The following is a 71,351-nucleotide window of genomic DNA, read 5'->3' as shown; positions in this document are numbered from 1 at the left end:
TCCTTCCTTGCATGGTGCAAACTCCACAGGGAGTAGAGGCATGGCCTGGGAAAGGGGGAACAGTCAGCCCTGAAAAAGCACAGAAGAGTTGTAGGTATGTGTTAGGAAGGGCTGGGGCAGGGAGCACAGAAGCAGCATTCTTGCCTCGCATGGCATGTGTGAGGTCCTGAGTTCAATTTTTGGCACCATCAAAAAGGAAATAAATTAAAATAACCTACCACCATGATGGAGTGGGGGCCAAGTGATAGTATAGCTGGTAAGGTGCTTTCCTTGCAAATGGCTGACCCAGGTTCAATCCCTGGCATTCCATATGGTCCTTTGAGCCCCAGCAGGAAGAAGCCCTGAACACTGCCAGGTATAGTAAAAACAACAACAACAACAACAACAACAATGAACTATTCCAGAGCAAAAGTGTAGTGGGTAGAGAGTATACCTTGCATGCAGTTTATCACAGCTGACATGGGGCAAATTTCCAGCATCCTATATAGTCCTCTGAGCCTCAGAGTAATTCCTGAGTGCAGAGCCAGAAGTAACCCCTGAGCATCATGGGGTGTGGTTCAAAATTAAAAAAAAAAAAAAAGTTTTTAGAGATCTAGATCTGAAAGGATAGTACAGTAGGTAAGGCACTTGCCTAGCTCTTGGCTGACCTGGGTTCAATCCTCAGCACCCCAAATGGTCCTACAAAACCCACCAGGAGTAATTCTTGAGCACAGAACCAGAGTAATACCTGAGCATCGCAGAATGTGGCTGAAAAACCTCACCCTCATGTTGAAAATATTGAGGAACCTGCTTAGTGGCACAGTGTGCATGTGGCATGCCTATGACCGGTGATGGCAGCAGAGAGCATAGGAGGGGGGACTCTGAGGGGCAACTTAGGGGGAGATGCAGACTGAGACTTCAGTGCCTGCTGAAGGACAGGCGACCACTGCCCTTCATTTTTGGGGGGAGAAGTAGGTACACTAGTGGTACTGGGGGAGTAGGCACTTCCTGTTTGATGTTTGGGAGTCACCCCAAGCAGTATAGGGGGACCATGCTATGAGGAAGACTGAACTCAGGCCTGCCACATGCAAAGCCATTTGGCCTCCTGGAATCCATGGCACCGAGGGCTGTTCCCCCCCCAGCACACACCTCTCTGAAGCTTTGGGGAGTCGGCGGTGACAGCAGGCAGTGATGAATCGAGCTCTCTTCGCCTCACCCACTGCTGCCACTGACCATTTAAATTAACAACCAAGACGCCACACAGAACTCGGAGCTGAGCCCAGCCCAGCCACACAGCCCCACCCCAAACATCATGCCCAGCTCAGGGAAGGCACCCAGACTCTGCCTTCCCAGAGCTCCTTACGTACCCCCAGGACTTGGGGTCACCCCATCCCCTGTCTCCTCTTCACCCACAGTCACTTGTCAAACCCCAGCCCTCCTGTGGGCAGCTCATCAACAACACAGGCAACCCCCCCCCAAATTCTCTCCCCAGAGGCAGATGGTCTGAACTCAGTCTGCAGAGGATGGTCTCAGAGCCCAGCGCCCCCCCCCCCACTTCCACTAGGGGAGAGAGAGCAGCTCAGTCCTAGCACCCCAGCACCCCAGGCACAGAAAAGCCCACTCACGGTGGAGCCCCACCCACAAGCTGGTATTAGTCAGGTAGCTAGCTGCCCCTAGCAGGCCACAGCAGGGACTAAAGTCACAGTCTAGCCCACCCCTCTTAGATTAGGGGGCTCCTTCTGCTGAGGTCTGGGAGGGGGTGAAGAGCTCTGGTCTGGGACATTCCCTCCCCCACCACGTAGGGTAAAAGAAAAGCTCCTGGGGGAATCTGGGGCTATGGCGCTGTTTGTTTTTTTTTTGGGGGGGGGTGGCATGTGGAGAACCGACCCAGCCCACCCCATCTTTCACTGCTGCGAAATGGAGGCAGCAGCTGCTGCAGCTGCTGTAACTGGGAGAGGAGGGGGAGCCCCCCCCCCCCGGGAGAAGCCCCTTGGTGGGGAGTGCGCAGGTGATGGCTGTTATCTTGATCTCATCAAGGGGGGTCTGGGGTCTGCCTGACTACCCCCAGAGAGCCCCCCAGTCCCATCACCCCTTCATTCTGCAGAGCCCACAGCGCCCCCTCCCCAGGCCTAGGATCCTAGCAGGGCTGGATCCCACCGAGTGGGGAGGGGGGCTTCCAAAGGCCGGACGGTGGGCGCTCTCCGAGCTCCCCTCCCCGTGGGGGGCACCCGAGGGGAGCACTCTCCTGCGGGGCGTGTGAGCACACACCAGCTCGGGGTCACACCCTCCCCATCCCCCGCCCCGCCAGTCCCGGAGCCCCTGCACCCCAACCTCTCCCGATGGAGGGGCAGCCAGAGCCTCCTCCTTTATACAGAGTTTCGGGGATCCCTTTACCTCCTCCCCCATCGCCCCACCTGCCCTCTCAGCCGCACCCCGAGTCCGCTAACCTGCTCCATGCTGCCCACTACGCCGTCCACGCCGAGGCCGCCCCGGGGGGCGTAAGGGGCGGCGGCCCCGCCATGCCTGGTCCCTCCTGGCAGCTGCGCCCCTGGACACCCGCAGCTGAGCGCCAGCAGCGCCTGGTGTCAGTGCCCGGACCCCGCCCCGCTGTCAGGCCCCGCCCCGCTGTCAGGCCACGCCCCTTGTGCTACTCCCACTTGCAGGGAAGCCCCCCTACTCTCACGCCCCAAAAACGGGGACACTCACTGACTAGTCCCTTCCAGCCTTGGCCTGTATGGCAGGGCCACTGTGAGGCCTCTCTGGTCTCTGATATTTAGCAGTCAGAAGGACCCTGATTGTAAGACTCTGGTCTTACAGGGACCAGACAGGGTAGGGGGGGACCCCAAGATCCAGACCACTGTCCCCCGACTTGATGCAAAGCACAGATCCAGCCCCTGGAAACTAGATGTCACTAGGCTGCCCCCACTCCAGTGAGCTACACTCCGGACCTGGAGGACCTCTCACCCCTTACTGTGAGAAAAGAAGCTAGTGGGAAGCTTGCCTGGTGCTCGGAGGTGTGGGGACAGGGATGGGATGGAGATTTCCTGTCGCCCACCTTGTGCCATGCCCATTCTCGCCCTCTGAATGTGTCAAGCATGCCCACGAAAGGCCCATCTGAAGTCACAAATTCCCTGCTGGAGCCTGCTGTGGGGGCAGATATGCAGTCCTTGCACTGGAGAAGAGTACAGAGGCTTCTTCAAGGACACCCTCCTGAGGGGTGGCAGCTGACTGCCCATTGCCCCTTCCCCTGGGCAGAGACTAACTGAGGGGACATCCCAGGGCAAATCTGTGAGTGATTGCACCGGGGAACCAAGTAGAATCCTGGAGTCCATGGAGATGGTGCTGAAATTCACCTGTGCTGAGGACTGTCCGGGGTGTAAACGGATTGGCTGCCCACCACCCTCCACATTCCCCTTGCAAGTGCCCAGACGGGCACTAAGAGGCTTTCTCCACTTCTCCCTGTGCCCTGGACTCTTTGTTGGGCACCAAGGGTGAGGGCGCAGGGGGTGGGAAGCTGAGATGGGAAGTTAAGATCTTCAGTGGACCTAGACAAAGGGGGCTTTATAGACTTGTGGGGGGGGGGCCTTAGGGCGTGGAGAGGAGGAGCAGACAGGAATGCCAGCTGGGAAGGCCACAGCAACCCTAGTAGCACAGCGTAGGTTCGGGGCTGGACGCCCCCAGCCCTCTCAGCTTTGGCCTGTGGCTCTGCTCTTGGCTCTGTAGCCAGAAATCAATCCCAGGAGCCCCTCATCCTGGGCCACACCCCCCTCTGGAGCTCTAGCAGGCACTGCCCACATGCTCCCAGTTTTCCCCTATACAACCTCCCTTGGCTGCCCTGCCATGACCTCTCTGCAGCCTCCTGGCCTCAGGCTGCTGCCCAACAATCCTGCTGGCTTCCCTAGGGAGGGACAGCTTTGGGTGGGGTCACAAGGCTATGGGGGTCAATGGGGCCTTTTGTCCCTTCAGACCAAAACTTTCTTGGGCTGAAGAGACAGTAGTCAGAATGCTGGCCAGCAAGCAAGTCCCAGACACTGATCCATCCTGGTGGCCCCAGGCGATGGAGGCCACTCCCCATTCTTCTCTAAAGTTCCCTCGGACCAGCTTAGTGCTGTATGCTCCGTGCTTCTCCAACTGCTGGATGGCCAGGACTAAGCATGAGGTGGGTTTTGCAAAGTCAGGAACTGTTCCCAGATGCTGAGATATGCCTGAGATACAAGCCAAAGTCATAGTGGCTAGAAGTGGGGGCTAGACACCCTCCCCAAATCTCATTTGTCACATTCCCAAACACCTCAGGAACGTCTACTGTCTGTGTTGCCCCAGCTGGTGGGGACATGTGTGCAGTCTTCCTACCCTCCCTCTCCCCAGGGTCCTTTCCTGGAGGGCTGGATTCTCTACAAGCTTTTGCTGTTTCCTCTTTCTACGTAAGACATGGGTCAGAATGTTCAGCTGCAGCAACAGGGTGGGAGGACGGGGAAAGAGCAGGGCCACACCCAGGTTTTTGGACACCTTATTTTCTTCAGAAGGTTAAAAGAAGACACTCGATTTTTTGGTTTGTTTGTTGTTTGCTTTTGGGTCACACCCGGCAGTGACGCTCAGGGGTTTCTCCTAGCTCTGTGCTCAGAAGTTGTTCCTGCATGCTCAAGGATTCAAACCAGGGTCCTTCCTGGGTTGGCCATGTGCAAAGCAAATGCCCTACCACTGTGCTATTGCTTGGCCCCTCAATCATAGTGTTGTGTTGGACCAAAAAAAAAAAATCCTGCCTTGCATGCAGTCAGTCTGGGTTCAATCCCCAGCATTTCATATTCATTAATGCAGAGCCAGGAATAACCCTTGAGTACCACTGGATGTGGCCTAAAATGTAAAAAAATATTTTTAGGATTAAAAAGGGCCAGAGGGGGACCGAAGAGATAGGATGGAGGTAAAACATTTGCCTTGCACGCAGAAGGTTGGAGGTTTGAATTCTGGCATCCCATATGGCCCCTTGAACCTGCCAGGAGTAATTTCTGAGCATAGAGCCAGGAGTAACCCTTGAGCGTTGCTGGGTGTGACCCGCCCCCCCAAAAAAAGGGCCGGAGGGGCCGGAGCAATAGCACAGCAGTAGGGCATGTGGCTTGCATGTGACTGACCCAGAACAGACCTCAGTTCAATCCCCAGTATCCCATATGGTCCCCCAAGCCAGGAGTAATCCCTAAGCATCACTGGGTGTGGCCCAAAAACCAAAAAAGGGGGGTGCGGAGAGATAGTACAGTGGTGGGGTGTTTGCCTTACATGCAAGTGATTCAGTACAGTTGGTGGTTTGAATCCCAGCATCGTATATGGTCCCCCTTGCCTGCCAATAGTGATTTCTGAGCGCAGAGCCAGTAGCAACCCCTGAGCGCTACCGGGTATGACACCTCCAAAAAAAATAATAATAAAGAGCTGGAGTATGGGCCCGGAGAGATAGCACAGCGGCATTTGCCTTGCAAGCAGCTGATCCAGGACCAAAGGTGGTTGGTTCGAATCCCGGTGTCCCACATGGTCCCCCGTGCCTGCCAGGAGCTATTTCTGAGCAGACAGCCAGGAGTCACCCCTGAGCACTGCCGGGTGTGGCTCAAAAACCAAAAACAAAACAAAACAAAAAAAGAGCTGGAGTGATAGTACAGTGAGCAGGACACTTACCAGCCTGTAGCTAAACCGAGTTATCCCCCTGGCATATGATATGGTCTCCTGTACTCTATCAGGAGTGATTCCTAAGTGCAGAGTCTGAACACTGCTAGGTGTGGCCCCCAAACAAAATTGTCCAAGTCTGGTCAGAAACATTCCCAACAATAGGCCAGGGAGAGCTCAGCAGTACAGCACTTACTTTGCATGTGTAGATCCCTAGGTTTAATCCCTGTCTCAGGAAAAGAAAAAGGGGGGAGCAGGGAGATAGCACATAGCATGTGGCTGAACTGGGTTTGATCCCGAGTATCCCATATATAGCTCCCTACCCCCTCACCACCAGGAGTAATTCCTGAGTGGAGAGCCAGAGTAATTTCTTTGGGGGGGGGGTGTTGGGTCACACCTGGTGGCACTCAGGGCTTACTCCTGGCTCTGCACTCAGAAATTGCTCCTGGTAGGCTCGGGGGACCATATGGGATGCTGGGAATCGAACTGGGCTCCAGTGTGCTACCACTCTGCTATCGCTGTGCTATCACTACTGTTGTGCTATCACTCTGGCCCCAATCAGGAATAATTTCTGGGGCCGGAGAGATAGCATGGAGGTAAGGTGTTTGCCTTTCATGCAGAAGGTCATCAGTTCAAATCCCAGCATCCCATATGGTCCCCCAAGCCTGCCAGGAGTGATTTCTGAGCATAAAGCCAGGAGTAACCCCTGAGCACCGCCGGGTGTGAAAAAAAAAGCACCCTTGAGTGTGATAAGACAAACAAACAAACAAAACGAGACAAGAAATCAAATGAAAACCTACACACACTTTCTAGCCATCCCTTTAAGAGGATCGTGTGCACATCACACCAGAGAGAAGCAGATCCAGGATTCCAGGGCAGTGGCTGCTATCCTGTCGCCATGGTCTGAGTCAGGTATCTTGGACCCTCTGACTCTCACTTCCCGAGTGCACAATGGCTACCTCATCAGCTGGCGGGAAGAAGCTGAGAGATGAGTGTAAAGTGCTTGATCCACTGATGGCACACCAATAAAAGGTAGGTACTTTTCAGGGCAAAAACATGCTCTACAGATTGGAGGTCCAGGTCTGCTCATCGGCACTGCACAGTCCCCAAAGCACTGTTGGGAGTTACCTCCTCACCACTATAGGGTGTAGCCCATCCCCCTTTTAAAGTTGGGTACTTTCTTTTGTGTTGTTGTTTGGGGGGGTCACACCCGGCAGCACTCATGGGTTACTCCTGACTCTACACTCAGAAATTGCTCCTGGGGCCAGAGAGATAGCATGGAGGTAGGGCATTTGTCTTGCATGCAAAAGGACGATGGTTCAAATCCCAGCATCCCATATGGTCTCCCAAGCCTGCCAGGAGCGATTTCTGAGTGTAGAGCCAGGAGTAACCCCTGAGTGCTGCCGTGTGTTCCCCCCTCCCAAGAAAGAAAGAAAGAAAGAAGGAAGGAAGGAAGGAAGGAAGGAAGGAAGGAAGGAAGGAAGGAAGGAAGGAAGAAAGAAAGAAAGAAAGAAAGAAAGAAAGAAAGAAAGAAAGAAAGAAAGAAAAAAGAAAGAAAGAAAAGAAGAAAGAAAAAAGAAAGAAAGAAAGAAAGAAAAAAGAAAGAAAGAAGAAAGAAAGAAAAGAAAGAAGAAAGAGAAAGAAAGAAAGAAAGAAAGAAATAGAAAAGAAAGAATAAGAAAGAAATAAAGAAAGAAAAAAGAAGAAAGAAAGAAAGAAAGAAAGAAAGGAAGGAAGAAAGAAAGAAAGAAAGAAAGAAAGAAAGGAAGAAGAAAGGAAGAAAGAAAGAAGAAATAGAAAAGAAAGAAAGAAAGAAAGAAAGAAAGAAAGAAAGAAAGAAAGAAGAAAGAAAGAAAGAAAGAAAGAAAAGAAAAAGAAAGAAAAAGACAGAAAGAAATTACTCCTGGCAGCTCGGGGGACCGTATGGGGATGCCAGGATTCAAACCGGGGTCTCTCCTGTATTGGCTGCATGCAAGGCAAACAAACACCTTACTGTAATGCTATCTCTCCGGCTCCAAAGTTGGGTCCTTTCTACAAAGATCTATGTTTGCTCATTTCACGTTGACTATAAACAACTTTAGTATGACAAATTCTAATCTTGTCCTTTTGTACAGTTTGGGGGCTCTGTACCCTGGGAGGACATAATCGGGTGTTTTCTTGGGGCACCGGTGTTCATCTGGGTGGAGACAAAGGTGATATGAAGGGCAGCTCAGCTTGGCACCTGCTCCCAGCCCCTCTGCCTCTGTAGCCTCTGGGACTCTCAGAGGAGTCAGTCTGGGACATGAGGCAGACAGCACCAGGGAGCTGTGGGTGTGAATGGGGAGAAAGGAGGAGGAGTAAGAGAGGAGGAGTAGTGGGAGGTGGCAGGCAGTGCTTCTCCACCTGCGGCTCAGAGAACAAAGCCAAGCATGATGCAACTTTGCTGAGATTATAGCGCCCTGTGCAGAAAAGGGGGTGCCAGGGTGCCATGGGCCAGAGGCAGTAAGGCTACATCCAGGGACCTATAAATCTGACCCCAGATTCTCAGCCCAACTTGAGGTTTTAGTGTGGCCTCTGGGTCCCCACAACCTCTCCCCTAGGGCCAGACCCTCCCCAAACAGTCAGAAATGATGCAACTAGGACATCATTCCTGACAGTCGCCTGGGAGGGGATGCATCACCCCTCGGGAAGGGAGCCAGATGATGAGAGACCCAGACAGCAAGCAGACTCCAAGGACCCCACACTGGACTCTTCCCCCAACAGGCTCTGTTCCTATTTCCTCTCAATCCAAAGGCAAAAGGCAAATTTTTCTGGAGGAGAGCTGGGAAATGTGCAGCTCACATATAAGCTCATCAAACCCCAAAAGAAAAATGGGGGAAAGAGCAGAGCCTAACTTAGGACCATCATAAAGAAGAACTGGCGGGCTCTGTTGACCATATGGGATGCTGGGATTCGAATTGAAGTCCAAGGTAATGTCTTACCGCTGTGCTATAGCTCTGGTCCCTTTTGTTTTATTTTAAAGCCACACCTGGAGAGGCCAGAGCAATAGCACAGTGGTAGGGCATTTGCTTTGCACGCAGCCAATCCAGGACGGTTGGTGGTTCAAATCTCGGCATCCCATATGGTTCCCCGTGCCTGCCAGGGGCGATTTCTGAGCGCAAAGCCAGGAGTAACCCCTGAGCACTGCCGTGTATGACCCAAAAACAAACAAACAAACAAACAGTCACACCTGGGGATGCTCAGGGGTTACTTCTGGCTCTGCATTCAAAAGTACTCCTTGTAGTGCTCTAGGGACTATTTGGGATGCCAGGGATTGGATCCAAGTTAGTTGTATGCAAGACAGCCACCATACCTTTCATACTATCTCTCCAGCCTCTAAACAGATTCAGGGGGGCCGGAGAGATAGCATGGAGGTAAGGTGTTTGCCTTTTATGCAGAAGGACGGTGGTTTGAACCCCGGCATCCCATCTGTGCCTGCCAGGGGAGATTTCTGAGCATAGAGCCAGGAGTAACCACTGATCGCTGCTGGGTGTGACCCAAAAACCAAAATAAATAAATAAATAAATAAATTCAGGGACTCAAATTGAATGGCCTCCACTGGGACACCAATGCCATTACCAGTCAACAAAAGTGGGGGCCTTGGGGTAGTGGCTCCAGAAGCTGGAGCATATTTGCCTGTTATGAATAGGACCCCTGTAGAGGGACTATGCACAAAGTCCCAGGTTTGATTGCTGGTACTGTAAGGTTTCCCAAATACCACTCAGAGTAGTCCTACTGGCCCCCAGTACCTCCTAAAGAACCCCAAAATAGGGGCCGGTGAGGTGGCGCTAAAGGTAAGACGTCTGCCTTGCAAGCACTAGCCAAGGAAGGACCACGGTTCCATCCCCCGGCGTCCCATATGGTCCCCCCAAACCAGGGACAATTTCTGAGCGCTTAGCCAGGAGTAACCCCTGAGCATCAAACGGGTGTGGCCCCAAAAAGGAACCAAAAAACAAGAACCTCAAAATAAATAAGCCTGTGTGGGTAAGGATGGGATATGAGGGTGTCTTCCCAATTCCTGGGGGGAAGTGATAGCACAGCAGTAGGGCGTTTGTCTTACATGCTGCTGACCTGAGACAGACCTGGGTTTGAACCTCGGTATCCCATATGTCCCCCGAGCCTGCAAGGAGTAGCCTTCTTTTTTGGGGGGTCACACCTGGCAGCGTTCAGGGGTTACTCTTGGCTTTATGCTCAGAAATCGCCCCCGGCAGGCTCAGGGGACCATATTCAATGACAGGAATCAAACCACCGTCTTTCTGCATGCAAGGCAAAATGCTCCACCTCCATGCTATCTCTCCGGCCCCCCAGGAGTAACTTCTGAGTGAAAAGTCAGGAGTAATCCCTGAGTGCTGCCGAGTATGCCGCCTCCCCCCCAAAGCCAAACCTAAACAAACGAAAAAACAATTCCCGAGGTGTCAGCTTCTGTTCCCCACTCTATCTGGGAGCCAAGAGAACCACTGTGGTCTTTATTCCATATCAAATAAGGAGCCCCACGGAGAGGCTGAGTTATGGAGCAGGGACTCTAGGGGACAGGGGACTCCATGTAGCCCCAGAAAGAATGGAAATTGTATTCAGCAGGATTTAAGCCCAGCCTCTCCCCGCCAGCTTCTAGACCTAGAAGGGCCTAGGACTTCTAGACCTAGGAGGGCCATCTCAGAGTCACAGCACTGGAGAGCCACTAGGTGGCAGGAAAAGGCAACAACTCAATGCCTCCACCTGCTTCTGCGCAGAGCCCGAACCCCCTGCCTGCGCCTCTCTTCCCTCCGCCCCTGCGTACTCCTCTGCAGTCGGGTGACCGCGCTTCCCAAGTCTCTCCATTCTGCCTTCTGCCTTTGCGGAGACAAAGGCTCTCAGTCCTCCTCCAAATGCCTCTGATAATGATACTAAGCACTACCCGTGACAATCTACTGAATGCTGAGGCCAGGCCTTTGCATGTATGCATGTATGATCTTGGCCTCCCCCACACCACGGAAGACGTGCTCCCTCTTTTCTAGGGGAGACAGACTGAGGAAGCAGAAGGAGAGGGCTCAGAATCACAGCACTAGTGAGTAGTGCTCAAATATGGGACTCAAAGCTGAACAGGCTCCATTCGGGGGCGCTGACAGGGAGGCATAAGCTTGTGGGAGGGAAGGATCCCCCCACAGATGCTTCTGAGTTTTGTCCACTGCCCACTATGAGGACCGGCCCCTCCTCCAGATTTACAAATCTCATGCCCTTTCTCCCATCTTCCTGAATATTCAGATTTACGTTCCAGGTTCTCTCTCTCTCTCTCTCTCTCTCTCTCTCTCTCTCTCTCTCTCTCTCTCTCTCTCTCTCTCTCTCTCTCTCTCTCTCTCTCTCTCTCTCACCCCTCCCCTCTCTCTCTCCACCCCCCCTCTCTCTCTTCTCTCTCCTCTCTCCCTCCCTCCCTTCCTCCCCCCCCCTCTCCTCTCCTCTCCTCTCCCTCTCCTCTTTTGGCATTTTTTTGGGTCACACCAGCAGGGTTCAAGGAACCATATGAATATGAAGTTCAGGAAAGGGGCAGTAATCAAACCTGGGTTGGTCAACTGCCCTGCCTACTGTACTAATTGCTCCAGCCTACAGGTTTATTCCTTGACAACTTGGACTGCTTTGAGAATTTCTCTTCCAGTGTGATAGACCCGTTCAAGCCCAGTGCAACCTCAGCACCCCACCACTCACCACTGGGCTGCCTGTGACCTGGTCCAGCCTTTTCAATCCACAAGGGGTCTATTTTGGCATGCTGATACATCACTGGATTTAGCTGAGAGTCCAATCCACGAGTTAGTAGCATGTCTAATGATAGGTCTACAATTCTACAAATGGTGTCCCATTCAAAGAACTAGCCTGGGCCAGAGTGGTAGTATAGATAGTAAGGTGTTTGCCATGATTGCTGCCATATTAAATTCCTGGCACCACATATCCAGATCCCACCAGGAATAACTCCTGAGTACAGAGCAAGGAATAATGCCTGAGCATCACCCAAATAAATACAAAATTATTTATTTATTGTTTTTTATTGGGGGGGGGCTATACCAGCGGCATTTAGTGGTTACTCCTGCTCTGTGCTCAGAAATATCTACTGGCCTGAGAACAATATAGATGCTGGGGATCAAACCCAGATCCATCGGGTCAGCATGTGTAAGGTAAACACCCTACTGTTGTAATACCACTTCAGCCCCAAATAAATATTTTTATTTATTTATTTTTGGTTTTTGGGTCACACCTAGCAGTGCTCAGGGGTTCCTCCTGCCTCTATGCTCAGAAATCGCTCCTGGCAGGCTTGGGGGACCATATGGGATTCAAACCACTGACCTTCTGCATGCAAGGTAAATGCCTTACCTCCATGCTATCTCTCTGGCTCTCCAAATAAATATTTTAGTCATCCATATATCTACTTGAGGACCATCTGCAAAGTTGGTGATCAAATGGGGCTTGATTACATGGAAGGCAGATACCTTAATCCCTCTACTATATTTTTTTCCCTTCATTTTTGGTTTATTTCACCTTTCCCCCCTCCCTTTTCCCCTTTGTTGCCATGTTACTTAGATTGATGAGTTGCACATCTAATCAACTGCTTGCTGAAGACTTTAGCTGTGATGCTACTTAGTATATGTGCTGGTTCCAGTACTCGCTTGGAGCCACTGTGGTGCTCATATTCCTGGCCTCCGTGCTTGTACAGCTGTAGTTGTGGCACTCGCCGGAGATCTTCCACTTCAGTTGTGCCCTTATTCCCGGCTGTGTGCTGGAGATTACTCTCTCCAGAAAGCAGAACTTGGCACCTGTGTAGGTTGCACAAAGTTGGGGATAGAACTCCCAGCTTTGTGCTTGCAGAACAGCCAGCAGAACAGAGGCCCTGAAACAACTCAGTCTCACAGGACAGCATTACCAGACATTCCTCCTCCATTTTAAACCTACCAAACTAGCCCTAAGCCTAGTCATTGTTTCTGCATCCTTATATTTCTCTTCCAATAGAAACTATTGAACCCCACATCCTTCTTCTAATGTTAAAGATTCTCAGAGTGCAAAAGCCCTGCCATCCATGAGATAAGAGGCACAGGATGTGAAGCATACTGACCTAAACTCTTTGTTTTATCATTGTTTTTAATACTTTATTGAAATCATTGTGATTTATGAAGTTCTTCATAGTTGGGTTTTAGGACATACAATGATTCAGAGCCAATCCAATAGTGTCTACCCTCTCTCCACCAATGTTCCCCATCCTATACCACCCCACCTCCTGCCCCCAGCCTGCCAGTACAACAGACTCATTTTAAGTTTAGATGGTTAAAGTATGGGGGCGAGAGAGATAGCAGGGAGGTAGGGCATTTGCCTTGCATGCAGAGGGACGGTGGCTCAAATCCCGGCTCGATGTGGTCCCCCAGCCTGCCCAGAGCGATTTCTGACCATAGAGCCAGGAGTAACCCGAGTGCCGCTGAGTGTGACCCCAAAACCAAAAAAATAAAAGTTTGGGTCTCTTCTTTTTGGTTTTGGGGTCACACCCAGTGGCACTCAGGAGCTACTCCTGGCTCTACGCTCAGAAATCGCTCCTAGCAGGCTCAGGGGACCATATGGGATGCCAAAATTCAAACCATTGTCCTTCTGCATGCAAGGCAAATGTTTTACCTCCATGCTATCTTTCCAGCCCCTAGTTTGGGGCTCTTGATTCCACTGTTGTTGCCTTTGGCTTGGATATTTAGTTGTCTTTTTTTTTTTTTTTTATCACCACCAATGCACTTAAGACCCTTTGGCCCCATCCTTTCATATTTGAGTTTCTCCTCTTCCAATCAGTTTTTCTTCTCCTAATATATTCAGGGCCAAGAGTGTTTTATAATTTTTTGCATGTGTGGTGCTGGAAATCCAGTCAAAGACTTTAGTAAAGCTATTACAATGGCTTCACATAGTGTTTTTTTTCTTTTGGGGCCACACCCAGTGATGCTCAGGGGTTACTCCTGGCTATGCGCTGAGAAATCACTCCTGGTTTGGGGAACCATATGGGATGCCTGGGGATGGAACCGCGGTCCATCCTAGACTAGCGCGTGCAAGGCAAATGCACTTGCACCACTGCTCTGGCCCTGTTCATATGCTTTTTTTTTAGGGTCACATCTCAGGGGCTACTACTACTCCTGGCTATATACACTGCCATGATTCAAACTCAGACCTCCTTTGTGCAAAGCATATGTGCTCCAGCCTGTTGGGTTCTGTCCAGCCCATGAGCTCTCTTTAAACAGAAAGTTTCTGTTAAGTGAAAGTAAAGGAGGACCAGAGGGAGAACCTCTGGTGACTGGAAGGCGACAAATGACCCCACATTGCAGCTTTATCCACACTCCACCAAAGGGCAGCAGCAACTCTGATGCCAGTGGCACCCTGAGGAAAGGATTGTTTGGGGAGTGGAGGCCAGACCTGGTGATGCTCAGGGCTTACTATTGATCCTGTGTGTTCAGGGATCACTCTTGGTGGTGCTCTGGGGACCATATGTAGTGCCAGGGACTGAGCCTGAACTGGGATCAGAAGCATACAAAGCAAGTGCCTTCCCTGAGTGAGTGCTTGCAAATAATGATTACTGATTCCAGACGGTCAGAGATAAGAGGCACAAACTTACTGTTTACTTGAGGAAGCTGACTAGTGGCAGCAAGCTGGTCAAGACTGGTCTGCCTTGTGGAAAGGGATTGTCAATACAGATCAAAGACTTAACAAGGCAGATGGGTGCAGCACAGCTTCAAGAAAGAGCAGAAGGAAGGAACATGCCTGCAAGGTTGTGGTAACACCTTCAGGGATGTTTCTAGTCTCACTCTGGGAACAATCTGGCTGGGATCTATTCCAGAGTCAGCCTTGGCTTCTTACCTGGAAGGCTGTGGGAGAGGGATCAGTGTCTTTCACTTCCCATTCTCCACACCTGGTTAACACCCCCAGCTGAAACTACATGCACCACATGTGCACAAAGCTTGTGTGCACCCCAGGTCATTGCAACATCAACAATGGCAAGGAAAGAAAGAAAAAAGGAGGATGAAATAAAGGGCGAGGGGGGGGGAAGAGAGAGAGAGAGAGAGAGAGAGAGAGAGAGAGAGAGAGAGAGAGAGAGCTCAGATGTTAAAGTAATGCCATGCAGATTACCCCAGTTAAATTCCAAGCACTGCCAGGAGTGACCACTGACCACAAAGCCAGGAGTAAACCTGAGTCTCTACACTCACCCCCCAAAAAACTTAGTGGCTTTATCAATTAAGTCTGAAGAATTAGTATCGATCAAACTAAACCAAATTAACCCTCAACTTACATAGAACTAACATAGTTAGAAATGAAGAAGTTGGGCTGGGAAGACAGTATATCACCCACATCAATCCCTGGCAGTATGTAGTCCCTTCCCTCAAGACCAAGAATGAGTCCTGAGCATAGACAGGGCCAGCATAATCCTGAACACAGCCGGTTGTGGTTCAAAAATGAACAAAGCAAAGAAAGCAAAGCACAACACCCAAAACTGCAAAGTAATTTCTAAACATTTTTATTTCAAATCTCTTCATCCCTCCCCAAAAAGACATGGGTCAGTACAGCAATCATAAAAAGGAGATACAAACACAAGTCAAATGTCTCCCGCACTGACACTTACAAAAAACTGGAAATTGTACATGGGGTTTCCAAACAGGACCTGCAGCAGCTACTAATGTCCCTTTACAAGAGTCAAACATGCCTATTGATACAGTATATACAGACACCCCATTCTGAAACTAATCTAGAGGGACATCCCGGCACCCGCCCCTCCATTCCCAGAAAAATACCAAAACACACCCAAAGTGCATTTGTGTTTATATCAAAACATCTTTCCCTTTCCCTATCCCACCCTCAAACCCTCCCTACCCCATTTAAGATTGGCCTGCAAGTCTATTTTAACCATTTAGTAATTTTTTATAGTTTATGAAAATAAATTATACAGCAACTATTTTAATAAATTAAGCACAAAAAGGGAGGTAATGGGGGAGAACCAAATGGGAAGACGAAAGCCAGGCCACGCTTTGGCTGGGGCAGGGGTGGCCACCGAGGACAGAAGTGGTTGCAGAGGTGTGTGGTGCCCGTCTGTGGAAAACTGACAACCACCCAAGCCCAGAGGACACCCCTCTTCATTGAGTTTCCTAAAATTTTGTACAGCAGTGGCCGTGCCAGGGGCAGCACCAGTTTGGGTGTTCCGGCAACCCACTCAGCATGCCTGGGTGAGGCTTGTCCCTTGGAGAAGGTTCTAAGCCTAACAGGGGAGGCGGGTCCCTGTTCCAGGGAGCACCAGGGATGGAGTTGTGGGACCAGCCTTCCTGGCCTGACCTGAGCTGGGGAGGGGCTTAGACCGCAGCTCTGAGCAGGGCTGTATGGTTTGTGATCATGCTGAGCTGGGCCAGAGTGTCCTCAGTTTCCCTTACACTCAATCTCCAGGAGCAACTAAGATCGCAGTCCAGCTGCAACCAACAATCACATCTTCCACAGGGTGGTGGCTTGCCGCCTGCTAGCCCCTCAATGCTCGATGCTCGTGTGTGGCATTGCACAGGAGGTAGAAGGGAGGGAGCCATTCCAGGTACCCCTAACGTGAGATGAAATGGACGTGAAGGCATATCACAGACTCAGCATGCAGGACTGACAGCCTTCCTGGGAGGTGGTTGGGAGGCAGACAGGAAAGGTAAGGGGTGGTAAGGACAGAGAGGAGGAGGAGGAAGCTGGGCAGCCTTGCCAGGAAGGTCAAGAAGCAATGAGGACAAACACAATATGGAATTCACTCGCTGAGAAAGGTCTTTCCCCACAGATCGCTTAGTGATCCCAACACCTGACACTGAGCCAGGTTGTGGCGCAGCCCTGTCCCAGCCCCAGCTCCGGCCACCCCTTCTCCCACCTCCAAGACTTGGCTCTGACTTCCCAGACTGCAAGGTGACAGCCGGGAGTTGGGCAAATTGGAATCGGCCTCAATAGCCCAATAACCCTTGAGTTATCATAGGGGTGGGTAGGAGGGGGTCCACTTTTTTTTTTTTTTTTACTTTTTTTTCTTTTTTAATAAAAAAGGCTTTACTCCCCAGGAGCAAATAAATCATTTTGAACTACTGATAAACACTGCTGCAGTGAAAAGAAAGATGGCTACATGTATGCAATAGCACAAATTCAGTGTAAGAACAGCTGTGTCAACAATTAGAGATAAAAATTGTTTATCCATTCCCCCTTTCCCCACAAACCAAGAGGATTCCCATAGGGAAAATGTCTAACTCAAAAGCTCCTCCTTCACTGACAGGGGACCTTGTCATCTATTTGGAGTGGGAAAGAAAGTGGAGCCTCAGGGGAAAATGGTCTCAATACTCCAAGCGATCACAGACAGAACTTGTGCAGGTGGAAGCATGCAGTCTCTGGGTAAAGAGGGGTCCCTTTACCCCCACTTCCTGCTGGCACCCAGGGTCTCTGGCTTTCCTCAGGCCTCTCATGCCTCCCCTCCACCCTGCAGCTCTCCCTTCCCTTCCCGTCAGTCATGCCCAGAGCCAGGCCTAGTGAGGTGGAGAGGAAGCCAAAGAGCAAGTTCCCTGCCAACCTTTCTTTCCCCACTGGACAGCGGTACTACCCATTCATGGCCCTGCTTCGAACTGTCACATTTACTATATCTAGGCACAGGAAAGCCAAGGTCTTCTTCACTAATGGTCCCAAACTCCTAGCTGCCACCCACCTATTCAGGCACCACCACCACCACCACCCCCAATCCTGTATTTCTGCCACAGCGGTCAAGGTTGAGTCAGAGCACGTGGCAGTGGCAGCAGTGTCCTGAGGAAGGCTACAGCAGATCAGACACCAGTGAGGGGGGGAAGTCAGGGTCAGCGGGCACTGATGCCACCTGCACCCCAGGCTGTGATTGAACCCTAACTAACCTAGCTGCCGTCCTTCAGTGAGGGCTAGAGAGAACGGGGGGGGGGGGGGGGGGGGCTGGATGGGTACAGGGGATATGAAGGCAGATAGTTCCTGCTGTTTCCTCTGATGAGATGGCATCAGCTAACTGAACCACCACCCCTTCCTCTGGCACCAGGACCCATAACCTGCTTTATGGAGGGTGAACAAGGCGGTGGCTGTGGTGAGTTCTGGCTCCTCAGCGGGTCTGGTTTTACCTGAACGGATGTAGACAGCAAGAAGCTCCAGTGTGACAAGGGGATGGGTAGCTATCTACCCTCACACATCTCTGGTGCCAGGCTGGGGCGGGCCTTGTGTAGCACCCAGCAGGTAGATTCCTGTGGCCAGGCAGAACTTCTCATCCGGGATTCTGTCCTCCTACCCAAAGCTTCACTGCCACCACAAGTTTTACTGCATCCATCTGGACTACCCAGGGTCCTACCCACTCTGGTGTGTTAACGGGCCATCCTTGGTCCTCGCTGCCACACTGAGTCATTTCCCCACGCCCCATCGCTTCACGTGTGGTGGCTGCCAACAAGATCTCCTGCATTCTGCCTCTGATTTTTCCTACCATGTCTGGCCCAGAGCCTGACAAAAACACACTGAAAAATAATTCTAAGATGGCTGAAATGGTTAAAAACAAAAAATGAAAACACTCCAAAAGGTCCCTGCCTCCACATACCTGTCACTCGAGGGCCCCAAATACTCTAGACAACTGGGGAGCCCTGCCTCAAGATGGCAACTTACTCTGCAGCTTAGAGCAGCCAGACACAGTGCTGAGCTGACTTCTGGAACCAAAAACTTCAATGGCTGGGGGCAAGGATAGAAGTGGCACCTCATGACAAATCACAGTGGGCAACACCAGTGCCACACATAGCACTCGCAGGGATTGAGGCGCGTGTCCTCTCCAACCAGCGACATAAGGACAGTGGCCATTCCGTGCAGGACATAAATAAGGGCAGATGACCAAAGCTTCCAGATTGATGCTCCAGTAAGCTACCGAGACAGCAGAGCCTCGCCCCAGCCAGCAGGAAACCATAAGACCTCACAGCACCATTGTTTAAAGATATGGACATGAGCAGGGGGAAACCAAAGGGGCGAACAGCTCTGGCTTCACCTCTTCATAGCAGCCTCTTCCCAGCTGCTCTACAGAACAGCAACGGTGTTGTTACATAACCTGACAGTGGCTCAATTCAGAAAAATGAAAGTGTGCTTGAAAAACACTAAGGTTTTTCTCCTTCCTCCTCCACTTTCACACCTGGAAGCCAGGCACCTCTCAAACCGGCACCTGACACTTCCCAGCAAGCAGAGATGAACAGGCTCTGATCCAGGGAGGTATTGGGTGAGCGGAAAGAACACGGGAAAATAAAGTAACGCTGGCCACTTTCCGTGCCTTAAGTGGGATGACATTGATCTAGCTAGAGGAGATGGGATGGGCCGCTCTCCACCTGGGAAACCCCATTCAGGCTGCACACAACAATAGCTTTCATTTCTCACCTTCCTCCACAGTCCCTCTTGCTAGCTGGCAGACAACATATGGAGGGAAGGAACGTGACTCCTAAGTCAGGGGGATGCTTTGCCATTAAGGATCGGGAAGCAGGCTTGCTCCATTAATTTTAGCAGCCTCGAACTGGAGTGCTCAACTACTCAGGGAATAAGAAAAGCTACTTCCTTGACAGCTGGCAGAAGCAAGAGGAATGATGCTATACCAGGGCCAGGGTGAAATGTAGTTATTGGGGGGGGGGGGGGAAAGAGGGGGCAGAAGGAAATGGGCTGGGGGATGGGGAGAAAAAACGGTTCATGAGGTCACAGAGCATAGGAATTTAGGGTTCTGTACGAGATGATTCTGCAATCAAGTTCCTGAGCCTAGAAGGATGCGCTGTGCGGCCTTGTTAGCCCGTCTGTCATCTCTGAGCCCACCTACCCTCCTTCCTAGTCAGCTCCTTCTGAAGAGGGTGATGGTGTGAGCTAAACAGAGAAGCTAGTTCCCATCCCCCCAGATGTCTCCCGTGTGATCTGCACTTCGGATTCATCGCTCCGCCTCTTGCCCCCTCCATGTTGAGGACCTGCAGCCAGCCCTTTGGCACCAGCTCCAGGGACCATCACCAGCAGCTCCCTCTGTCGCCATATGGACCTGCTCACACCTTGGCGCCACTGCCAATACAAAGGGCAGGACCACCTCAGCTGGCCCTCAGGGGGAGAGGTCCACTCTGAGAAATGGGAACATCCAAACACAGCTTCTGAGAGAGAACAGTGCTGAGACTTGGTCCAGCTTTCTGAGGTGCTCCTCCAGTTCCGGGGTCACAAGGGGTAGGACGATGTGTGCTTCTTCCAGCCCCAGGGTGGCCAGAGAACCGAGTCTCTGTGCCATCCAAGTCACTGGCCTCGGTTCCCCTCACTCCCCATCTCATTTGGTTCATCAAAACTAGAGCTCGGCAAGCCAATGCCTAAGGGAAAGAGAAAAATGACGGGTTCAGCAGAGTGGTACCAACACAAAGCACAGGCCAGCTAGTCTGGAGAGTAAGTAGTAGGATTCCAGAAGAGGTAAGAGCCGGTGCAAAGACTATCTCTGATGGGGATTTGGGTGGCAGAACTCTGCTAGGGGATTGAGCAACCTACAACTGGGAGACTTTATAAAGGTCCCAGATTGCTACAAAATTAACTATTATATTAACTACTTCTCTCTTCATTCCTCTTACTCTTTATTTTATTTTTGTATTGAGGTCACAACTGGCAACACCATTTTTTTTTTAAGTGAACATAGATTTTTTTTTTTTGAGTGTGTTTCACCATTTATTGTAGTTTGCGTCAAGAATTGAACAGAGGGGGCCGGAGAGATAGCATGGAGGTAAGGCGTTTGCCTTTCATGCAGGAGGTCATCGGTTCGAATCCCGGCATCCCATATGGTCCCCGTGCCTGCCAGGAGCAATTTCTGAGCCTGGAGCCAGGAGTAACCCCTGAGCACTGCCAGGTGTGACCCAAAAAATCAAAAAAAAAAAAAAAAAAAAAGAATCGAACAGAGGGGCCCGGAGAGATAGCACAGCGGTGTTTGCCTTGCAAGCAGCCGACCGAGGACCAAAGGTAGTTGGTTCGAATCCCCGTGTCCCATATGGTCCCCCATGCCTGCCAGGAGCTATTTCTGAGCAGACAGCCAGGAGTAACCCCTGAGCACTGCCAGGTGTGGCCCAAAAAACAAAACAAAAAAAATAATCGAACAGAGGACAATGTCTGTGGAGAGGTGAAGAAAGGCAAAGGGAGGATATTGCGTTGTAGATGTCATGGTTTTGGAACACTTCGTGGGTTCAGATTCTCTTTCCACGCCAAAGGAAATTCCAAAATTCAAGTATGTGACGTAGGCAGAGGTAATACAAAAGGGTCTGTCATGTGTGTGTGTGTGTGTGTGAATGTATGTATGCATGCGTGTTTGTGTATGTGTGAGCACGTGTTTGTATATGTGTGTGCTTGCATGTACACATACAATCTGATGAACATAGATTTTATTGAGGAATGGAGGGAGAGGATAAGAAAAGGAGAGAGTGATGTTCTTCAGAGAGCACAGGCTTCTCTAGAGGCAGAGAGCACCAAGGTATACAACCCAGCATGGAAGTGGGCAAGTCCACATCTCAGAAGGGGAGATGTGGGTGACTTGTGCATGTGGGCACCATGTGCAGGGGCCTAATGAGCACCTGCATGCCAAGTTACCAATTCTTTTTTTTTTTTTTTTTTTTGGTTTTTGGGCCACACCCGTTTGACGCTCAGGGGTTACTCCTGGCTATGTGCTCAGAAATCGCCCCTGGCTTGGGGGAACCATATGGGACGCCGGGGGATCGAACCGCTGTCCGTTCCTTGGCTAGCGCTTGTAAGGCAGGCACCTTACCTCCAGCGCCACCGCCCGGCCCCAAGTTACCAATTCTTAACCTCCCTTCTTCATTCCTTTTTTTTTGTTTTTGGTTTTGGTTTTTTGGTTTTTGGGCCACACCCGGCGGTGCTCAGGGGTTACTCCTGGCTGTCTGCTCAGAAATAGCTCCTGGCAGGCACGGGGGACCATATGGGACACTGGGATTCGAACCAACCACCTTTGGTCCTGGATCGGCTGCTTGCAAGGCAAACACTGCTGTGCTATCTCTCCGGGCCCTCTTCATTCCTTCTTACTAAATTAATTCTTATTAGTCCAGTTCATCACCCACCCCCCAAGAACACAACTAGGTCTCACAGAGCTAAGAGCAGACACATAGCTGGGTCACAGCAGCAGCAGCTGTCTTCTGCCATTATGAAGAGAGGATGGAGAGAAAAAAAAAATCCCCCTTTTCTGAGAGGGCCCCATACCCAGGTGCTCAGTGGTGCTTGGGGGATCATATGTGGAATCAGGGAGTGAATCAGGGTTGGTTGTATACAAAGCAACTGCCTTACCCCTTAAGGTGATATTTCTATGGCCTTCCCTTTTATTCTAAGGCTGTTATTTCTGTAGGTTTCCCCCTTAAGCTTGTCCTTTGTGGGGGAAGTACTGGAGCACAGAGAAGGCAGAAGGGAAACAATGATTCAGTGCTGAAAGAACGACTTAGTGACACTCACTTTGGAGAAAAATGGGGGGGCGGGAGGTGTCAGTACATCCTGAGAGCGGATTCTGCCTATAACCCACACCACCCAACTCAGGCAACTGTCTTCCCTTCTCAGCTCTATTTTCCAGTGTTTACATAAACGCAATCTAACATATGAGAATGAATCTGCACTACGCAAACTAATGGGTCAAGGGGTTTTGTGGAAAAATAGATGAGAACTCCTTACAGCAATTAGAGAATAACCTTTCAGATAAATTTCTTGTTAAACTACTTATTCTTTTCAAAAGCCCCAGGGGGACAAGGGATATGGCTCATGGTAGAACGTGTTTATGGCCCTGAGTTTGACTTCCAAAGCTCAAAAAACGAATAAACTAACAACCTGAAAACATAACCAAAGGACTTATTTCTTGGAGCCACTCCAACAGGACTGGTGTCTCTCCCACTAGTACTCAAGGGTGTGGCGCACTCCCAGGGGAACAAACCCAGGGCAAGCACTTTGAACTCAATCTCCCAATTTACACTTCTTTAATTAATTATTTTGGTTTTGGGGCTATATGTGGTGGTGCTCAGGACTTATTCCTGATTCTTTTTTTTTTTTTTTTTGGTTTTTGGTTTTTGGGCCACACCCGGTAACACTCAGGGGTTACTCCTGGCTATGTGCTCAGAAGTTGCTCCTGGCTTGGGGGACCATATGGGACACCAGGGGATCGAACCGCGGTCCGTCCAAGGCTAGCGCAGGCAAGGCAGGCACCTTACCTTTAGCGCCACCGCCCGGCCCTTATTCCTGATTCTTTATTAAAGGATTACTCAGGAGTATACAGGGGGTGCTGTGGCTTAAACCTAGATTGGCCATGTGCAAGATACTTGCTCTACCCTCTGTACTAACTGCTCTACGATTAAAATTTGCCACACATGGATCTGGAGAGCCTTGCATGTGGCCAAACCAGATTCAATTCCTGGTATTCCTTGAGCACTATCAGGAGTTATTATTCCTGAAGAGAGCCAGGAGTAACCCTGAGCACACCATGTATGGCCCAAAAATAAAATAACAACAACAAAAGCCACACCTGGAAATGCCTGGTGGCTTCTAATGGTGCTGTTAGGAGGACCATGTGGTGTCAGGGTTTCCAGCATGCAAAGCTTTTGCTCTACCACTTTGAGTCATTTCCTAGGCCCCAATTTACTTTTCAATGACCTTAAGAGAATTCTAAATAGAAGAGTGGATAGCTGGAATGGTCTCCTGAGCACTGCTGGGTATAGTTCCCTCCTCTCAAAAACTTGAAATAATCTCTAAGCTCTGCTGGGTGCCCAAACTCCCAATCCCCCAAAAAGAAAGAAGAATTGGCTAATTCTGGCCAGAAGATCGCATGGACGTAAGGTGTTTGCCTTGCATGAAGAAGGTCGGTGGTTCGAATCCCAGCATCCCATATGGTCCCCTGAGCCTGCCAGGAGCAATTTCTGAGCATAGAGCCAGGAGGTAACCCGAGCGCTGCCGGGTGTCACCCAAAAAAACAAAAATAACAACAACGAAAAAGAACTGGTTAATTCCCCAGATATTCATATCCCAAGCTGTGGGTCATGGAGCAGCTTTCATTGAAGTGCATGTGCATTGCTACTAAAGGCATGTTTGCAGGCAGGAGACAGAGCACAGACTGTTTCCTACACCAACAGATCCTCAAAGCACTGTTATCATACCTTGGTCCTTCACAATTAACCACTGGCCCAGTTGGTAAAATTGCTAGGAGAAACAAGACTCCTTTAAGCACCATTTGGGAGGCCTAAAATTTTCAAATCATTAAAATGAAAATGGAGAAACAGTAATAGCAGGTAAAGCACTTGCCTTGAAATAGCTGACCCAAGTCCAATCTCCAGAAACCCATATGGTCCTCTGAGCCCCTCCAGAAATTATTAAGCTATGAGCTCAAAGCCAGGAACAGTCCTGAGCACCAATAGGTGTTGCCCCAAAACAAACAAAAATATATTTTAAAGGCATGCTTGTATTTCCTTTGTTTCTCCACTTTATAGATTTGTCTTTTGTAGAAAATTTGGAACAACTTAGCCATGTGTGCATGTCCTCAATGTTATTTAGTGACTGGACCTCATGTTACTTGCAAATATTTTGAAACATCTCACACCCCTCTGCTCTTCTCCCTTCTCCCTACCGGAGGCATGTGCACCTCTGGAGACTCTTGTGACCAGATTTGACTAACTCTGTGGACAGATGCTGAGATCCAGGGTAGATGTACGGATTATAGGGAAAGTGATAGGCTCAGAACAATGAAAATCATCCAGGAGACCCTAGGGCTCATACCCTTAGTGGCGACCAGGGCCCTGGCTACGTGGAGGGCTCCAGCTCTTGCTTCTGTTTGGAAATGAGCTGCGCTTCCTTTAGAGACAGGTATACCTCTTCCTGAGGATCATAGTAGTAAAACTTTCGGATATAAGAGATCAGAGGTCTGTAAAACACAAGAGGGATACATAAAGTTTTATTTACATAAAGTTAAAAAGGAAAAAAACATCTTTCGGTGGAACCATCCTCCACCTCTGGTGGAAGGTGTGGTGAATGAAACCCTACCATTAACAGCACTGTAAACCACAGTGTCTAAAATAGATTGTTAAAATAAAAAAATGAAAAAGCACCTATGTTCAACCCTTTTCTTCTTTCACTCCTATGGAGTTGAAATGGCACCAGAGACTGAGACCTAACAAACTTTCCATTTTCTCACTTAGAATTCTGTCTCCCTCTCTCCAACGCCTCCACGCCACCCTTCAGAGACTGCAGGAGGAGGGCCAGCACACACCTTCTTCCCTTCTGCCTGCGATGTGATAGACAGTTCCTGAGTTAGGTGCCAAGACACAGGAGAAGTGAAAAAAGATGGTGCCGGCCGGTGCTGCCAGGCTCAGCGTGTGCACTCAGCCCACAGTCCCCACTCTCAGTGACAAAATCCCCTCCCACCCACCCGCTTGACCCTATTTACTTAGGCAGTGGGAGATCTGGGATGTGGTCGATCCGGACTAGCTGTCGGATTCGGAATCTGCAAAGGTGCTGAAGGGATTTGACGTTGCTGAATCGGGACACTGGATAGAGCAGCTGGACAGGAGTTGGTGGCAATCCTTTAAGAAAACCAAGAGAAATACCCATAGAAAATAATGTAGCGGACCAGTTTTCTTCTGAAGAGGATCAAGGAGACTGAAAGAAAGAGAGGGGCTTTTTCTGAGCTGGGATGTGCTCTTTCCACTTGTGAAAAATCTGCTTCAGATTCCATGCTGAAGGGACCCTAGCCTGCCCTGCTCTCTGTCCTGACCATTACTGTTTGTTCTTACATGATGCTGGGATCAAATCCAGGGTCTCACATGTGCAAGGTAAGTGCCCTACCACTGAGCCATGACCCTGGTCCCCTAAATTTAGTTAATAACCAAGAATAAAGCTAGGAGAGCTAGGAGTATTGTTCATCAGAAGAGTCCAATGATGGGCTAGAGAGATTGTATAGTGGGCAGGGCACTTGCCTTGTACATAGCTCACCTGGGTATGATCCCTGCCTGATACCAAATGGTGTCAGGACACCAAATGGTCCCCCAAGCCAACCAGGAGTGTTTCTTGAACAAAGCCAGGAGTACGCCCTGAGCACTGCCAGGTGTATCTCTCCTTCCAAAAAATAAAGAATAAAGACAGCGGGGCAGAGCTCTAGTATAGCAAGTAGGGTGCTTGCCTTGTATGCAACCCAGATTCCATGCACAGAACACCACCAGGAGTAATTCCTGGTGCAAAGCAGAAGTAACCCTAGGACTGCCTGAAGGCAAAGCAAACAAACAACAAAAAACAATGCTGGATTAACCAGGTCCTTCCCTATTCTCCACCCCAGCGTATGGTCTGAGGCTTCCTAATAAAGTCCCTGGGTCTCAGGAAAAAAAACGTTTGCTTGCATTTCTGGTTTGTCTCTACTGAGCTATCTGCTTCTTAGGAGAGGAAGGCTTGCACGTTGGGAGTTCCTGAAGCTGTTTTATCCCACTGACCGATTATTTTCTGCAGGCCCAAGTCTCTCTAATATTCTGGTCTTGGGGCATGAGGCTTTCTCCAAATGAGCGTGCCGGGGAGAGTCAAATGTCCAGACAATGGCGGACTGAGGTGCTCAGGGCAGGGCCATACTGTACAGCACTCATTCACCATCCGTTCTTCAGGGGAATGGGCGGCACTGCTCAGCCCATCAAGAGGTAAGAGCAGGGTACTGAGAGGCTACTCAGTGCACGAGAGGCTGAAATCTGAACTTGCAAGTCTATCCTGCCATTTACTTCAAACCAGGAAAATCAGGTTTAGTCACCTCTTATTATCCCTCCCCCAGCACTCCCCTTTCGCTTGCCTCTTTAAAATTTAGGCTGGGGGGCTAGAGTGGTGGCGTCAGAGGTAAGGCATCTGCCTAGTAAGCGCTAGCCTAGGACGAACCAAAGTTCAATCCCCTGGCGTCCCATATGGTCCCCCCAAGCCAGGAGCGATTTCTGAGCACATAGCCAGGAGTAACTCCTGAGCGTCAAATGAGTGTGCCCCCCCCCAAAAAAATTAGGCTGGATGTAGAAACAAAGAAACAAGGAAAACAAGAGGATGGTGCTCTTAAAGAAAAGGTACTGCTAAAACCCACATGCTGTGCAGGTAGGAGGCTGGGGCTTATTCTGTCATGGTGGGGTCCCAGAGCCCTGCCAGGTATGGTCCAAGAACAAGAAACACAGAGGGAGCAGTCAGACAACAAAACAAAACAAAACAAAGCAAAACAAAACAAAGAGGAGGGAGTCAGGTGAGCAGGTGAGCAAACTGGAATCAGTCCTACCCACTGCAAAAGTGTTGTTGGCAGTCTGATCAGGCCACCAAGCAGGCCCTAAGGGAGCCCATACCCTCGACCTTCATCTATATTATCAGGCTTTGTGTGTGGAGATTCCAGTTCCCCAAGGCACCTTCAGAGAATGGAGACACACAGGTGGCACCCACAGTGAACTGAGTGCGTGGGAAGGAACAAAGAATAACCTGGTTTCAGAAAACAAAGCAGCTCTCAAAGGTAAATAAGCAAACTTTGTCAGAAACAATCTAAGCTGCAATCTCTGAGAGAATTCTTTCCTCAGTTATCAATTGTAAAAGGAATTTTAGTTTTGGTTTTGGGGCCACAGCTGGCAATGTTCAGGGCTTACTCCTGGCTCTGTGCTTATGGTCTGGGGCACCATACACAGTGTTGGAATAAGAACCCTATTTGTTGTACTCTAGCCTTAGCAAAAGAAACAAAAAAAAAAACAACAAAAAAACTTCACAGGGAGCCGGAGAGATAGCATGGAGATAGGGCATTTGCCTTGCATGCAGAGGACGGATGGTGGTTTGAATCTTGGCATCCCAGATGGTCTCCAGAGCCTGCCAGGAGCGATTTCTGAGTGTAGAACCAGGAATAACCTCTGAGCACTGGCGAGTGTGATCCAAAAACAAAACAAAACAAAAACAAACAAAAATACAAACAAAAAAAAAAACTTTGCAGATTGTTGAAAAGAAAATATCTACTTTTTTGGGGGGGCCACACCCGGCTGTGCTCAGGGGTTACTCCTGGCTGTCTGCTCAGAAATAGCTCCTGGCAGGCACGGGGGACCATATGGGACACCAGGATTCGAACCAACCACCTTTGGTCCTGGATCGGCTGCTTGCAAGGCAAACACCGCTGAGCTATCTCTCCGGGCCCAAAATATCTACTTTTTATGGATTGTGCCACAGGGATTGCTCCTGGCTCTGTGCTTAGAAATTATTCCTGGCACGGCTCGGGGGACCATATGGGATGCTGGGGATCGAAACCAGGTCAGACACATGCAAGGCAAAAACACTACCCACTACTATTCCAGCCCCATATCTACTATTTTTGGAGTTTAATTTCAAATAATTTTCCAACTGTGTTTGAAGGTGTAATAAAAATTAAAGTTTGGGGGCCGGGCGGTGGCGCTAAAGGTAAGGTGCCTGCCTTACCTGCGCTACCCTAGGACGGACCACGGTTCGATCCCCCGGCGTCCCATATGGTCCCCCAAGCCAGGAGCAACTTCTGAGCGCATAGCCAGGAGTAACCCCTGAGCGTCACCGGGTGTGGCCCAAAAACCAAAAAAAAAAAAAAAAAAAAAAAAAATTAAAGTTTGAAGACTGTCTCCCGAAAACATTTTTCTTTTTCTTTTCTTTTGACCTCAACCAGTGGGGCTCAGGGTGAGGATGTGTTCCAGGGACCATGTGGTGCCAAGGACCAAACTTGGGATTCTTTTTTTTTTTTTTTTTGGTTTTTCGGGCCACACCTGTTAGATGCTCAGGGGTTACTCCTGGCTACTCGCTCAGAAATTGCCCCTGGCTTGGGGGGACCATATGGGACGCCGGGGGATCGAACCGTGGTCCTTTCCTTGGCTAGCGCTCGCAAGGCAGACACCTTACCTCTAGCGCCACCTCGCCGGCCCCCAAACTCGGGATTCTTAAATGCAAAACCTTCATTCCAACCCTTTAACTGGGGCCAGAGAGATAGCACAGTGATAGGGCATTTGCCTTGCATGCAGCCATCCCAGGACTAACTAGAGTTCGATTCTCAGCATCCCACATGGTCCCCCCAGCCTGCCAGGAGCGATTTCTGAGCTCATAGCCAGGAGTAACCCCTACGCCAAGTCAGTGGGTATGGCCCAAACAAACAAATAAACAAAAACAACCCTTTAAACCATCTTGATGCCTAAAACCATGGTCCTTGACAACTGACATTCATAAAAAAGAAAACTGTAACATTATACTGTTATTAGACAAGTAAACTTCTCTTCAAAACATTTAGCTTATTTAAATCTTAAATCTGCCAGAAGTGGTCCCAGGCCCCCTGAACACTGCTTAGATGTCCCCCACATGGGGCGGGAATGATAGTTCAGTGGGTTGGGTGGTTGCCTTGCATGCTGCTGATCTGGATCTGACCCCCAGCATCCGAAATGGTCCCCCAAGCACTGTCAGGAGGAATTCCTGAGTGCAGAGCCAAGCCAGGAGTAACCACAGAAAAACACCAAGCATCACCAGGTCTGGACCAAAAAATCAAACAAAATATTAAGAAGTCCCCCTCAAAAACTCAAAACTATACTTGGAGACAGATACCACTCTTTTGCTGGGGAGGTCCACATACAGTGGTGCTCAGGACTGGCTTACTCCAAGCTGTGTCAGGGATTACTCACTCCTGGCAGGGCTCATAGAATAATATGAGGGGACCAGGGATTGATCCCAGATGAGCTATGTACAAGACATGAGCCCTACCCACTATATTTGGTTTTTGGGTCACACTCGGCAGCTCTCAGGGGCTACTCCTGGCTCTATGCTCAGAAATCGCTCCTGGAAGGCTCAGGGGACCATATGGGATGCCGGGATTCGAACCGCCGATCTTCTGCATGCAAGGCAAATGCCCTACCTCCATGCTATCTCTCTGGCACTTTTATAAAATCTTTAAGCATCACAGCTACCACTCTTATCCCCATTTCACATGTAATGAGATGAGACTTAACATTGAGTGAGTTTAGAATACTTGCTTACAGAACAAAACCAAGGTAATCAGTTGGTCAGCCTGGATTACCTGTTCTGTCAGAGGAGTTATTCACCTGGGAAGCTTCCCAGGGAGTCCCCAAGGTTCTCCCTAGAGATTTCTTCTTTTCGAGCTTTTCTAGCAGGGGAGCTGTCCAGCATAGACTCAGCACCTTGATTCAAGCTTCTTTTTTTTTTGTTATTGTTTTTTGTTTTGGGGCCACACCCAACAGTGGTAGTGCGCAGGGGTTACTCCTGGCTCTGCGCTCAGAAATTGCTCCTGGCAGGTTCGAGGGACCATATGAGATGCTAGGAATCGAACGCAGGTCCGTCCTGGGTTGGACGTATGCAGGCAAATGCCCTACTGCTGTGCTATTACTCTGGCTCTTGCTCTGGACCTTAATTAAGTTTCTTAGTCTTCTCATTTTCCTCATCCAGATCTTCAAGCCCCAATTTGGGATCTTGGCTTTTCATGTTTTTTGTTTGTTTGATTTGGCGACTGCACAGGCAGAGCTTAGGGCTTTCTCCTGGCAGGGGGTGCCAGAGATCGAACAGGGTCTGCCATGTGAAAAGCAAGCACCCTACCCATTCTACTATTTGTCCAGCCCAAGGTTGGTGTCTTTGGAAGCACAAAAGCCTTCCTTCCCCGTGTGGTTAATTCTCTCCTCATATATCAAAGAATCCACACATGGATTTCTTAAACATATTTAAACTTAAGTGGTTTTAAAAATGATTTCAAACTCAACTGCCTTGAAATTTATTCTTTTTCTCATGCCTTAATAAATTAAACTATGATAAATAAAGTTGTTGGAGGATAACAATATTACTACTAAATTCAACTTGATGTTTCAGAGATAAAAGTAATTTATATCTCTAATTTTTCATCCCCAAAGCACAACATTCTAAGACTTGTGCTATAAAAGAGATCAGGATAATAAGCCACAGATAATTATATAATTGTTTGCCTACTTGAATTTTCTTGATCACATATATTTGCTTATTTGTGTTACTTTTAGCCTTAGGTCCACAAATAGCAATTTGAAGCCTGTTAATTCTCTGATATTTCTTCGTGTCAACCTGACCATTTGCCCCCAAACAGTGAACAATTAGAATTCTCGGGCCTGGAGCGATGGCACAGCGGCGTTTGCCTTGCAAGCAGCCAATCAAGGACCAAAGGTGGTTGGTTCGAATCCCGGTGTCCCATATGGTCCCCCGTGCCTGCCAGGAGCTATTTCTGAGCAGACAGCCAGGAGTAACCCCTGAGCAACGCTGGGTGTGGCCCAAAAACAAAAAAAAAAAAAAAAAAAAATTTTTCTCACAGCCAGGCTGTGTTAACAGAAGTGGTTATACAGAGAAATAAATAAAAGCACAGACATGGACATCTGAAAGGGAAAGGTCAGGCTAGAAGAGTGATCACTGATCTTCAGAAACTTCCTCCTGATCCTCATGACACAGGTCTTGAGCACACGCCCAGTCTCTGACCAATTCACTGTTTTATCTCTTTCCAACAAGGACTGGGTTAAGCATCATTAACTTGACTTGACTATGATTTTCGCTGCATATGTAAGCACTTGAACACTTTCATCTTTCTGCTACACCACATTGTTTCCTACAGGAAGCCAGAAGGATAATACAGTGGATAAGGTATTTGCTTTATACAGAGCTGACCTGGGTTTGATCTTGAACATTCCCAGGAGTAATTCCTGGGTGCAGAGCCAGGAGTAACTCTGAGCATTGCTGGTGTGGTCCAAAAAACTTTCTCTCTCTCTCTCTCTTTTTTTTTTTTTTTTTTTTTTTGTTTTTGGGCCACACCCAGCGTTGCTCAGGGGTTACTCCTGGCTGTCTGCTCAGAAATAGCTCCTGTCAGGCACGGGGGACCATATGGGACACCGGGATTCGAACCAACCACCTTAGGTCCTGGATCGGCTGCTTGCAAGGCAAACGCCGCTGTGCTATCTCTCTGGACCCCCCCAAAAACAAAAACAAAAACAAAACCTTTCTTTCAGACCAGAATTATCTAGTCCAAAATGCCCACAACATAGGGCTGAGAAGCCCTGGGATAAAGTGAAGATATTAGTGCAAAAATAATGATGAGAGGAAGGTCTATATTATTTGACTTGTGCAATTCAAAACATGACTAAAAAGCAACAGGTTGGCTGAATGGTTCAAGTCATGAGTTTCTGAGTTTAACACCTCATACCATGAACTTCACAGATAAATGAAGATTCTCTTAGTTAAGGGTGACTCATTGACTCTGAGTTCTGCATTTAGTAGAATCAGAGATTCTGTGCTAATCTAATCACATTCTCTTTTCAAGACTCCTCGTAAATGTTATGAGATTTTGGGGTGGGTAGGTCTGATCCACATCATCCCATATTCAAAGCACTGCCAGGAGTAATTCCAGAGTACAAAGCCAGGGATAATCCCTGAGCAATGTTGGGTGTGCCCCCAAAACAAACAAGACATGTTTTAAGATTTTTAGTTTATAACAGAAATGGACCAACTTATGAGGCATAACCAGTAACTTCACATCTGGTATCAATAAGCTTCAACACAGTAGCTGGGAGAGATAAATAGGAAACCATGCCTAGGTGCCATCATTTTCACCAAGATTCTTGCCTCCAGATCTAACTGATATATTTATTTTCATTAAGTTTCTTTTGCCCTTTACTTGAGACCATCCTGAACTTGGTTCCTACAATTCCCAGTAGCCCTTTAACACCAGCCTGGAGGGCCAGCTAGTGAATTTAGCTCTAGATTTGAGCCAGAAAAACTTAATTTTGCTTCCTGCTTTTCAATTCACTGTACCTCAATTTATATATATATATATACCAATTTATATATATACCATATATATATATACCATATATATATAAAGATAAATATTCCTATCAAAGGACCTTTGCTTTGTTTTGTTTTGTTTTGTTTTGTGTTTTGGGCTACACCCAGCTGTGCTCAGGGGTTACTCTTTGCAGGCTCTGGGGACCATATGGGATACCAGGTCAGCTGCATATAAGGCAAGCACCCTACTCACTATGCTATGCTCTAGTCCCCTAGTCAAAGGATTTTTGTAAGGATTAAGCAATACTTGACCCGTTTTGGGCATTCAGTTATCATCACCTCAAAGTCAAACAGGCTCAATTCAGAATCCACTGACTTAAAAACCCAGCAAAGACTGACAGAGCTCAATAATGTTAATGACTATCCACCTCAAGCCAATCCTCTCCCCTTGTTAAGTCACATCACTGAAAGCCTCTAGGATAAGCAGAGGAAGACAACTGAGCAAAAAGCAACAGTCAAGGGCCCGGAGAGATAGCACAGCGGTGTTTGCCTTGCAAGCAGCCGATCCAGAACCTAAGGTGGTTGGTTCGAATCCCGGTGTCCCATATGGTCCCCCGTGCCTGCCAGGAGCGATTTCTGAGCAGACAGCCAGGAATAACCCCTGAGCAATGCTGGGTGTGGCCCAAAAACCAAAAAAAAAAAAAAAAGCAACAGTCAAGAATAACATTGACAGGGGCTGGAGAGATAGCATGGAGGTAAGGCGTTTGCCTTTCATACAGAAAGTCATTGGTTCGAATCCTGGCATCCCATATGGTCTCTCGAGCCTGCCAGGAGTGATTTCTGAGTGCATAGCCAGGAGTCACCCCTAAGCACTGCCGGGTGTGACGCAAAAAACAAAAACAAACAAACAAACAAAAAAAAGAACAACGCTGACAGAGCTGGAGTGATAGCACAGCAGTAGGGCATTTGCTTTGCACACGTCCAACCCTGGATAGACCCCAGCAACCCATATGGTCCCATGAGCCTGCCAGGAGTGATTCTGAGCACAAAACCAGGAGTAACCCCCAAGTACCGCTGGTTGTGCCCCCGTCCCAAGAAAAAGAACAAAACTGACTTCAAAGAGGTTGAGAGCACAAAGAGGTTGAGAGCTTTGCCTTCTGTGCTCTCTGTTTCAGGGGCCGCACTTGAAGTGCTAAGGGAGAAATCTGGCAGTGGTAATCAAGACTGAGCCTCCTACTTGCAAAGCATGAGTTCAGTCCTTTGAGTTATTTCTTAAACCTTGCTCTGCCTTATTAATTTGACCTTTATTTTAGTATAGTGCAAACAGAAACCCTACCTGTGGGGCCGGAGCAATAGCACAGAGGGTAGGGCATTTGCCTCGCACACAGCCGACCTGGATTCGATCGCCGGCATCTCATATGGTCCTCCAAGCCTGCCAGGAGTAATTTCTGAGCACAGAGCTAGGAGTAGCCCTGAGTGTAACTGGGTATGGCCAAAAAAGTAAAAAAAAAAAAAAAAAACAAGACAAGAAAAGGAAAAATAGAAATCCTACCTATAGCTTTCACTAAAGGTCTTGGAAAGACGCCCTCTGCAACAAACACCATTCTGTCTTCTTTATGTACTCTCCACAAAACCCAGCAAATTCAACTTTGAATTTTATTGCTACTCTAACCCATAGCAAACTGATAAATAAAAACCAGAACTTAAAGTTAGTTGGGCCAGGGCCTGGAGAGATAGCACAGCGGCGTTTGCCTTGCAAGCAGCTGATCCAGGACCAGCGGTGGTTGGTTCGAATCCCGATGTCCCATATGGTCCCCCGTGCCTGCGAGGAGCTATTTCTGAGCAGACGGCCAGGAGTAACCCCTGAGTACTGCTGGGTGTGGCCAAAAAAACAAAAAAAAAAAAGTTAGTTGGGCCAGCGTCTGAGTCCTGGTTTCAGCACTTGCCAGCCAGGTAGCCTAGTTTATTAAAGGAACTTCACCTTGGTGCCTCTATCTCTGCACTGGCAAAATGGAGACAGCTTTATCTACTGACTTTGGGGTTGTCAGAAATGAGATATTTAAATAGAACTGACACAGCATCTGGCACACGATGCACATTCAATACACAGCAGCGATGATTGCACACTCTCGGTCTTAACAATGTTCATCTTTAATTAAAATTTCTGCAGGCAGGGCACAATTGTGAGGGATAAAAACAGCTTGAGTTGAAGAATTCAGAATTCTGTCATTACTCTAGAAGTGGATAAATACTCCAGATTCCACAATCCCCTGGGGTTTCTCTGGTGTACCTCAAACAGCCGATGAGCTGCCTGGACAGACCAGACTTAGTTTTACCTGGTCTGCCCACCTGTGCCCTCCTGAAGACAGCAGACTAAGGGTCAAGATGGGCTCACTTCCAATACTAAGTTACAAAATAAATGTTTGTAAAAGAGTAACCCCAAAATTACAAACTTGAAAAACTGTGAAACTGTCAATTCCTTTAAGAAGGCATTCTAACTTTTCCCTACAACCAACTCAGCTGCATCAACCAACCCCAACTGTGTTGACAGCACTAAGGCAAATACTAAATGAAGTGAGAATTAATATAGTTCACACCCTGTCATGCCTTATTTAAATCAAGTTTATAAAACACATTCCTGTAACCTGGTTCAATCCTGTTACTGAGGCTTCCCTGCAACTTCTTTTTTAGAGCAATTTCTTGACATTTTGCTTGAGTCTTAACTTTGATTCAATGGGCAAGCACAAAGTTCTCATTTTAGATTCTGCTTTTGTCTTGCAAATTTCTCTATTAATCTGCTTGTTATTTTACTTATCCCAGCACTATAAATGCAGATTTCTTCAACCCCTCCTCCCCTACCTTCCCCCCCCCCCCCCCCCCCCCGCCAAAATCTCTGCCTCTAACAGATAGTAAGCACACACCTCCTCACTTACTGGGCAGGAAGACAATAATACACCAGATAGGAGAATTCTACCCAGGGCTCCCAAGTGGAAAGAAGTCTTTGCAGTCAACACTAATACACAACACAAAGGCACTGATCCTTGAGGGTAGTGTGACAAGGACAAACCCTGAGTAGACTGTTGAAGTCAGCCTCCAAGTCACTCATCACTGTCTTTCTAGGGAACATGCTTCTATCTCCTGTTTCTGTAGAAATCAGCCCAGTCTAATCTCCGTTTCATGAGCAAGTGTCAAGTAACTCTGGGATCAGGAACAAGGAGACATTTCTATATGTTAAATACTCACATGCTGTCTAGGCATCAAAGGCAGGATATGCTTTCTATTCATGTGATCAAAGAAACAAAAGTTCTTTAAAAAAGGTGCAAGGGGGGGCCCGGAGAGAGAGCACAGCGGTGTTTGCCTTGCAAGCAGCCGATCCAGGACCAAAGGTGGTTGGTTCGAATCCCAGTGTCCCATATGGTCCCCCGTGCCTGCCAGGAGCTATTTCTGAGCAGACAGCCAGGAGTAACCCCTGAGCACCGCCGGGTGTGGCCCAAAAACCAAAATAAATAAATAAATAAATAAATAAATAAATAAATAAATAAATAAATAAATAAATAAAATGTGCAAGGGGGCTGAGAGATAGAATAGTATATGCCTTGCTTGCAGCTGATCAGGGTTTAATCTCTGAAACGCCATCTGGTTCCCTGAGTCCCAACAGATGTGATCCCTGACTAGAGAGACCCAGGAGTAAGTCCTGAATACAGCTGGGTGTACCCCCCTCCCAAAAATAAAATCCAAACCAAACCAAAAAAAGTACAGAAAAGCAGGGGACTAACCAGTGACTCGAGAAGAGTGACTTCTATGAGTCAGGAAAAAGCCCCAAGCTGCCATTTTTAGAGGGTGGGAACACATTATGATATTATCTGGACTTTTTCTAAATAGGTTAAGTAATGTCATCACAGCCTTACCTGGAACCCTGGACCTCAGGAAATAGAGGAACTTTCCATTCTTGGAGTGCATGATGGCTCTCTTAATGAATTCCACCACTGACTGACAGCGATCCTCAAATTTAGGGTGACACCACAGGCTGAAGGTCCCTGCCAGGAAGGGTAAAAAAAAAAAAAAAAGAAGCGAAAAGTCAAGCTGAGATATAGGAGACTGATTTGAACATTTTCATGATTCTCACTTCAGTGGTTTGTGGACAAGTTGAATCAAGACAGAGAACCCTGAAATCACCTATTCCTGCCTGGCTGTCCCACCATCAATGGCAAGAAATATGCTATCTTTACTAAGACATGGGTCTTAAAAAGCTTTTGTTAAAAGAAAAAGAAATAAAATAAAATAAAAAGCTTTTCTTAAATATGTAGCTAAATCAAGTCAGAAAACAAGATTGTAAAAAAACAAAACAAAACAAGATTGTATCGAGTATGAACACTAATCCTTAAATCATAGATCAGGGATAAGATACAATACCCAGAGGGAAAGTGCTTGCCTTAACTTCAGCTAACCTGTGTTCAATCCCCGACACCCCATTGGAACACATGAACATCATCATGTGTGCTCCCACCAAATAAAAAACAAACAAAATCATAATCCCTAAGGCTACTATAGAAAAAGCAAATTCAAGTGGGGCACACTCATGAAGAGAGAGGTATACAGGTAGGATTTACAGAGTAGCTGAGGAAAGATAAGAACGGCAATTTGTGGGTCTTAATAATTCATGTATGTATTCTGAAATACCACTCCCTCAAAACATAACAAGATTTCACCCCAAACTTACAGAATTTCAAAGACAAAAAGGAGCCTGAACTTCCAAGACTTACCAACAAATAAACAGAAATAAAGAATAAGGATGTTGCCGGAAAGATAGTATAATGGGTAGAACATTCAATCCCAGATGGTTCCATAAACCCCACTAGAAGTGATCCTGAGAGCAGAGCCAGGAGTAAGTCCTGAGCACAGCCAGGTGTGGCCCAACCCTCCTCACCCACCCCCTAAAACAACAAACTCTTACAAAAATTGAAACACTAAATCCAAAGAATCAAAGAAACAAAAGGTTTCTCTTTTTTTTTTATAGTCCTCTTGATTGTTCAAGAGAACTGTAAATCCGAGTCTCACCAGTTACTCTTACAGTATCACTTAGAACAACAAAGACAAACGTTCCATTGCAAACTGGCAAGTGAAAGACCCACAGGGCTTCTATTAAAAATTCCATTTGTCTAAGGAAGAAAAGTCCCTTTGAACAAAAAGTAATTGGAGAGCCATTTGAACAAGCTCTCTCAGTCTTGGCATTTCACCTACCAGGAACCCAGAGGTCAAGCATCTATTCATCAATCCCAAAGTCTAGTCCTTTTTCATTTTAAAAGATTTATAAAAATGCCTCACTCCAAAATGTTTTGTTTTGCATTTTGATTTTTTTTTTTTTGTCTGTCTGATAGTGCTTCTGGAAGTGGCAGGGTAACAGGCAGAATCAACCTGAATGTTACCTAATTAATTCTCAGGTCTTTGGACTGAAGTTCCTTTCTCTCTGTGAGGTGGGGGTAGGGCAGAGGAAACCGTGGACGAAAGCTATGCTGACCTACATAGTTACTTCCTGCCTCACAAGAAAAGCAAACCAAATGGATCCAGCACAACATGGCTGAGAGTAGGACAGACATAGTGATGACTCAGAAGACCATAAAAGAAGCCCTTTCCTAGTATGCAAAGTCTCATGTTAGGTACAATTTATGTTGGGTGAGAAAGGCAAGTCCCCAAACTCCCCGAAGCCTGCACACCTTCCTTCCTTCAATTTTTTTGTTTTGGAGCCACATGCAGTGGTATTCAGGATTACTCCTAGTTCTGCACTCAGGAATCAACTTCAAGTAGATTTGGGGGACCATGTCGGATGCCAGAAATTGAAATCAGGGGTTAACCACGTGCAAGATAAGCACCCTACCAGCTGCTCTATGACTCCAGCCCCCCCCACCTCTCTCTCTCTCTCTCTCTCTCTCTCTCTCTCTCTCTCTCTCTCTCTCTCTCTCTCTCTCTCCCCCTCCCTCCCTCCCTCCCTCCCTCTCTCTCTCTCTCTCTCTCTCTTTCTTTCTCCCTTCTTTCCTTCTTTGTTCTTTCTTTCTTTCTCTTTCTTTTTTTTTTTTTTTTTGGTGGTTTTTGGGTCACACCCGGCAGTGCTCAGGGGTTATTCCTGGCTCCAGGCTCAGAAATTGCTCCTGGCAGTCACGGGGGACCATATGGGACGCCGGGATTCGAACTGATGACCTCCTGCATGAAAGGCAAACGCCTTGCCTCCATGCTATCTCTCCGGCCCCTTCTTTCTTTCTTTCTTTTCCTCTCCTCTCCCCTCCCCCCCCTCTCTTTCTTTTTTGTTTTTGGGTCACACCCAGCAACACTCAGGGGTTATTCCTGGCTCCACCCTCAGAAATCACTCCTGGCAGGTTCGGGGGATCACATGGGATGCCGGGATTTAAACCACCAACCTTCTGTACTGCCCCCCTCTCCACCTTTCTTATCTCTAGCAGATGCGGATGTTCTGACAAAGGATGAATATTACCTATCTGTATGACCATGGTCCATGCAAGGAAAATTTCTGGCCCAAGCAGAATACAGAAAGATCTATGTAGAGTCAATCCAGACAATTGTGTTGAATAAGTCAGATTCTTGGCATCATTGGAACAACAACAATTGGGGCCAGAGAGAGAGAGCATGAAGGTAAGGCGTTTTTGCCTTGCATGCAGAAGGTTGGTGGTTCAAATCCCAGCCTCTCATATGGTTCCCCCCCAAGCCTGCCAGGAGCAACTTCTGAGGGCAGAGCCAGGAGTAACCCCTGAACCCTGCTGGGTATGACTCCCCAAAAAAAATCATAACTGGGGCCGGCATGGTGGCACTAGAGGTAAGGTGTCTGCCTTGCAAGCGCTAGCCAAGGAAGAACCGCGGTTCGATCCCCCAGTGCCCCATATGGTCCCCCCAAGCCAGGGGCAATTTCTGAGTGCTTAGCCTGGAGTGACCCCTGAGCATCAAACAGGTGTGGCCCCAAAAAACAAAAAAAAAAAAAAAAATCATAACCTGACTACAAGAGAGAAGGTACCACTACTAGGGAGAAAGCAGAGACTTGTTTGTTGATCACGTAAGCTCTAGGAGTTCTGATGAATGTGTCTTAAGACAAACATTCCTACAGTTTGTCAAAAGAAGTGATCCTCAGGGTCTGAGCCATAGCACAGCAGGTTGGGCATTTTCCTTGTTCCTGGCCAACCCAGGTTCAATCCTCTGAGCTTGCCAGGAGTGATTTCTGAGGAGCGCTGCCAGGTGTGGCCCAAAAACTGAAAAAAAATTAAAAAAAAAAAAAAAGGAAATGGTCCGTACCATACTATGTGGTATGAAACACTGGTGTGACTTTTAGAAAAAAAAATTTTTTTTTTTTTCAGAACAACAGTTATAAGACCAACACTGAATTCTCTGTGTGCACAGAAAGTACCTCTGGATGAGCAAACCTTAGGAAAATTTGTCTGAAGATCCTAGGTGAATTTTTCCTTCTACCAAGCAAGTCTACTGGCTTTGTTCAAGTCTAATCTAGTCCCTCTGAGAGACCAAATGCTGAGAATACTTGCTATGGAACCTTAGAGCCTTCTTAGAGCTCTAACCTTAGAGCTTACCCTCACCAGCATTTTTTCTAGTGACTGAAATAAGTACCCAACAACCCACTGTATTCAGAGCTGAGGCATCAGGATTCCTTCTTCTGAAAAAGTCAGCTGGCAAAGGCCAGTAAAGGCCAAGGGGAAGGTGCTTCCTGAAGTACCAGTACCACTTACCTCTGTAGTGCTCCATCCTAGTGTGGTGGGTGATACCCTGTGATCGGAAACTGAGACTCAAGATATAACGCGGATCCGAACTGTCCCGTACCAGGAAAGAACCATCTGGCTTCCCTTTTAGCTTCATTTCTGCATCTTCCCAATTCATTGGTCCCCAATACCAACCACACTATCAAAGATAAGAAGCAGTGAGGAAGTTAACAGGATAGAGAACAATGAAGTCTTTAACACTATCTTATTGTAAGAGTACTCCCCCCACCCCCTAAAACATTTCAGCAGGTAAAAACTGCTCAGAATCTCAACTTAGGCAGCATCAGGACCATCAAGCTTTTAACCCTCTGAATTAACAAAAGATTAAGTCTTCTCTTTCTTTTAATTGTTGGGTTGTAGCCAGCAGTGCTTAAGGGGATATGTATGGTGTGGGGATATCCTGAGTGCAAAGCACATGCTCAGCCAGCTAAGTGCTCTCTTTGCACCCAGTGGTGCTCAGAGATTACATATGGTCAGGGACCATATGGAGTGTCAGGGATTGCATTGGAATCACCCACTGTGCTACCTAGTGCCAAAGAAGACTAATTCTTTGATTCCGTTTCTCTATAAAGAAGAATGGATCTAGGTCAACTAATCTATCAAAATCAACTTATACTATGTAAACATTTCTCAACAACTTTTCTTTATCACATTAAAATTTTTTTCTAAGGGGCTAGACATGTTAGTACAGTGGTAGGTAGGGTGCTGGCCTTGCATAAAGCTACCTAGATTTGACCCCCAACACTCCACAGAGTCTCCTAAATCCTATGCATGATCCTTGAGCACAGGGCCAGGAGTAAGCCCTAAGTATCACTGGGTGTGGCCTCCACGCTCCCCCAATAATATTTTCCCCCAAGGTACAATTTCATGACATCTCTGATAGATTCACAGCTTACTGTCTTGTCTCTGGGAAATGGAAATACAGAGGCCAGAAATAACTGTTCCTCCCTGAATAATGAAAGAGCCTGGCATGGGATGGGGAGCGCACCAGTCTGAGGCACCACCTACCTTCTCCAGCTCTCGAAGGCTGGCTGCAAAACTGCTCGAGTCAGGCCGGTAGAGGGGACACTGGAGGTGTTGGGGAGGCTGGCTGTGCAGGGACTCAGTGGCTCGAAGAGGAACGATCCGGGGAAATGCATCTGTGGAGCAAGAGGGCAGGAGTCACACGTTTCCTCTCACTGCTCCCAACCACAAGACCCTCCCACCCAAAACAGAGATGCTAACTGAAGAGGGGCAAGGCATTAGAGCTAAGCTGGAAAGGGGAGAAGCCAAAGCAGTGGGAAAGAGCTGGATGGGCCAGAACAAAAAGCTGTGTGGGCTTGTGTAAGCTGTGAAGGATGGGTGGGGGCGTGTAACCCCAGGAAGGGGGTACAGGGGCTGCTCACTAACCTGACTAAGGTGACTACTTCAGGGCCTTCACCAGCCTAGAGCGATTCCAACTTCTCCCACCTCGAGGTGAAGTGCCGGCAAAACAGCCTTGGAAATAGTGACTCGCTTACTTGCCCAGGAAGAGTAACGATTTTGCCAGGCAAGTGGAAAAGAATGCTGATTTCATTCATTTTATTCCATAGGTACTGGAGGCTGGCAAAGCAGGTATGGGCTACAATGCTTGGTACATATTTACAAGGCTGCAGAAATACGGAAAACTTCAAAAGAAAAAAAAATCCCACAGAGCTTTGAAAACCAGCAACAGGGCCAGGAATGTGGCTCAGCATAATTTGAGGCCCCTGGGTCCCCCTGGCACCTCAAAAACAAAGCAGAACAAAAACCCAACTTGTATCCAGGAAAATCAGCAACGCATTAAACCTCCTTACTGTCCTGAAACTAAGGCAGTTTACTAAGTGGTATCAATTCAAGGATTGCAAAATAGTCTCACAGCAGTCGGGGCCAAAGACACAGATCAACAGGCTGCAAAGCATGCGGGAGTCTCAGGTTTAATCTCTGGCACATGTGGCCCCCGAGCACTGCCAGGAGTAACCCCCAAGCACAGAACTGGAGGTATCCCCTAAGCATTGCTGCATGTGGCCCCAAAACAACATTCAAACAAAACAGTCTTGGCAGCAACGAGATGGGAAAAAATCAGTACCTTTTATCCCTAATAAACAAAATTCACCTCCATAAAGAAAACAGGTTAGAAAAAAAAACAAAAACACTTCTCAGCCTCATTTCCAGGGACTTCTGGTCTTGCCAAGGGAGGAAGAGTCCAGCTTTCTCATAAACTCTATTATTTCCATAAATAGATATTCCCCATCCAACAAAAGTCTTGTCACTTTGTCCTCCCAACTCTTGCAAGTCTTGCCTCTAAGCTAAGCTAACCTGGGGCATGGGGTGGAGGAGGCGGAGGGAGGGGGAAAGACTGCAAGGAAGACCCCATCGGAGCCACAAGGACAGATGTAGGCAGCGTCCCACTGATATCATCTAGAAGAGAGAACAAAAGCAAGAAGTTCAGAGATATGAGCACAGAATGAGCCAGGTGAGGAGGAGAAAATCATCAATCAGGCAGTTCCCAGGGGCAAGTGGGCCTGACCCTCTCCCAATCTTTCAAGTATCCTAACCTGGTAAGACTATGCTTGCTAGCAGGGAAGTATGGCTCTTCCCGGAGCAGCCTTCCCTGAGCAGGTTCAGGGCAAGATAGAGGTTGAACTAACTTAGGGACCAGCCAATGTTCCAGCATGCAGGTCAGAGCCCCACAGGACTGCTTAGGGAGATTGACAAAGGTGGGTGCCAGAAACACCTGGGTCCTCTGCAGAAACCCAGGGACATATCTGGCTAAAGAAACCCAGACAGTTCACCCTCCCACTAGGGCTAAAAGGCAGAGAAGGGAGGAAAGTATACCTAGAAGGCTGAGGCTTCTTCTTGGAGGAGGAGGGGGAGTTGGAGGGTGTGGAGAGCTCAGGCCCCGCTGAGAGATATCCACGTCCACAAGAGAAACTGTTTCACCTGAGGGGAGCAAGCAGGTCAGAGCTGGCCAAAAGCAAACGGAAGCAAAGGGCCAGCAGAGGAGGCAAGCAGTGGGGCTCTCACAAAGCTCACAGCCCATGAGGCTCCCAGGGCTCAATGCAGCCCTGAACGCCTCAGAAACCCACTTGAAATCCTGCCCATTCTTTGCCCTGTTAAGAAGATGGTCAACGGGGACTGGAGCAATAGCACAGTGGTAGAGCGTCTGCCTTGCACACAGCTGACCCGGGACAGACCCGGGTTTAATCCCCAGAATCCAGGAGTAAACCTTGAGCGCCCCCGGGTGCGGCCCCAAAACCCCACCAAAACTAGAAAACTGGTCAAAGATACTAGGGACAAAAACATGGGAAAAGATACTCTGGTTCTGCCACCGACAATATAAGCTCAGACATATTCTCATTCTCTCGTTCTCTCGTTCTCTCTCTCTCTCTCTCTCTCTCTCTCCCTCCCTCCCTCCCTCTCTCTCTCCTCTCTCTCTCTCCCCTTCTCTCTTTCTCTCTCTCTCGCCCCCTTCTCTCTCATTCCCTTTCAATTGTGGCATAGGCATACATAGTAGTAGTTTCAGGTACACATTAATGAACTGATGTCAGCATATGCTGCAAAAATTATCATCACAACCAAGAGATGTAGTTTGATATCTATCCCCATAAATATTTTTTCTTGCAATCAAAATGTTTTTTGTGTGTGCTTTTTTTGGTTTTTGGGTCACACATGGCATCGCTCAGGGGTCACTCCTGGCTCTACGCTCATAAATCGCTCCTGGAAGGCTCAGGGGACCATACGGGATGCCAGGATTCCAACCACCGACTTTCTGCACGCAAGATAAATGCCTTACCTCCATGCTATCTCTCCGGCCCCAACAATCAAAATTTTAATGTGATACTTTTGGCAACATAAACCCTCAATGAACATCATTATCACACGGGATTTTCTTTATTCAAATGGGATGATTATTACTTATTTTCCCAGACTTATATACCAATTTCTGCCCAGGGAGCAAGGCAAGCAGTTTGTTACAAGCCCAAATAGACATGGAAAGCAAGTGCCAGAAAAAAGCAAGAACAGCATGGTTAGTTGCAGGCATATAAATGGTCCCAACATGGATCCCAACTTCTATTTTGTTTTCTATATAAAGATTTTTCCAGAACAAAAGCTCAAAAGAGAACCAATCTCTTTAGACATTAATGAGCTCCTAATAGCTGAGGCCAGAAAGCTGAAAAGTGCACCTATAATCCTAATCATTATTTCCACAGTCAGCCAAAAAGTTAGTCATGTTTAGAGGAAGCTCCTCTTAGCAAGTTATCCATGTACTCTTTCTCCAGACGGAGAGAGCATACATGGCTTTTAAACAAATAAATAGCAATGGTTGGTCACTCGGATAAACAGAAAAGCTCTTCTAAACATCGTGAGTGGAAATTCTAGGAAGGTGGGACTAGCTTTGAACATATCACACAGCTTGCTAACCGAGAGCTGAGCTGTGCAAAGTAAGACAATGATCTCTGCAAGTGTTATTTGGGAAGAATCAGAGAAGTCTAAGGTGTAGCTCCAGCTCTTCTCATTTGGGACCTTCCAGAGACATGGCTGTCTAAAATAAGAACACTGAAGCTGAAGCTATAGGTGTGGGCAGTGCTTCAAGAAGAGGGGCTGGTCACTGACGAGAAAGACGCTGCTACAGGTTCAGAGTCTTTCCTTCTGGGCTTACAGGATAAACAAGAGACGCTTCTCCACGTGTCCATTAGCCCACAACCCCACTCCTCTTCACAGTTCACGCACTGTCTCCTTGTGGGGTTCCCAAAGCCTAATCAGCCACTTCCTAGTAACAGTCTCTCCCAAATCATAATTCTTCCAATAATATTTCTGAAGATATAAGATCCAAAAAAAGCGTTTGAAACAGGAACTTTGGGAGCCTTTTCAGTCATGACCAAAGTGAGGTCTTCAGCTCCAGGACGTGCGGTGGGTGGGAAAGGGCTTCCTTTGTCACAGCTTGTTCAGCAGGAGCCCCACGGCTGGCAGATGTTCACACAGGCCACCCTCTCTCAAGGCTCCCACCAATGAGAGGCAAAGGCCCGAAGTGCATTCAAACACGCTCCTACTTCAGCAACTGTGTTCCTGCTCCAGAGAAGACTTAGAAACAGTGAAGATTTCTAACAGCTGCAAGTGTTAACAGTCCCTAAATTGGATAAGACAAGAGTTCATGTAATCCCCTGTACCCAGAGTCTTTAAAAATAGACCAGATAACCAGGGGTGTTGATTAGATCATCCATGCGCTCCTATGGAGGCAGGGACAGGAGTTGTATGACTTCCAAGGAGCCCTTTCTGTACTGTGAGCCTATGCCTTTGTAATTCGTACTTTTAATTTATGTGTGATGGTCCTGAACTAAAGCACCGCGGTAACTGCCAGGGCCACCTAATTACCAGCAAGCAGTCTCTACCTCAAAGTACAGAGCAGCCAAAGGCCAGAACACATTCCATATTATAAAAATAGCTTCATTCCGACCCCAGCGGGCAGGGGTGGGGGAAAGAGCTACAGAAGATGCAGAAGCTCTGTCCGCTGCACCTGCGCTGTCAAATGTTTCCTGCAGTCACACAACATTCCCACCTCCAGCTATCAGCCAGTCCTTACCTGTGAACAGGGGGCTGAAGGAGACCGGAGAAAAGGCACTTTGAGTTCTTGTCAACCTGGGTTTCCTGGGGAAGGGAGAGAGCACACAGCGTAAGGGGAGGAGAAACACAGAGGCACTTAAATCACCACCACGTTCACGCCTGGAAGCATCAGAAATCATACCCTAATCTTTGTCAGCAACATTTCTGTAATAAAGCCTAAAATTTAGAGGGAGAGAGAATAAAATAATTACAGCAATTCTTTAAATAGATATGGCTGCAACATTTGCCAGCCTGCAGAGCAATGAGAAATCCCTCTGAATCTCTCCATATCCAGCACATTCAGAGTAATGTACCTTGGGTGTAATTAGTGACCCTCCATTTCTAGGAGGATGAAGTCAGAAGTGGAGCCAATGTCCATAATCCTTTTGGGAGCTGAGGCTAAGGCTCTTGACCTGAACAGGGCCCATTTCTTTCTTTCTTTCTTCTTCTTCTTCTTCTTTTTTTTTTTAATTTTGAGTCAGCCCCGGCCACGCTCAGCGGGTTACTCCTGGCTCTGCTCAGAAATTGCTCCTGCCAAGCTTGGGGGACCATATGGGATACCAGGAATCAAACCAGGGTCTGTCCTGTGTTGGCCGCATGCAAGGCAAACACCCTACTGTTGTGCTATCTTACTCTGGTCCCGACAGGGCCCATTTCTAAACAGTCTGAGCTAGTCCCTGGAAGCAGAAGACCCCAAGGGGACCACAGAACATACCCAGACTTGCGAACATGTGCACATAAAGGCCAACCACTAAGACCTCTGAATTCTATACAAAGGGTCCTTATGGGTCAAAGCCCTCAACAAATGAAAGGACTCCTCAAGAGAGGGACCCTACCTGTCCCTGAGGTGCAGAGAGAGGTCTCCCCAGGAGTTCTTGATGGGGCTGCTGCTGCTGCTGCTGCAGGGAACCATGTTAAAAACCTACATCTCAACAACAACAACAACAAAAACTACATCTTGGGCCTGAGCAATAGCAGCATAGAGGGTAAGGCACTTGTCTTGCATGCCGCCAATTCAGATTCAATCCCCAGCATCCCATATGGTCCCCCCACACACACCAGGAATGATTCCTGGGTGTAGAGACAGGAATAACCTGTGAGCACTGCCAGTGAATCCCACCCGACACCCCCCCCCCCCCCCCCCCAAAAGAAACCACGTCTCCTGAAAAGAGATACACTGAAGGAACTTTACTTTGTACCACCTTTAACTGGCTTTTCAGTGAAGAATAAAAGAAATCCAAAGTTTTGGTTTTTATTTTTTTGCTAGGACTGCACAAAGCTCATAAAGCTCACCTCATGAGAACTTGAGCTCTATCCAGGCAAGGGTAGACAGTACAGTGATTATCTCAAACCTGGTCCAGGTTAGATTCTCTCCTGGCAGCACTGGAGCCCTGTAGCATCACTGAGAGCATCCCTGGAGGTGCCCAGCACTGCAAGGCTAAGCAACACTGAATCCTTGGGCCCTTAAATTCAATCACAGACCTGATTGGCTGAAACTCACCCACAACACTACAAGCTTCCTGGGCATCACCACATACACACACATATGCACACAAAGCTCAACCAAAAGAAAAATCATGTTTAAATCCTATTATTTGAGCAGGGGAAGACAGCTCAAAAATCTGAGCTGATATTTGATAATTTTTTGTTTGTTTGGGTGCTATAACAGGGGCACTCAGGGATTATTCCTGGCTCTGTGCTCAGGAATCACCTCGGGCAAGGCTCAGAGGACTATATGAAATACCAGGAATTCCACTGGTCAGCTAGTTCAGCTTTGTGCAAGGTTAAGCACCCTAGCTGATGTACTATTTTGCTCTGGTCTCTGGTTTGGTTTTTAGGTCACTGCTAGAGGTGCTCCACGCTTATTCCTGGCTGGACTTTCAAGGATCAATCTTGGCCAGACTAGGGGTGGTAGCATATAAAGTGCCAGGGATTGAATCTGGGTTGGCTGCATGCACTCAGGGATTATTCCTGGCTCTGTGCTCAGGAATCACCTCGGGCAAGGCTCAGAGGACTATATGAAATACCAGGAATTCCACTGGTCAGCTAGTTCAGCTTTGTGCAAGGTTAAGCACCCTAGCTGATGTACTATTTTGCTCTGGTCTCTGGTTTGGTTTTTAGGTTACTGCTAGAGGTGCTCCACGCTTATTCCTGGCTGGACTTTCAAGGATCAATCTTGGCCAGACTAGGGGTGGTAGCATATAAAGTGCCAGGGATTGAATCTGGGTTGGCTGCATGCAAGGTCCAGATTCAACCCCTAGTACTGAAGATTCCCCCAAACCAGGAACTACCCATGAACAGGAGCAATACTTTCCCCCTCCCAGCACTGCCTGGTGGATCACCAAAAAAAACGAAAATCATTTTCTTTCTTTCTTTTTTTTTTTAAATATGAAACACTTCACGAATTTGCGTGTCATCCTTGCGCAGGGGTCATGCTAATCTTCTCTGTAGCGTTCCAATTTTAGAATATGTGCTGCCGAAGCGAGCACCCAAAATTGTCTTCCTTCCTTCCTTCCTTCCTTCCTTCCTTCCTTCCTTCCTTCCTTCCTTCCTTCCTTCCTTCCTTCCTTCCTTCCTTCCTTCCTTCCTTCCTCCCTCCCTCCCTCCCTCCCTCTCTCCTTCTTTCTCTCTTTTTTTTTGGTTTTTGGACCACATTCAGCAATGCTCAGGGGTTACTCCTGGCTTTACACTCAGAAATCACTCCGGGCAGGTTTGGGGGAACCTTATGAGATGCCGGGGATTAAACCCGGTCGGTCATGTGCAAGGCAAGCTCCCTACCCACTGTACTATGTCATTGGTCTGCATTTCTTTTTAATTTTCTATTTGGGGGTCGGGGGGGGGGGGCCCAGCCAGCAGTTCTCAGGGAGTCACTCCTGGTATTGCTTCAGGGGACTCTACATAGTGCAAGAGACTGAACCCAGGGTCAGTCAAATGCAAGACAAACGCCTTAATTTCTCTCTAAAATAAAACATTTTAAATTATTGTATACATTATACTTCAATTAGTCAGATTTAAATCAATTAACCAAATTTAAAAAAAATTTTCCATTCCAAAATTGAGCATCTAAGTTTTATATCTGGCTCATGTTCCAAAATTACTCTCATCTTAAAGACTTAAAGTTAATGATCTACTCTTGGGGCCAGGCGGTGGCGCTGGAGGTAAGGTGCCTGCCTTGCCTGCGCTAGCCTAGGATGGACCGCGGTTCGATCCCCCGGCGTCCCATATGGTCCCCCAAGCCAGGAGTGACTTCTGAGCGCATAGCCAGGAGTAACCCCTGAGCGTCAAATGGGTGTGGCCCAAAAACCAAAAAAAAAAAAAAAAAGTTAATGATCTACTCTTTCCAGGGCTGAAGAGATAGTAAAGGCATTTGTCTTGCATGCGGCTGACACGGTTTCAATCCCTGGCATCTATATGGCTCCCCGAGTCCACCAAGATCCCTTAGTGCAGAGCCAGGAGCAAGTCCTAAGCACAGCTAAGCGTGGCCCTAAAACAACAAAACAACTTACCAAGGGGCTGGAACAATAGTACAGCAAACAGGGTGCCTGCCGTGCACACTGCTGACCTGACCCAGATTCAATTCTGGCATCCATATAGTTCCTCAAGAAATGCCAGGAGTTGAATATTGACATAATGACCTGGCACAGGCCTCAGAAGAATGGGCATTCTCCATTCACCCCTGATCTATGGAAGCCATCTACGAAACATCCAAGGTTGTCTATAACATCACCTGGAAGCAATTCTCTACCAGGGAAGACCCTACCACTGCTCAGACATCGACTCAAAAAGAGACTTCCCTTAACACTGAGAAGACTGTTAACAACAACAACAATAACCTGCTTACTGGACAGGGCTTTCTGCATTGCCCTTTAATTGTGAGGTGAAACGAGAGGATGCTCCACACCAGCCTGACTTTAATATAGGATATGCAGATTCCAGGATCATTAATACAGAAATCTGGGGCCGGAGAGATAGCATGGAGGTAAGGCGTTTGCCTTTCACGCAGAAGGTCATCGGTTCGAATCCCGGCGTCCCATATGGTCCCCCATGCCTGCCAGGAGCAATTTCTGAGCATGGAGCCAGGAGTAACCCCTGAGCACTGCCGAGTGTGACCCAAAAATCAAAAAAACAAACAAAAAAAATACAGAAATCTGATGCCAACAATAGAGACTGCGTGAAAAATAAAACTGTATTGGCACTACAGACAATGACTTTGATTGAACAAGCTAGTTTGCCTGGAGCCTAGAGTTGGTCTTATGCCAGGAAACTTCAGGGGTAGGGTCTCCTTGTATTTAGGCCAAGGCTTTTCCTTTCCATGTCCCCCATATTTTGGTGGGCCTATGCAAACAATATTTGCCACTCTAACACCGTTTTTACTGTGCTCCTTTGACTCTAAACCTTAAAAAAAAAAAAACCACTTAAACTTTTGATGTTAACTTAAACTAATATGCATGTGCATGAAAATGTAAAAAAAAATACTATGCCTTCAATGTTTAAGGAGTCACATAAATTTCATGGCCTTATATTGCTTTGTGTACTGTAAGAAAAGTTATAATATACTACAATCTGGGGACTTGTGGACAAAGTAACTGTACATGGGTTCTGTTTTATTTTTCTTAATGTTCTTTGTAAGTTCAAAATTTAGGCGTCAGCAAGGGGATTTCTTCTGAGAACTTTGTTTATGGGTGATTGTCCTTCCACTGTAACTTTACCTTGTCCTCTTTCTTTGCATCATTGTTCTCATAATTAAAAATAAAAAATTAAAAACATTAAAAAAAATGCCAGGAGTAATTCCTGAGTACAGAATTAGGAAGGATCCCTGAGCACCACTGAGTGTGTCCCCAAAACAAAAATGAAAAAATTTATTTCCAGGGCCCGGAGAGATAGCACAGTGGCGTTTGCCTTGCAAGCAGCCGATCCAGGACCTAAGATGTTTGGTTTGAATACTGGTGTCCCATATGGTCCCCGTGCCTGCCAGGAGCTATTTCTGAGCAGCCAGCCAGGAGTAACCCCTGAGCACAGCCGGGTGTGGTCCAAAAACAAAAAAACAAAACAAAAAAAAAAAACGGGGCCGGCGAGGTGGTGCTAGAGGTAAGGTGTCTGCCTTACAAATGCTAGCCAAGGAAGGACCACGATCCCCTGGCGTCCCATATGGTTGCCCGAAGCCAGGGGCAATTTCTGAGCACTTAGCCAGGAGTGACACCTGAGCATCAAATGGTTGTGGCCCGAAAAAACAAAACAAAAAAAAATTTTATTTCCAAATATTAACTATCAATAGAGGATGAAGTTGCCAGAGTGATAGCACGGCCGGTAGGGTGCTTGCTTTGCAAGCTGCTGGCCAGGTTTGATCCCCAGCATCCTATATTGAGTGCAGAGAAAGCAGTAAGCACTAAGTAACACAGAGTGTGGTCCCAAAACACACACACACACACACACACACACACACACGGTTATGAAAACAAAACACACACACAGACACACACACACGGTTATGGAAGCAAAAACACATACACACACACAGACACACACACAAACACACACAGACACACACACACACACACATACACAAAGATATGGTTATGGAAGCAAAAACAACCCAAAATCCTACGAAAATTTTCTGACCCTTGAAGGTCTTTATGCATTGTTTTAATATAGAAGTCTGAGGATCTCAGAAGTTATACTAAAAAATTTTTTTCAAAAGACTTTACTCAAAAACAGCAGAGGGGGCTCAAAAGACAGTACAGCAGGGAAGATGTTTGTTTGCATTATTTGTGGCTGACCTAGGTTTGATCCCCAGCACCCCATATAGTCCATGTCCCACCAGAAGTGATCCCTGAGCAGAGAGCCACGAGTTGAGACCTGAGCACAACTGGGTATAATGTATAAACCCCCAAAAAGTAAAAAGAAACACTGAGTGGTAGGGCTCACCCTGTACCCTCCTCCACACTGAGAGGTGATTAAATGCACCCTTAGGAATGGCCCCCACTCAGCACATTCGAACTGGTGGCTGCATCAAAGACTTGCCAATCCATGTGGTCTCCCTTGGTTGTTATTCAAGTGGCTTATGAGTCTGAAGCCTCATGCCACACACCAAGGGACTGAAATGGAAAGTCAATTCCACTGGACATGAACTCAGAAGACCAAAGAGATTCCAAGAGGATTTTTATTTGATAACTTGTGGGTACAACATTCAAACCCAGCAAGTAGAAACCTCCAGCACTGGCCTTTCAAAAGGTTCACACCTCAGCCATTTGGCCGCTTGCCTCTTTTCAAAGGAAGCTGCACTACTGTGCCATCTGCCCATGCTGGGGATGAGCCTGTTCAGTGCCAGGCACTGAAGAACCAAGCGCAGCTCCCAAACGCACACATCTTGCAGAGGCCTTCCCACTCCAGCTCATCTCCCCGCCTCCAGCATTTTGAAGAAGAAAATCATAGTTTCTAGGATCTAGAAAAAGAAATACAGATGACTCTAAACCCAGGCATCGCCATGTGAGAGTCCTGGAATGTTTTATTTCTGGCAACTAAGGGGGCCGAAGAGCTGGAAGCTTGGAGAAGGAGAAAGTGTGAGCTGAAAGGGTAATAATAAATAAAGCACTTCCTTTGCTCTTCAGGGAGACACTGTCTAACTCAAATCCAAAGCAATTTCTGTCATAAGGATCCTGAGAGCATTCTAATGGGAGTCATTTATGAAAAGACCAATCAGGACGTGTATGAAAAATAAATAAAGTCAGGGAATTATTATCATCAAATTGAAGATGGTGGTGACTTGGGGGAAGGGGGAGATGAAATCAGAAAGCAACACACAGAGGTCTTAAAAGGTACTAATGACATTGTTTGTTAGGCTCAGTGATGGGCATCTAGGCATGCACTTCATTATTACGGCGCATATGCTTTCTGTATCTGCTTTTGTACACAGGCAAAGTTTCAAATGATAAAATCCTATTCTAATATGGATGTGCTGGTTCTTTAGAGGGCAAGATGAATACTACAGTTCTGGACCACTTTTCTGGGCCACACCTCAACACTCAGGGCTCACTCCTAGCTTGGGGAACCATATGAGATGATCAAACTGGGGTCAGTCAATGCAAGGCAAGTGTCCTAGCCACTATACTCTCTCTCTGCCACACACTGGACCACATTTCTTCTTCTTTTTTGTGGAGCTTGGGTCATTCCCACCAATTCCCAGGGTGTTACTCCTGGCTTTGCACTCAGGAATTGCTCCTGGTGGTACTGGGAAAACTATATGGGACACTAAGGATCAAACCCAGGTTAGCTTCGTGTAAGGCAAGAGCCTTATCTGCTATACTATCACTCTGGCCCCTGGACCACATTTTTCACTAATTCTCCTGTATAGCATTCCTGTGTTACTGTATCCTTCCTCCCAGATAAACATCAGGGTATCAAGTTAACCATTATCACTCTGCCAGGGGACCATTTGCACCTTTGGAACATAGACTTGAAGGGTGGGAATTGGTGGGCTCTGCTGCAGGTGACAGAGAGGAAAGGGGCAGCAACAAGCCTACGGCCCACTCTACTTCATGTACACACACTAACACACACACACACACACACACACACACACACACACACACACACACTTGCTTGAGCTGCAATTAGCAATGAGATCAAATGACTGTCCATTTCCACTCAACAAAGTACTAACTGTGCAGCAAAAGATCCGTGGCATGAAAGGAGTTAAAAAGTACCAGACTAGATAGCCGACAACACACTGATAGAACTATTGGCCACTTTTCAAACTCCTTGAAACCTAAAATATAAACAATAAAATGACATTGTCCTTTCTCTCTCATCCATAGGCCTGCTCTTCCCCCACCCCATACATACACACACAACATACACACACACAAGCATACACCTCAATGTCTTCAGACTTAAAACGCCTTTTTTTCAAACTGGAATGTCCAAGCATCGGGTTCTGCAGTCCCAACGTACCTCTGCTCCTGCTAAAGTACACAGTGCCAAGTCAGCCAGCCTGTGCCATTTCCAACGCGTCATAGCCAGTGTCTGTTCATGTGCTACAAGCACAAAAACCATGTGTTCATTTTTAGTTCCAATACACAGACATCTGTGCAGCAAGGTCAATCCAAAACTCCATACTAAACCAACTGAAGAGCCTATGGAGGGAACTTCGAGGGAAAAAGCAAGAAGTATAGTCCAAGGTCTAAACCTTGGATGTTCTCGGGAGTGGGGGTGGGGGTGGGTCCCATAAAGGGAGAGAGAGACAGACTGAAACAGACAAACAGAAGCTTCTGAAGTCCAGTGGCTCATTCCAAAGGAGAACTGCCAACCGCCACCACTTTGTGGGAAAATAGCTAAAACGATCAATGAAGTATGACCCAAAACCCAAATATAAATTCCAAACATTCTCACCACACCGTGAAAATCATTTTGCTCTCAGCATGTCAGGCTACTTCTCCAAAAGACCTCCATAAGGCCTGATGACCCAGTGAAAAAGAGAAAAGGGTTTCTTATGTCTGCCAGGTCTGTCCACAACAGCAGGGCCCCAAACTGGTGCCAAGGCAGCCTGCCTCTCTCACCAGAGCTCTCTCTTTTCCCAAACAGATAGGAAACCACCATCGAAGTATTCTCCATTTTCCCACCTCACAGCTATGATGACTGCCAGTAATAGCCTCAAGTGTAAACTTGGAAAAAGCAAGCCCTGAAAAATGAACAAGGTACTCATTCCCCACCAAGCACATATTCTGTGATCATTCAAATATCGAGATCAAATGCTGGATCTCACCAAATACAAAGAAAATCAGCTTAACATATGTGAAGCAGACCAGGAGAACTTCACTGGCTCTCTAGAAATATCAAGTGTATATTATACCAAGGCCCACAGGCATCAAGCCCAACTCTTTGAATTCTAACATATGTGTGTTACAAGGTCTAGCCCAGTTCTCCAGAACAGAAACCTGATCAGCGGATGAGCCGACTTCATGTGAAGAAGGTTCTCTAAACTCACTCAGTAGGATTTAGACTATACAGGCAGGGCCCCTGGCCACACCACATAACGTGAAGATGTGGGCACTGGTGAGCCTCATAGAATGACTGTAGGAAGTTCAAATTTTCTGGCTCTCGCTGTGGTAAAGGTAGAGGCCGAGAAGAGCCAAGAGAATTGTGCCCAGAGGTTATGGTGAAAGCTCCAAATTACACAGCCAAGCCAAGAGAAACCTCATAATTAACTCCACCAACAGCAAGGAGAGAGGCATATATTCTCTGGCAAATCGGACATTTGTCATGGCTAGAAGCCACGAGTCCTACCACTCAGATCAAGGGCTAAATTAAAGATCCAAACGCATCCTGTCCTCCCAGTAGGGTGGCCTTACTTAGGGAAGCAGAGCCACAGAAATCACAACTACCCTGGCCAGACTTACCAAGTTTCTCACAGCTGCGAGGCTGCCAGCAAGACTGGCACATAGTAAGCTGTGGGAAAGCTAACGAGCAAATCTAACAGTACCGAATCCTCGGCATAAAAAAAAGAAAAGAAAAGAAAGAAAAAAAAGAAACCCTACCAGTTCAATCTTATTAGTAAGTCTCCAAAAACACAAAAATATTCCATCTTGGTTTCGGTTGTCTTTATTGCAGAAGAGGAGACTGGGACAGGGCTCACTCCCATTTTACAGATGAAAACAAAGGGAAAGCATGAAAGAAGACAAGCCTGGCCTACACTCAGACAGCCACTGATCCTGGTGTTCTAAAAGGAACCTAGATTTCTCATTCCCTGTTCAACAAGCCTGCTAACAGCAGCCAAGCAAACGTTCACACACAAACAGCAAGCGCTTCTCCAATTCATCAGAAAAAGCCTTTGGACCAAAAAATGTAATTCTCCAGTGCCCTGAACTAAGCTTCTTTGCAGAGCTACAGCCCAATTTGCTCTGCAGCAGAAATCTGTATTGTGCTTAAGAGTGAGGACTGGGGACAGAGTGGCCAATGACCATTAAATTCTGCTTCCGAAGGCAAAAACCCATTTAATGTTGTTTGCCTTTTCTTCCTCCTAATCTATTAGACATCGTAACAGCTAATTTCACGCCACCCCTCGTATTTGGTGGCTCTGGAATCTTAGACCAAATCCTGGTCAATACGGAACAAAGGCAAGGGACATCACAAGAAAATTAGCAATCCAACCTGTGTCATTCACCCAGAACTTCAATCCTGCCCTCGCCATCGAAGGGCACGTAAGTGGAGCATTGCCTATCACAAACGAGCCCTTTCAGCAGCCACACACCTCAGACCTGAGCCACCGGCCCGCTCACCGGGAATGCTTACAGAAGGGTATTTCTTTAGGAGCATGGGTCTGGCCCGATGCCCAAGAGGACCTCCTGGGACAGTGTTTCTTTAGAAAGGGAACTAAGTCAAAATGACCCACGCTTAGCTCTGGAGGACCCAAGCTCCCTTGAAAAGAGAAGTGTCATCCCTGGACTGGGGGGGGGGGTAGTATAACTGAGAGGCAGGGTGCTTGCCTAGCACATGTGAGCCCCTGGGTTCACCCAAACAAGGAGGTGGGGTTGAGAAGAGAAAGAGGAGGAAGTCAATGGGTGAGTTCCTCCTACTTCAGGAACAGAAAGGGGGAGACACTATGAAAACTCCAATCCTGGGACCCTGGAATATCCTAACCTTTCCCAAAGGTCTCCAAAGGTTTTGGTGCACAATGACTCCATCACTTTCTCATCAATCTTGAGGTAGAGTGTCTCCAGAATCCATCATTTGGGTCACACCACTCAGCGGGGGAACGCACACACACGTACACACATCACAGTGGCAGTTACCTCCGGGGAAGCTTGACAACCACAACGGCCAGTAGTATCATAGGTCTGACACTGGACACACAAGAGCAATGCTCTCCTTGGAAAAGCAGGGAAAAACTTGGTGCCTGGCACCCCCACAGCTCATATCCAGAATCCTCACGGAGATTTTCCCTTTTCATAGGGGCCTACACAGACAATTGTGATCAGTTTGATCTAAGTAAGGGACTGACCCGGGAAGCCGACCTGAGAAAACCGGCTGTCTGACCGTTCACTGTCCAGCTCTATCACGGCCTTTGCATGCCCTAAAGGCGGTGGGATGGGTGCTGGAACACAAGAGCGTTAAGCGACCCAAATCAAACACCAACCTTGCATGCTCACCGCCAAACATTGTCAGCCTGGGACAGGGTCCTAAATCCTAAATTATTATGTGTTCAGATCGCCTTGGCGAAAGCTGAGCTGGACAGGGAGATCCTAAGCACCTCGGGGCCAGAGAGGTTCGCTAACAAACAGCTGTCAAGTGTCCTGGGTTGCGGCCAGCCAGTGGCCCGGGGGGGAAGGGGTACCCTTTCCACCCACGATGCGCCCGCCCGGGGAAGGAAAGCAAACCCCCCTCGGACGAATGAATGATCGGGGGGTCTTGACAGCAGGCAAGTCAGCCGGCTAACCACCCCGCGCGAGCGCGCGTGTGCCGGGGCTCACCTCCCGGCGTCCAGCTCCCGGCCCGCCGAGCCGCCCATGTCCGTCAAGCTCGCGGCGGAGGCCGCCAGCCCCCCAGAAGGCCTCTTGCCGGTGCCGTCGCCGCCGCCCGAGCCGCCGTTGCAGCTCTTGGTGCGAAAGAGGCGACTGAGGCGGATCTTGAGGGAGCCCTTGCGAGAAGACGGGCCCGCGAGCGGCCGGAGGGGCCCGGCAGGAGGCGGCGGCCCTGGAGGAGGCGGCGGCGGCGGTTGCTGCTGCTGCGGCGGCGGCGGCTCCCCTCGACTCAAGCGCGCCGCGGGGACCAAGTCCTGCAGCGGGAAGGGCACGGGGGGCAGCAAGTCGAGGCCCGGGGGCGGCAGCGGCGGTGGAGGCGGCGGCTGCAGGAGGAGCCGGCCGCCCGCGCTGCCCGAGCCGCGGCCGGGGCTGCTGAGCTCCTCCTCGGAGCAGCTGTTGGTCTCCAGGCTCTCGGCCTCCGACTCGAGCGCCTCGAGCACCAGCAGCGCGTCGCTCGTCTCGGTGGGGTCGTCCCCGGCCTGCGGGGCGGCGGCGGGCGGCGGGGGCTGCGGCGGCGGCGGCTGCGGGGGGGCACGGGCACGTCTTGAGGCCGGGCCCCGCCGGCTGCCCGAGCCCCAGGGCGGCCAGCTGCGCCTCCAGGCCGGCCGCGGGGCCCCAGGCGGGCGGCAGGGCCTTGGGGTCCAGGGCGCAGCGGTGGCGGGGGCACAGCAGGGCCGGGGGCGCCCCCAGCTCGGGGCCCGCCTCGGCGGCGGCGTCGTCGTCCTCGGGCGGCCGCCCCACGTTGCGGAACACCATCAGCTGCGGCGGCCGGGCGGCGCGCGGGCCGTGGCCGTGGCCGTGGTGGCCCTGGAGCTGCAGCGGCGCCGGCTGCGGCGCGATCGTGCTCGCGGCCGTGGCCGGGCCCGGCTCGGGGCCCGCTTCTCCATAGCCCAGCAGGCGGCTCAGGACGCGGTACGAAGCGGCCGCCGCCGCCGCCTCGCCCTCCCGGAGCTCGGCCCCCTGCATCGGGGAGCCAGAAGGAGGGCCGGAGGGCAGGAAGGCGGGCGGGCGGCTGGGCTGGGACTAGGCCGGGCCCCGCCGGAGCCCCGCCCGCCGCGGCCCCCGGAGCGACAGCGCCAACGGCCCCGCCGCGGCCTCGGCCTCATAGACGGGGGCGGGGGGCCCGCCGCCGCCGCCGCTCCTGCCGCCGCCGAGGAACGCCTCCTCTCCGCCGCGTCACTTCCGGGACGCGCTCGCCCCGCCCCGCGCCCCGAGGCGTGATGACGTAGGGCGCGGCCCCGGCTGCTATTGGGCGGCGGCGGCGGCGGCGGCGGTTCCGCCGGCTGTTTGTGGGTGGTCTCCAGCCTGACCCGACGACCCTTGCGTTTTTCACTTCCTGGACGCTCTGGCCCGGTTTGGTGCTTCTACTTGATGGTTAAGTGAAGTGCAGCAGCGGCCTTGCAAAAGCTTCAAGTGGCCCCATTCAAGAGATGTGCTTGGGGCCCCTGGGAGTGTGGATTCTCTTCTCTGGTTCTGATCTTTGCCAAGTTCATTTTTTTTTTTTTGCCCAATCTTGAGCTTCCTTAAGCATTCTGTGAATATTTATGGGAATTGACACATGAATAATAATGTATTTGAGGCCCAGAGAAGGGTTGAGCAGACAACTGCCTGGAGGGAGAAAGGGAATACATGCATGCACGCCTATGTTGGACTGAGAAGAGATAGCACGGCCTTTACAAACAATAGCGATAGACAGACGATTGCAAATGTCTATAACTCATTTTCACTGAATCCTTTCGTTGATTTTTTTTTTTTTTTTTTTTTTTTTTTTTGTGGTTTTTGGGTCACACCCGGCAGTGCTCAGGGGAAACTCCTGGCTCCATGCTCAGAAATTGCTCCTGGCAGGCACAGGGGACCATATGGGAAGCCGGATTCAAACTGATGACCTTCTGCTTGAAGGCAAACATCTTACCTCCAAGCTATCACTCCGGCCCCTTTCATTGATTTTTTTTTCGTTTGTTTTGTTTTATTTTGGGAGCCACACCCGGTGGTGCTCTAAGTTTACTCCTGGCTCTCTCTGTGCTCACCTCACAGGCTGCCTATGCTATCTCTCCAGCCCGTCCTTTCACTGACTTTTGTTTAGTTCTCTTATGGGTACCCATGTGGTTTCAGTTGACCAAAGCATGTAATTGTGATGTGAATGTTGGTTGACATTTTCCTCTATCAATGTAAAATGAAAATCAACAAGACATTTTTTGGGTGGGAAGGAGCACACTCAGGTGCCTAGGGATTGCCCCTGGCTCTGCACACAGGAATTACTCTCCCTATGTTTGTATGGAATATGCGCTTATATGTGACCATATAGGATGCCAGGATCCAGTCTGGGAAAACTGCGTGTAAGGCAAAAAGTTCTACCCACGGGGCCGGAGAGATAGCATGGAGGTAAGGTGTTTACCTTTCATGCAGAAGGTCATCGGTTCGAATCCCGGCGTCCCATATGGTCCCCCGTGCCTGCCAGGAGCAATTTCTGAGCACGGAGCCAGGAAAAAAACCCTGAGCACTGCCGGGTGTGACCCGAAAAAACCACAAAAAAAAAAAAAAAAAAAAGTTCTACCCACTATATTATCTCTTTGCCCTGACAGTCTTTTATTTTTAACTTATTTTGGGTTGGGGTCCAAAACCAGTGGTGCCTAAGTGCTACTCCTAGCTTGGTGCTCTGAAATGATACATTCCTGGAGGTACAAGGAAGATTATGTTGTGCAAAGGTAAACCCGGGTTTCCATGCAAAGCATGTTCTGAGCCCATTGAGTCTCTGACACCCAAAAACTGGTAACTGTCAAAGATGGGAACCAGGGCCAAAGCGATAGCACAGTGGTAGGGCGTTTGCCTTGTATACAGCCAACCCAGAACAGACCTATATGGTCCCTTGAGCCTGCAAGGAGCGATTTCTGAACACAGAGCCAGGAGTAATCCCTGAGCACCGCTGGGTATAGCCCAAAAAACAAAAAAGATGGAAACCACATCTTACTGAATGCAAAGCAGTTTTCAAATACTGAAAGAACATTTCTCTCTCTCTCTCCCTCCCCCCACTCTCTCTCTGCTCAGAGGTCAGCATGATGGTGTCAGAGAACGTATGTGGTGCCAATCTGGTATCAAAATCTTGGTTACCTATTGTACTATCGCTTTCTTCGTTTTTTGTTTTATTTATTGTATAGTGGCAATACACAACACACTCTAATTTTGTGGGGGGCACACCAAGATGCTGAGGGCTGACTCCTGGCTCTACATTCAGGAATCACTTCTGGGGGATGGGGCGGGATGGACCACATGGGACACTGAGTATCAACCCAAGTCAGATGCATGCAAAGCAAACACCTGTACTATTTCTCTAGCACGTTATCTATTTTTATTTAGTTAGTTTTTGTCACCTGGGAGTGGAGGGAGGAAGGCGTGGGTGTTGGTGTGCTATTACTGTGTGGTGATGCGTGGGGTCAACTCAGGGTTTGAATTTGCAAGGCTTGTGCTATATCACTGGACAACATCCCCAGTTCCAAACTATTTCTTTATATTTGAATAATTATTATTTTCTCCATCACTTTCTTAGATCTAGATAATCACCAAGACAATTGAATCCTAAGTTGTAGCATAGAGTAAATGCATTTATTCATTTCATTTCATTTCAGGCTACCTACTTGATTGCAATGAACACTTAGGGAGAGATTAGTACATGATTCCATAGCAAATTTGCATTGTGCAGCTAAAATAACAACCTAAAGAGCACAGGTAGGGGTCTGGAATGATAGCACAGTGGTAGGGCTTTTGCCTGGCATGCAGCCAACCCAGGATGGATCTGAGTTCAATTCCTGGCATCTTATATGGTCCCCCAAGCCAGAAGCAATTTCTTTTCTTTTTTTTTTCTTTTTTTTTTTTTTGGTTTTTGGGCCACACCTGGTAATGATCAGGGTTATTCCTGGCTATGCGCTCAGAAGTCGCTCCTGGCTTGGGGGACCATATGGGACGCCGGGGGATGGAACCGCAGTCCGTCCTAGGCTAGCGCAGGCAAGGCAGGCACCTTACCTCTAGCGCCACTGCCCGACCTCCAGAAGCAATTTCTGAGCACAGAGCCAGGAGTAACCTCTGAGCACTTCCAGGTGTGGCCCCAAAACAAAAACAAAACAGAAACAAAACAAAACAAAAAGAGCACAGGTAGCTCAGAGGGCAAAGCCCTGGCCTTGTAAAGAGCATAGATAAAAATAATTAGGAAGTGATGAGGATCACTATCTTTGTTTTTTAATATCACTTGTTTCATTATATAAGTTTTTTTTTTTTTTTTTTTTGGGTTTTTGGGCCACACCCGGCGATGCTCAGGGGTTACTCCTGGCTGTCTGCTCAGAAGTAGCTCCTGGCAGGCACGGGGGACCATATGGGACACCGGGATTCGAACCAACCACCTTTGGTCCTGGATCGGCTGCTTGCAAGGCAAACGCTGCTGTGCTATCTCTCCGGGACCCGTTATATAAGTATTTTAATTTGGGGGTTATACCTATCTTTGCTCATTCAGCACTTTATGTGGTGCTGGGAGTGAACCAGGTTTGACTGCATACAAGGCAAGTGCCATCCATGCTGTACCATCTCTCTGATCCTTCAAATTGAAAAGGAATTTGTTTATTCTCCTTGCTGGACTTTTCTGTAATGACTGACTTCAGCACATGTTCGTTGGGTTGTGGTGTTTGCAGGTGTCCCACACACTTGACCGCTGTGTGGCCAGAAATGCTTGTGGCACCCTTGATAAATTATAGATAAGAGGGCCTCAGACTTCAGCAACCCAGTTGCCAAGATTCAGCATCATATGACACCTTAGTTGAACTCACAGCCTCATATTTACAAGGCAGAAACTTAGCCACTGAACCAAGTCCTTGTCCTTTAATTTAATTTTAATAGTCATTGTGATAATTGCAAAATTCCTGAAGTTTTCACAGTTGACTTTCACAAGTTTGCACAAGCTGGCAACCCAAGCCTGCAGAGCTCTATTTTCTAATCTGTAGAGATAAGGAGTGTTGCTTTGCTTACTTGCAGGTATGTTGTGAAAATCAAATCAGATCAAGCTTGTTGGGGCCCGAGGCTCAGTGGCAAAATCACCTGCCTGGCAAACCAGAGTGAGATCCCTGGCACAGGTCCACAAGTGTCTGATAATGACAGTCCGTGCTGCTGTTGCCACCCTCAACAACAGCACCCATCCAGAGCTGGAGCGATAGTATAGCAGATAGGGCACTCACCTTGCATGTGGCCAACCCAGATTTGATCCCTGCCACCCCATGGTCTCTAGAGCTCACCAGGAGTAATTCCAGAGCACAGAGATGGGAGTAACAACTGGCCATCATCAGGTGTGTCCCAAAAGCAAAAATGCCAAAAAAAAAAAAAAAAAAAAAAAAGCACCTGTGCATGTATTGGCAAATGTGTGTGACCCTTTTGGTCACTGCAACAACAAAAATAAAAGAAAAGAAAGGGAAGGAAAAAGAAAAGAAAGGAAAAGTCAGAAAGATAGAATGGAGGGGGGACGGAGAGATAGCATGGAGGTAAAGCATTTGCCTTGCATGCAGAAGGTCAGTGGTTCGAATCCCGGCATCCCATATGATCCCCTGAGCCTGCTAGGAGTGACTTCTGAGCATAGAGCCAGGAGCAACCCCTAAGCACTGCCAGATGTGACAAAAAAAAAAAAAAAAAAGAAAGAAAAGAAAGATAGAACAAGTATGATTCCCTGCTGCCTTGTTTGGTCCCTGAGCCTGGCATGAGCAGATCCAGAAGAAAACCCTGAGCATAGTTGAGTGTGACCAAAACAACAAACAAGCAAACAAACAAACAACAACAATAACCAAAAATAACAGAAAATAAAAAAGAAAGGAAGAGGGGGCTAGAGAGATAGCATGGACGTAAGGCATTTGCCTTGCATGCAGAAGGACGGTGGTTCAAATCCCGGCATCCCATATGGTCCTCCAAGCCTGCCAGGAGTGATTTCTGAGCGTTTAGCCAGGAGTAACCCCTGAGCTCTGCCGGGTGTGGCCCAAAAACATACACACACACACACACACACACACACACACACACACACACACACACACAAAGAAAGTAAGAAAAGGGAAAGGAACAAAAATGGATGACATAAAGAAGCCAGAGAAGGATAGCTCAGAAGGTAAGGTGCTTATTTTGCCTGAGTTTTTGGTCCTGGTTACATTCCTGGCACCAACTGTGAGTCCGAGAGCACCACCAGTGGTTACTCCTACAAAACCCAAAGATCAAGCTTGTGTAGAGAATATGAAACTGGAGGCTGCACACGAGTAAGAGACCTCCATGGTAATCACTGAGAAAATAAAGGGAGACAAGGATTAGGAGAAAGCAGCAGCCCACAGAATGTGGCGATTTTAATACCTCTGAGGGCATATCTGAAAAGAGAGGAGAGGGTCTGCTTTGAATACTATAGTCAGACTTTTTATGTTGGTTTTTATTTTCTTGGGTTTGGGGCCACACCCAGTGATGCTGAAAACTTACTCCTAGCTCTGTGCTTTAGGATCACTCCTGGTGGTGTGCAGAGGACTAAGTGTGGTGCTAGGGGACAAAAGAGAGTTTGGTGTTTTCCTCACCAAGCTTTAAGAATACCTGTTTGCTTCCTTTTGTTGCAGAGGCACGATCTCCCCTTCCTGTGGTGTTACTTGATTAAAGTCTGCTTTACTTCTTTACTATACTCTAGGTTCCATAAAAATGGGACATATGGGCCGGAGGGATAGCACAGCGGTAGGGCATTTGCCTTGCACACAGGTGATCCAGGATGGATGGTGGTTAGAATCCCAGCATCCCATATGGTTCCCCCGTGATTGCCAGGAGTGATTTCTGAGTGCCAGGAGTAACCCCTGAGCACAGCCAGGTGTGACCCCCCCCCCCCCAAGAAAAAGAATGGGACATATTTGGTCTCTGCTCATTGTAGGCTCTCCAATACCAACTCAGGTGGCCCTTGGTAAGCAAGGGATGTTGTCCAATCTCAGACCTTGAAAGATAAGCTGATACAAATTTATCACTAATCCTGCGCGCACGCACACACACACACACACACACACACACACACACACACACACACACACACCCCACTCTAACATCTTGGTCCAGAGAGATATTCCAGTGGGTAAAGCACTTGCTTGGCACATAGACAAATTGGGTTCAATCTCTGTACAGTTTATAGTCACCCAAGCACCAGCAGGAGTAATCCCTGAGCCCAGAGACAGGAGTAAGCCCTGAGCATTGTAGGGCAGTATTTTTCAACCACTGTGTCGCGGCACACTAGTGTGCCATGAGATATTGTTTGGGGTGCTATGGGGAAAATTCCAATTTCATCTGTAACATGTGGCTTCAGCTCACAAATAGACCAATCATTAGATTGTAAGTAAACAGAACTATGAACAATTATAAAATACTTTATTCTTTCATAATAAAGTAATTATAAAATAATTTCTTTGTGTTTATTTGATTTCCATGCAAGAGAATTACTTTATATAGTCAATATAAGCACAGAGTTAAATTTTTTAACATTATTTTTTTTTTTGGTTTTGGGGTCACACCCGGCAGCGCTCATGGGTTACTCCTGGCATTATGCTCAGAAATCACCCCTGGCAGGCACAGGGGACCATATGGGATGCTGGGATTCGAACCACTGTCTTTCTGCATGAAAAACGCCTTACCTCCATGCTATCTCTCTGGTCCCTTAACGTTTTCTAATGGTGGTGTGCCTCATGATTTTTTTTTTCATGAAAAAAGTGTGCCTTTGCACAAAAAGGTTGAAAACACTGCTGTAGGGTGTGGCCAAACCCCCCCCCCCCCATTTAGCATCCTTATAGGTGACGACACTGAAGCTCAGGGAATTGTTTAGCTTAGTGTACCCACTTCAGAAAGGTCCAATGGAGGAGCCGGGATGGGACTCAGGAAATACAGCTGCCTCTTCCACCCCTCAACCTCCAGCTCTGTCTGCAATCCTGGCTCCTAAAAAATGAGAGTGCATCAGAGTTCAAAAACAGCTCTGTCAGACTCCAGAGACCTTTCTTCTGCTTTCTCCCAGGTTCTGGAAGAAAGAAGAGATTTGCTATGAGATCACTGAAGAGCTCGAGGCCTAAAAAGCACCCAAGAGCCCTGGCAATTTTCTGGGAACTCTGAGCCCAGAGCATAGTTCCAGCAAAGGCTCAGTCTGCAGTGCTGCGGCTCGGCAGCGCCCTCTGCTGTCCAAATACTTTTTGGGCTGGGCAGGGCGACTCCCTCCTTCCCCAGAGCTTCTCCATCTGCCCACTGGGCAGGAGTAAGGCACAAAACACAGAAACAGCTTCTGAAGCAGAGAAAGCCATGCTGCCTTCCTCCAATTTTTTCAAGCAGCCATCCCTATAGCCAGGGTCCTGGAAGTAACACCTTGAAAATTAAGCTCTTAACAAAGCTTTATTTTTTATGACAGCCCTGTGCATGTTTGTTGAGTTAGTTATAGGTTACATGTATTGTGTACAGAGATTGCAGGGCAGAGTGATAGCACAGTGGTAGGGTATTTTGCATGCAGCCAACTAGGGTTCGATCCCTGGTACCTTATATGGTCCCCCAAGTCTGCCAGGGTAATTTCTGAGTGCAGAGCTAGCCCCTGTGCATCACCAAATGTGTCCCTCCTAAAAATAGACAAACAAAAAAAATCCTACAGAGGACCTACTAAAGGGGTTCCTTAAGGGAGGACCCTGGATTCAAAATAAACAGTTCCGAGAATCACAGCAGTAGGGCGTTTGTCTTGCACAAGGCCAATCCAGGACTGGCTGTGGTTTGATTCCTGGCATCCCATATGGTCCCTCCCCCCACCCTAGCCTGCCGGGAGTGATTTCTGAGTGCAGAGCCAGGAGTAACTCCTGAGTGCCACCGGGTGTAACCCCAAAGCAAACAAAAAAAGAAAAGAAAAAAACAAAAGAAAACTTGCTCTAAAACGGGCTCTACTCAACACTAACACCATTTGTATAAAAAGTCTCTGGAAAGGGGCTAGGAGGACCACTTCCCAATGTGTCTCCTCCCACAGTGCTTTACTGGTCCTTGGTTCTCAGTACCCAGTGATACTGAATACGAGGGTAGGGTAGGTAGACCTGCAACTCTAATCCCTTCCTGCCCTAGACTCAGAGAGTTGCAAGGATCTGAGCTCTCACTAATAGCCACCATGCTGGCTTTGTGGCCTGAAGGTCACTGCTGGACTTGGTTTTTGTTTTTGTTTCCTTCTCTCTAGGAGCAAAGGGCTGAGCCATGGACTTCCCTTCATCTGCATAGCAGGGGCTCTTCTGGGTGCTTACCCTCCCTCTTGGACTCCCTCCTCTTCGACTCCCACATAAGGATAAAAAGTGAAATAGTTTGCAGAGACCAGGAAAGCAAGAAAAGATTCCTCCACATTTTATTTTATTTTTATTTTGGGGGGTTTTCGGCTACATCTGGTGATGCTCAGAGGTTACTCTGGCTCTTTGCTCAGAAATTGCTCCTGGCTTGAGGAACGACAGAACCCAGGTCTATCCTTGGTCAGCTGTGTGCAAGGCAAAGGCACTACCACTGTGCTATCGCTCCGGCCACATTCCTCCACTTTTTAATATTGAATTATCATGAGATACACAGTTGAGTTTCAATCATACAATGTTCCATCACCCAACAGTAACCCCTGAGCGCCACCAGGTGTGGCCCCAAAACAAAAACCAAAAAAAGCTGAAAGAATGTGAGAGGTTAGGGGCCGGAGAGATAGCATGGAGGTAAGGTGTTTGCCTTGCATGCAGAAGGATGGTGGTTTGAATCCTGGCATCCCATATGATCCCCTGAGTCTGCCAGGGGCGATTTCTGAGCTTAGAGCCAGGAGTAACCCCTGAGCGTTGCCGAGTGTGACCCAAAAACCAAAAAAAAAAAAAAAAAAAAAAAAACAATGTGAGAGGAAGAGGACAAAGTGAAGGAGAAGTGGAAGCACAGCTTCATCATCTCTACTCTGGGCTTCCACACTTTGTAGTTCTGCTGTTCCTGTTGAGGAAATTCCCCTGGGCTGGGAGACTTAGATTGAAGGTTCAGGTGAAAAACAGTCCCTTCCTCTACCTCTGGACCTTGGTTGAGTTGACTGTCCTGAATCCTTCTCAAGGTTCCTAAGTGGGGTGAAGGGTGCTAGTGGTTTGGTGGGGCAGAAGGGGAGGTTCAGCTGAGACTGTGCTGCTCTATGCGAGCACTGAGTCTCTGCATCTGTGAAAGGGGATCACAGTCCCATCATGGTGGTGTGGAAGGCTCTGGAAGATAATGCACAGAAAAGGCACCTTCCGGGAGCTAGAGCGATAGCTCAGCGGTAGGGTGTTTGCCTTGCATGCAGCTGACCCAGGACAGACTGCAATTCTATCCCCGGCGTCCCATAAGGCCACCAAGCTTAGAGCGATTTCTGAGTACATAGCCAGGAGTAACCCCTGAGAGTCACCAGGTGTGGCCCAAAAACAAACAAAAAACAGGCACCTTCCCTGCTGGAATCTGTGCACATATTCACTGTGGGTCTCTCTACTTTTTATTGGGGGTTGGGGGCACACCCGGCTGCACTCAAGGGTTATTCCTGGTTCTGTGCACAGAAATCGCTCCTGGCAGGACCATATGGGATGCTGGGAGTTGAACCACCATCAGTCCTGGGTTGGCCGCATGTAAGGCAAAAGCCCTACCACTGTGCTATCTCTCTGGCCCTTCTTTCCACTTCTTTGCCACATTTCCATCCCTAACCTCAAATTCCAGGCGGACAGCTCAGCATCAAGGGTCCAGGCAGCCCAAAAAACCACCAAGAGGTGTGGACCTTTGTCAGCCCTATTGCAACCGATACAGGGATGGAGTTGGGGTTGGGCTGGGAGGAAAAGGGGAGGGGGCATAGGCTCAATCTGGTTGCCATGGTGCCCCAGCCTGGATTTGCCCATCCCTCCTCATGGAGCAAAGGGCAGCAGGAGGGGGGCAGAGTGAGAATGGCTGGTCCTTTCCCTCTCTAAAGCAGATGTGGTGGGGGAGGGAACCCACAGTGGGTAAGAGGGGAGGGAAGAGTGGGGGAGTGGGGGTGCTCTGAGAGTGAGGTGCCATGTGGGGGCACACTGAGGGAGTAGCAAGCACTCATGTTTATGTCCAGAAGCCAGCTAATGAGGATACAGAGGAATAAAAAGCAGAGAGAGAGAGAGAGAGAGAGAGAGAGAGAGAGAGAGAGAGAGAGAGAGAGAGAGAGAGAGAGAGAGAGAGAGGGAGAGGAGAGGAGAGGAGAGGAGAGGAGAGGAGAGGAGAGGAGAGGAGAGGAGAGGAGAGGAGAGGAGAGGAGAGGAGAGGAGAGGAGAGGAGAGGAGAGGAGAGGAGAGGAGAGGAGAGGAGAGGAGAGGAGAGGAGAGGAGAGGAGAGGAGAGGAGAGGAGAGGAGAGGAGAGGAGAGGAGAGGAGAGGAGAGGGCTTGGAGGCAGGCTAGCAGCCCGAGACTTAGCCAACCTCTGTCTATGATCTCCTGAGCCACCAAATCCCTCAGGCAAGCTGGACTGGACCCCAAGATCCCCGAGTTACCCTGGAGTTGGACATCACCACAGCCATGGTCCTGCCCTCTTCTGTGTGGGGGCTGCTGAGCTGCTATTTTCTCTGCAGCTGGGCAGGGAGGGGTCCACGGCTGCTCCGTTCTCTGCCGGCTTTGTCTCCCCCAATCAAGCCAGGATCTGTGCCCATGTGGGCATCCCCGAAGAGGATGGAGGCCGCCCTGGCCTTTTTCTACTCTGGAGATGCCCAGCAACTGATGGGGGCTAATTGCAGCAAACGCTATGTAGCCTGGGGAGCACGGAAAAGCCCGGGGATCCCCCCACTTCTCCAGGGGGCAGCGGGCATCCTGGTCCAGGCAGCCAATTTCCTCAACATGCTGCTGCAGGCCAATGACATCCGTGAGTCCAGCATGGAGGAGGATATGGAATGGTACCAGGCGCTGGTCCGAAGCTTGGCGGAGGGAGACCCACGTACATACCGAGTCCTTCTGACCTTTAACCCTCCACCAGGGGGCAGCCACCTGCCACTGGCCCTGCAGGCCACCCGAAGTGGGGACGAGACCATCCTTGAAGACTTGTCTCAGACTTCGATGCAGGACCCGGGCCCCAATGGAGCCCCAGACATCCCTGCCCTGCAGAAGCGGATCCTCACCAATGACCTGCAAAGTCTGGGCAGCCCCAAGTGGTCTCGGGCTGATGGCTTTGTGGGAAATACACAGCATGTGAGGCTGTCCATTCCCTTCCTAGATTGCCAGGAGGGCCAGCTTCGTCCTGGCTGGCTGGTCACACTCTCGGTCGCCTTCTATGGACTCAAGCCAGACCTCAGCCCAGAGGCAAGGTGAGTGGGAGTGCAGAATTGAGTGCACTGGAGTGGGGTGGGACACAACTGGCTGTGCATGGGTCACTTATGTATGTCAGGTGGGGACATAGCTGTGTGTATTTGCAGACTCAGGGGCTCTATCACTGTGCTAATGCATGCAGAGGGAATGGACACATGGAATGGCTCAATACTTTTATTTTTGTTTGTTTTGGTTTTGGACCACACCTGGTAGTGCTGAGGGATAACTCCTTAGCTCAGAAATTGCTCCTGGTGGGCTTGGGGGACTATATGGGATGCCAGGAATCAAACTTGGGTCCGTCCTGGGTTGGCTGTATGCAAGGCAAATGCTCTACCTCTGTGCTATCGTTCTAGCCCCAATGATTCAATACTCTTACATGTATGCGTGTGTGTGTGTGTGTGTGTGTGTGTGTGTGTGTGTGTGTATGAGTAAGTGCAGTTGAATGTGGATCTTGGACCCCAAGACCTGAGTGAGTGGTGGGTGTTAGGAGGAGAGGATGAGTTGGGATGAGTAACAGTCCACACCCCAGGGGTCTCAGGGTATCAGGTAGGTGCTCCAGGGCACCAACCCACTGCTCTGTAGCACACTGGGCTCATCCAAGGAAGAGGTTCTTAGGGAGACCTGGGCTGTTTCTGTGCAGAAATGGTCGGAGAACCAGGGTCCTGCTGGTGGCAAGTTTTTCGTTGCATGTTTTTTGTTGCCGTTTTTCGTGTTCTGTGTGTTCCTGCCCACAGCAGGAGCCCATGACACTCATTAAACATTCATCCCTCACTCTGCCAGAGAAAACAGGTCCATCTTTGCAAGGCATCCAACAAGCAGCCTTATTTTCTCAGCTGTGTCCTCCTGCATTATCCCTCGACATTTCTCCTGCAGGAGGCCCAGGATGGAGGGGTTCAACAGCTTTGGCTCTGGATGCCTCCACTCTGTATCTCCTTTGTGATCATCTTAGATCTGATAAGGGCAGATAGGTAATAGCTGAGCTATGTGTATGTGTGTGTGTGTTTCTGTGTCTGTATATGTGTATGGTATGTGGTATGTATATGTGGTCCTATATATGAGCTGTGTATCTGTCTGAATGTCTGAGGGACTGTGTGTCTGTTTGTCTCTGTCTCTCTCTGTCTCTGTCTCTCTCTCTCTTTGGTTTTTGGGCCACACCCAGCAGCGCTCAGGGGTTACTCCTGGTTCTACACTCAGAAATCGTTCCTGGCAGGCTCGGGAGACCATATGGGATGCCGGGATTCGAACCACCAACCTTCTTCATGAAAGGCAAACGCCCTATCTCCATGCTATCTCTTTGGCCCCTGTATGTCTCTTTTAATGCATATCTGTGTTAGTGTGTGATTATGTATATGCATATGGATCTTTGTGTGTAGGTATGAATATATATCCATGTATGTCTGTGTAGATAGGAGTGTAGGTAAGTGTCTCTGTGTATATGTGTGGATGGGTGGGTGTCTGTGTGTGTGTGTGTGTGTGTGTGTGTGTGTGTAGATGTGTGTAAACATGCAATGGAAAGAACAAAAATCCATTTCTCTCACCAGTGCCCCAGTCCCATCTGTCTTGACATGCCTTCCCTCATCCTATGGCCAGAAGCAGATGCTGTGAGGTTGAAAAACTCAATAGCCAAACTCAGGAATGTGAGGATCTCTCGGGCAGGCTTACCAGGACCAGTCAGGGTGAATAGCCTGGAGAAGTGGAACATTCCTGCCTTCTCTCC

The 71,351-nt window shown here is 48.4% G+C and overlaps 2 protein-coding genes and 1 non-coding gene across 3 annotated transcripts in view; 1 reads left to right on the top strand and 2 right to left on the bottom strand.

Annotated features, from left to right (window-relative positions):
- Window positions 1–19,385: 19,385 nt before the first annotated feature.
- On the bottom strand, window positions 19,386–58,337 carry SOCS7 (suppressor of cytokine signaling 7). Its single transcript, XM_049779191.1, is given in 11 exon segments — window positions 19,386–19,982; window positions 24,406–24,550; window positions 25,073–25,208; window positions 36,324–36,452; window positions 40,158–40,326; window positions 41,196–41,326; window positions 42,504–42,605; window positions 43,023–43,127; window positions 45,769–45,833; window positions 57,254–57,835; window positions 57,837–58,337. Coding segments are annotated over 10 exon segments (1,974 nt in total). The 5' UTR covers window positions 58,271–58,337; the 3' UTR covers window positions 19,386–19,982; window positions 24,406–24,429.
- Window positions 48,171–48,277, bottom strand: LOC126025354 (U6 spliceosomal RNA). The gene has a single exon (XR_007501369.1). It is a non-coding gene; the product is annotated as a U6 spliceosomal RNA (small nuclear RNA).
- A 9,847-nt stretch (window positions 58,338–68,184) lies between the features above and the next one.
- The window catches only part of GPR179 (G protein-coupled receptor 179), a 15,027-nt gene continuing 11,860 nt past the window's right edge, over window positions 68,185–71,351 (top strand). The window contains 2 exon segments of the mRNA XM_049766579.1: window positions 68,185–68,250; window positions 68,795–69,633. Coding sequence (XP_049622536.1) covers window positions 68,185–68,250; window positions 68,795–69,633 — 905 coding nt within the window.

Source organism: Suncus etruscus, chromosome 1, assembly GCF_024139225.1.
Source record: "Suncus etruscus isolate mSunEtr1 chromosome 1, mSunEtr1.pri.cur, whole genome shotgun sequence".
NCBI classification, from domain to species: Eukaryota; Metazoa; Chordata; class Mammalia; order Eulipotyphla; family Soricidae; genus Suncus; species Suncus etruscus.
Note: the sequence above shows the minus strand (reverse complement) of the source record. Positions and strands in the feature narration are given on the sequence as shown.